Source organism: Benincasa hispida, chromosome 11 (assembly GCF_009727055.1).
Source record: "Benincasa hispida cultivar B227 chromosome 11, ASM972705v1, whole genome shotgun sequence".
Classification (NCBI taxonomy): domain Eukaryota; kingdom Viridiplantae; phylum Streptophyta; class Magnoliopsida; order Cucurbitales; family Cucurbitaceae; genus Benincasa; species Benincasa hispida.
The window spans coordinates 80,897,674-80,953,811 of NC_052359.1; the positions used below are offsets into that span (position 1 = coordinate 80,897,674).

Genomic DNA, 56,138 nt, shown 5'->3' on the forward strand with positions numbered 1-56,138 from the left:
AACGAACCCATGGCTATAGTATGAATACTTTAACTTTATGTAGATATATAAAAGAAGATTAAGTTATAGTATATAGCCTAAAAGGTCTATAAGTATATGGATGAGATTGGGTACCTCGTCCTAGGAACACTATAAATATGGCCCACTTTATATACTGACACAACCGATGTGATCTGAAAATCGTTCATGTGGAGACATGTGATTGAGGGCATCCTATGCAAAAGATGTTTGCATAAGACCAGACCATGACATAGTCACTTTTCTTTATAACGACTATTTACTATTAAAATTGACTATTTCAATTCTATGACCTAGGATAACTCGATCTTAATCCTGAGCTAACTACGAACTTCTGTTTATTCGGGATTATCCTTTGATCTGAATAGGTGAGAGTAGTCCAACAACACTAATCAATAAGCCTCCCATTTTGAGGATAAGATCGGATAGATAGCTGGGGACATAGAATAAGATGGAATTAACTCCTATAGCAAATATGTTGTTCCCTTAAGTACTGATTCCTGGTCTTGAACAAAGAGACTCCACCCTCTCATGGCTGAGAGGGACATTGTTTATTAGTTGGACTGTAAACCAATTGTTCAATAGAAGATCAGTGGGAGATTAAGGAGCAAGATGTATTTACAGGTGTAAAACAGTAATTTTGACCCAGTTGTAAACACGAACGACCTGTGAATAATCGATTACTGATTATGGTTAAATCAAGTTGGCAGAAGTATATCTACAGTGAGAAGAGTGCAACCATCAAGCTACAGTGGTGTGTCTCAATGGTTAACGAATATTGATTAATTCGGATTAAAGAGTTTAACTGATTAATCTCATATCGTTGGAGCTCATGATCTGTAGGTCCATAAGATCCCTCTACAAACTCGTAAAAGATTAAACCTCGGATTAGAATATTGAGCGAATTTGAAACGTTCTAATTCGAAATTTGGGGTTTGGCTAATTATATTCGATATCATTAACGTTTAATTTTGTTGAAAATTAAATTTAATTAGAGAGTTCAAAATATTTAAATAATGATCTAAATATTGATTACATGAATAAGGGTTCATGTGTGAATTAGGTGTTTTATTAATTTATTATTTGATATTAAATTATCATTTAATTAATTAAATATGTTTAATTAATTAAATTATTTAAATAAATCATTTTTTAATTTATAAATTTTAGTTTCAGAATTGAAATTGAATTTTGTTTAGATTTGATTTTAATACAAAATTAAGTTAAATAAGATTATGGAAATTAAAAATGATTTTAAATTTGAAAGTGGATTTACCCTAAATTTCAAATTGTTTAGTGGATTTATCCATACTTTAACACCTAGCCCACTTCCTAAGTGTAATTTAAAGTGTCAAATTGTTGAATGAGTGAGTGCTTGCATGTTCGAGCTTGATAAAACTTCAATTTCTGAGATTGAACTTTCATGCAAAATGAAATTTGAGAAATTTCTGAAAAAATTGCTTTTCCCAAAAGCTCTCCAATCCCATCTCTAATTTCTCTTGATTCTGACTCAATCCAACTGAGAATAGTAGGGAAGATCTTATTGGTTGTCTAGGAGATTTCGAGATCTAATTCGTGGAGATTGTAAGGTTTTGAAGTGAATCTTCAAAAGGTATACATGATGAAACCATTTTTCTTTTAAAACCTGTTTTTATATCATGCTTTTGACTCAAATTAAGTGTAATTAGAGTGGTTAATGATTTTTTTAGCTTTCATTTTATGCAGCTTCACTCTATCACGAAGAATATGTGTCTTTGGTTGCTACAAACAAGTACAGTGTTCGTGTTCGTGGAATGGGCGAAACAGAGACAGTATGGTGCAAGCCAACCTGTGGAAACAAAAGGAAAAGAGAGTAAATTCTTTGTCTCTTACTCTGACAGATTTAGTAGGAAAAGGAGTTGAAATATACACAGAAAAGAGTAAGTCTTCGTCTAATGGTTCGCCAAGTAGCATACATGACTTTGTGATTGTATCTAGAAACCCTAAGGATGTCCCTAGTATTTCTGATGAGGATCATACTAAAGCCATGATTTCTGATGAACGATTTGTGAAAGATACTAATACTGCTTCTAATTCTGAAAACCATTCTTTCAGTGCCTATCTCTACTAATAAAGTTGGTTCTATTCTGATGGAATCAGAAAATGTTTTATTTCCTGACTCAGATATGCATGCATTGAATGATTTTATTAACAAAGTTGTGTCTGAAACTTTGACCTCCGTTGCATCTTTACATATTCATATCGATTCTAAAGTTTTTGCTGATAGTGTTATTTATGAAGTTGAAAATCCTAATAATATTGAAGAAGGGGTTAGGATTTCTTCTGCATAAGTTGTTAGGAATGGTCCAAATGTTGTGGAAGCTAAAGGTCATTCTGAAAGTTTTCATGAGGTTAAAGATGTAAAAAATGTTGATAGTGAAGATTATGATGATAATGTTCCTCTGTCTTAACTTTCTAAGAAAAAACCTACAGAAGTGAAAAGTATTGATAGTGTGTCATTGGAGACATCTGATTCTGAATTTGGTCAAGATGAGCCCGAACATGTATCTGATCCCTCTTAAGGCAGTGGGTTGAAAACTTATGTTGATCTTGATAAGCCTTCTCCTAATCGGGTTACTAGTTGTTAAAACTTAAGGAAAGAAAGCAACTGCTCCTCCGTATGTTTCCTTTGTTCCTTTAGATGGTGTATCCTTTCATACTGAACAAGGAGCCAACATGTGGAAATATGTGGTGCATAGGAAGATTGTTGATGTGAAGGAACTGTCTGACCAAACTCAAGAATGTTTTGATCTTATTAATATGATTCTGTAAGCCCAGCTGGACAAAACAATGTTGAATTTAGGCCCCTTTTATCCTCAATTAGTGCGAGAATTTATTGTCAATCTCTCCCCTAAGTTTGATAATCCCAACCGTCCGGATTTCGAGAAAGTGCATGTGTGTCGCCATACATTTATCTTCAATACTGATTTGATTAATAAGTTTCTAGATAGGACAATGTCGGGAGACATTCTTGAGAAGCGACCATCTTGGAGGGAGCTGGCTTTTGAATTAACTGGTGGGGCTCGTTCGTCTTGATCCAAAAAGGGCCAATTATCTACTGCAATCTCGAGCTCGAAATATGTTGTTCTTCACAAGATTGGCATATTCAATTGGTGCATGTCTTCACAATATGTCAAGAGTACCATTGAACTATACTCACTTTGGTCTCAGAGATATAAGTTCATCATCGGTGAATTTTATAAAATAATAATATTGTTCGATGCAAGATCAAAGATAGTTGTTATAAAACTGACCATGTGTAAAAGATTTTCCAAAACACTTGTGAGATGCCACGAGTCTGTTGAAGTCAAAAACTAATTGCATGAAGTTTTGCCCAAGTGAATGAGAACAATCAGACACAAAGGAAGGAAGAAATTCAGAGAACAAATTCAAACTAAGAGAGTAGGAAAGATTGAAGGGGAAGAAAATAACACAGGAATTAAATGGTTCGACCTTAGCCTACATCTACTGTGCACAAGGGATATTAGTCTATTCTTTAGGGTTTTGCATTACCAGTTGCTAGTGATCTACTCAAAGTAGTAGTTTGGGGTCACCTAATTCCATTACCAGTTTTGAGGATCTGCTTGTAGATTTGACCCGTTAAACAAATGCTGTATAATGAATCATTTTCTCTAGGATCTATGATTTTCTCAATTTGTCAATAAAGTTTTGAAGATGTATTGCTTTGATATTCAATATAAAGTGAAATCGAAATTGATTGTATATCAAAAAAAAAATCATCATCTGATATTAATTTTGTTACACATAATCATAGATTGACACTAAAAGCCCATTTGATAAAGTTTTCGTTTCCTATTTTCCGTTCCTTGTTTCTTGTTTCCCGTTTCTTCTTTTTTTTTTTAACAAAAAACAGTAATATATTTGATAAGTATTTTTGTTTCCTGTTTCTTGAAAAAAAAAACAAGAACAAAAACTTATTTGATAACTATTTCTTGTTTCACTTTTTTGTATTTTTTTTCCTTACATTTTTTTTCTCCATGTTTTAAATTTTAAATATAATCTAATTATATAAAATAAAAAATATATATATAGCATGCATTAAAATAGAAAAATAATTATCGAATATTTATATTATCAAATACATATAAGTTACAATGTAAAAATAAAAACAATAATACAATTGTTTCTATTATTCATACATTACTAAAATTTGATTTACAATATTATTTCTCATTTAAGTCATTTGTTTTAAATTTTAAATGACATAAACTCAAGTCTAACTTAATTATACTATTATATAAATGTCGTGGTTATAAAAATATTAAGATGAACCTTTATGAATATCTTAGTAAACAAAATTTATATATTGTAAGATTATAACCGGTTTCATATGTAAGAAAAATAAAAAATAATAATAAATTTAAAATAATATATAAAAATGTATTTTGCAAAATTTAAAATTCAATATTCAAAAAATATTTATAATATTGAAAATCAAAATAATATATAAATCTAAATATTTAAAAATACAAAATTCAAAATTAAATTAACATATAGTATAAAAAAATAATAAATATAAATAAAAGAAAGAAAGAATTATAAAAGAAATATAGAAAAATATAGAGAAAGAAAATATAAAAGAAAGAAAGAAAAATAAAATAGAACAAAAAAATCTCACCTGAAATTTGATACCAAGACCATGAAGCTAAAGGATTGTTTTGGTCAACCACTAACTAGTCAAGTTTGCACTTTGATACAAGTAAGAAACAACTTTAAATAAAATAGAAATGAAACAAATAGGTTTTCAATTTTAGCCCTATTTTTAGGTATGTTTCTCAAATTTTAGGATCAAGAAACAAGAATGATTATCAACCAAGTCAGTTTCTTAGAAAATTATAAATTCTAAATAAGAAACAAGAAACAAGAACGTTATCAAACAGACCATAAGATATCAATTATTTTTCTTTATTGAGATGGAGATCAAACCTCACAAATATATTTCATCGTTATCAAAACATAAGCGGCCTCAACAAATAAATGTCATCATTCATCATGAGAGCACAATTGTTTTAATCATATCCAAAAATATTATATAACTGGTAAAAGAAAGAAAGAAGAAAAAAGACCAAGTCTTTCTAACACAAATTAGAAAATCCAAAAACCATGTATCAAGTAGTTAAAGGAAAGAAGGAAAAGTTTTTTTCCCCCTAACATGTAAAAATCATCAACATTCTAATTAATTAATTAAAAGTTGTTAATAAATCCTTTTCTTCTTGATTCAGGAATGCACAGAAATGCTTTTCTCCAAGTAGTGTCAGCAACCAATTGTTTCAATATTTTTGTATAGGCTTTATCATCGATATCAACCATGCTATTTAAAATTTTGAAGCATTTGTTCAAGTCTTCATCACCATAATCTCTTGCTATTGACGAAGTCTCGTTGACGTCAACTGATGAAAAACCGAGAGGTCTTCCTTCAAGTAAATCATTTCTCCTCTTTAAATTCTCAATATAAGCTTCTTTGAAAGATGACATTATATCATTTATGACTTCTCTCTTTCTTTTAGATTTCTTGCTCATGCTACTTTGACCATGATTTTCATCTCTATTATTTCCATAACCTTCATTGAACATGGGAGAATCGCTTTCAGTTTTATTATCATATTCAGAATCTGAGGAAAGTTTTGATGATGGAAGAGCATGGAATTCTGCTGCAACTGTATCTCCATATATTCTCATCAATTTATCGTAATGTGGACATCCACTCTTTTTGAACTTCTTAACTTTCTTGTTAACCTACAAAAATTTACCAACTTATCCCTCAATCTTAGTAAAATAATTTTATCTAGAATAATGACAAAGATTAACAATAGTAATTGAAAAAGTACCTTAATGAGATTAGTCCACTGCTCCTCTTCTAAAGTAATAGTTCCCAATACAGGATCCCAACCTTTTCCATTAATATCACCCAGCAACCTTTTGAATTCTTTATAACGATGTCTAAGACTGTTATACTTATTTTTCAATTGTTCATGTGTATAAGCATATCCTGTTCTAACATATAGTTGTTCTTTTATATAAGTCCAACTAGTTTTAGTAAAAGTTGTAGTTGGGCGATTTCCTTTCGCAACTTCTTCTTCCATCAAATCAATAAAAATTGACTCATTTTTAAAAGACCAAGGCCCATCGAATTTTGATGCATCAATTTGAGTAACATCTTCAATACAATTGGTCTTCATAAATCCTGAAAATAAAAATCCTACTTTAATATAATCTATATAAATGGGTTGCATAAAGGAACATAAATAGTTTACAGCAGCACCACGTTAGTATAATTCTAAAAGTTCACCAGTAAAAATTATTTTTGATTCTCAACATGCTAAAGTGAGTATAGCTCAACTAACATACAATATGTGAGCAATTAAAAGGTCTGTAGTTCAAATCTCTACCCTACTCTGTACTCATGAAATTAAAAAAAAAAAAAAATGAAAAGTGGGGAGAACTCATTAAGCCACTAAACCACTCTTTCCGCAAACAAGTTTCGAAGGAAGAAAACATAATAATTTCAATTACTAACACTGGAAAAAGAAATTAAGATTTCATTTGAAAATTTGATAGTAATGTCCATTCCAAAGATTGTTGAGAAATAATTGAATAGAATATTGTAAGGCCCCTTACATAGAAATAGTAGGACTATTAGGAGAATATTGGTATTAGTAAAGGGTATAAGAGTAATTAGAAAGGAAGTTAGTTAGTGAATATGGCTATAAATAGGAGTGGGAGTGGTAGGAGTGTGAAGAATTTGGTGGGAATTTCCATTTGGGAATTTGGGAGAGACTAGCCCTCTCGAAAGGCTAGGGTTTATCTTGTTAGTTTGTGAGTTTATAGCATATTTCAATACATTTTCCTATATTTCTATAATTGAATTGTTCTAAATCTTTTAGTACCGTTCTTGTTAGGAGGGTTACTAACAAATTGGTATCAGAGCCTATTCGTTCTGGGCATATCGCTATAAATTCAGATACAATGTGTGATAGGCTACAGGAGGTGTTTGAGATCTTGGAATCAATGCAACAAACATTGAAGGATTACCTGCTCTCATACCAATTTGTATGTGTGATAGGCTACAGGAGGTGTTTGAGATCTTGGAATCAATGCAACAAACATTGAAGGATTACCTGCTCTAATACCAATTTGTTAGTAACCCTCCTAACAAGAACGGTACTAAAAGATATAGAAAAACTAAAGGACAATTCAATTATAGAAATATAGGAAAATGTATTGAAATATGCTATAAACTCACAAACTAACGAGATAAACCCTAGCCTTTCGAGAGGGCTAATCTCTCCCAAATTCCCAAATGGAAATTCCCACCAAATTCTTCACACTCCTACCACTCCCACTCCTATTTATAGTCATATTCACTAACTAACTTCCTTTCTAATTACTCTTATACCCCTTACTAATACCAATACCAATATTCTCCTAATAGTCCTACTATTTCTATACAAGGGGCCTTACAAATATAAACCTGAATTAGTAGGAACAGTCCCTCCAACTTTCAGGGCCATGTTCTTGAATATCAGAATCCAAGGTCCCTTTACTTTATCAATAATACTCTTTTTCCTAGTCTCCTTCAAAACTTTCCACGAAAATTAAGGTTGAAGTTTTCTTGACCTACCTCTATAAGAAACTTAATTTGTATTTTGAAGTACTAAAAAGGTTTTATAGGAAAAGTGGTAAATATACTTAAAAAACCATGGTGTTGGGATTTATTCTTATTGGCTCTTTATGCTAATGAAGAAAAAAGCATCTTTAATCAAAATCATTCTAAATCTCCATAGATCTAAGTTTTTTTTTTTTTTCTCGTACAACAAATAAGAGTGAAGATTTAAATCTCTAACATCAAGAGAGATATAATATATCATACATGTCAAGTACCGATGAACTATATTCACTTTGGTCTAAGTTCATCATCGGTAAATTTCATAAAATAATAATGATGTTCCATGCAAGATCAAAGAAAGCTGTTACAAAACTGACCATGCGTAAAAGATTTTCCAAAACACTTTGTGAGATGCCACGAGTCTGTTGAAGTCAAAAACTAATTGCATGAAGTTTTGCCCAGGTGAATGAGAACAATCAGAAACGAAGGAAGGAGGAAATTCAGAGCACAAATTCAAACTAAGAGAGAGTAGGAGAGATTGAAGGAGAAGATTTTGATTAAGACAATTCTGATATGAGAGTTTGAAATGTTGAGCCATAGGGACCTTTTCTTTAAAAGAATGAGATTTCACATAGACATAACTATCAAATGAGCTTCTAATGAAGCCAATCTTAGTTACATAGTCATTAAACCTTTGATACCAGCAGCGTGGAGACTGTTAAGGCCATATATTGACATTTGGAGTAGACAAAATAGGTTTTCCTTTCCCTTCTAAACATACCCTCGAGGTTGCACCATATAAATAGTTTCATTTAAATGTCCATGTAGGAAAGTAGTCTTCACATCTAGCTGATCCAATTCCAAGTCATTTTGGACGACTAGAGATAGAAGAGGTTTGTTTGACCACCGGGGAAAATTTCCGTTATAATCAATTCCTTCTTTTTGGGTAAACCCCTTTGTCCAAGTCTTACTTTGAACCTAGGTTGTTGAATGCCTGGAATGCCTGGAATGCCTTCCTTTATTTTATAAACCCATTTAGAGGCAATGGGCTTATAACCTTTTGGTTGAGGCTTTAGAAACGAGGTGTCATTTTTCACTAAGGACTCCATTTCTTCGTTCATAGCAGTTATCCACTCTCTCGCATTAGGACCACTAACTGCTTGATTAAAATTTGAAGGTTCTAAGTCATTTACTTAGGCTTCAACACTTAGAATACAAGATACAAAATTAGTATCTGTATACCTAGTAGGTGGATGAATCTGCTCCTTTGCCTATCTCTGGCAATAGAGTAATCCTGTAGTTTGAATGCTCAGTGTCTGAACTCTCTTCATCCACTGGTTTTGATAATTCAGTAGAGTTAGGGTCCATGTCATGAAGAGGGTTGCTTGAACTTGGTTCAGAAGAATGCTCCACCTCAATTAAGCCTTCTGTAGATTAGAATCCAAATTAGCTTCTTGAAACATAAACATCTCTTCTTCTCTAAATGTAACATTCCTACTGTTGATGCATTTCTTTTCTATTGGAAGCCATAGCCCGTAGCCCTTCACTCCTTCAGTGAAACAAACAAATATACATTTCATTGCTCTTGACTTGAGTTTCCTTTGGTTATGATGTACATAACTCACACAACCAAACAACTTTAGATGATCAAGTTTAGGGGCCTTAACAGACCGCTTTTCTTCTAGTGTTAAAAGGTCAATTGAGTGATAAGGGCATCTGTTGAGGGTATATACAGTATAAAAGGCTGCTTCTGCCCAATACTCTTCCAGAAGCATTGCATCTAAGAATTTACACCTTATCCTTTCCATTATGGCTCTATTTAACCTTTCAGCCATGCTATTTTGTTGGGAGTGTGTGCCTGACAGTTCTGCGCCCCATAATACCCTCCGTTTTACAAAATTGACTGAATTCATCGCTGCAAAGCTCAAGCCCGTTAGCTGTTCTAAGGCATTTTACTAACTTAGATGCTTGCTTTTCAACATAGTTTTTCCATTCTTTAAACCTCCAAACACTTGGTCTTTTGTTTTAAAACTAAAAATCTAGCTCTTACTAGAATAAACATCATCAATAGTTAGGAAATACTGCGAACCACTGAGCGATGGGATTTGAGCTGGCCCCAGAGATCTAAATGAACATAAGCCAAAATCTCTATGGCTCTGTGCTGGGAGTGTTGAAAACTTCGTTTTTTGCCCTGCCATACCTTCGAAGAATGCCTTGTTTGGAGAGACCTTGAAGACCTTTAGAACTGATATGAGACAATCTTTCGTGTCATAGATCTCTTTTAGTCAAGGTACCGTCTAAAACCATAAGGGCTGTGACTTTTGAACATTCCTGATCACATACGCCCCATTCCTTTTCTCTCCAATTAGAATAATCTTTGAATCTATCAATACATGAAATTTACCTCTAATAATCTTTGAATCTTTCAATACATGAAATTTACCTCCTTGTCCCTCGTAATGGCAACCTATAGAGTCGAGCTAGGAAGCACAGATACTTCTAATTGTGCATAGAATCGATATCAGATGTGTATTAGATACGGATACGTCCAAATACGTGTCTAATACGTGATTTGAAGTATCTGATTTTTTTTTTTTAAATTTTCAGACACGCGTATCTGCTTCTAGGTACGTGAAGGGGATACGTTGGGTCTTTTTTTTTCTTTTCAAATTTAAGCCCAACACACAACCCATTTTATTTAAGTGCATGTTTTGGAGTGATTTTAAAATCATCAAAATCATTTTTTTTAAAAAAAAAATCACTCAAAAATAAACTTTTAATTACTCAAAATTAATTTAGTTTTAAATTTTACACTTTTAAATGCAATTTTCATATTATCAAAATTAGTTTTGAAGGATTTAACATGTTTCATGGTGATTTTGAAAATGACAAAAGTGATTTTAACCATTTTAAAATCACTCCCAAACATAAAAGTGCACTTAAATCGAGAGAATCCAAGACAAACTAAATTAAAAATGATAAAGACGTAAAAAGTAAAAAGTAAAAAACCCAAAACGTAATTAAATCTTCATTCTTCTCTTCTCTCTCACTATCTAAATCAAGATTCTATTAGGATACCGCCTAACAAGGAATTTCTGAAGAACACAAAAACAAATAACTGTAAAAGATAGATTTATATTGCAATATCAATAATGAAACTACAATATACCATAACCTTTCGAGAGGGCTACTCTCTCCTTCATTTCCCCAAAGGAAATTCCCACAAAATTCTTCATGCCTTCTTCCAACCCTTCTCCTTTTATTTATAGTAAAAATACTTAACCCCACTTACTAACTATTTACTAATTTGCCCCTTCTAGTACCCATACTAATATTTCACTAATTATCCCCACATAATCCTAACTAGGAGTCTTAAAAAATCCACCCTTCGAAGACACCTTGTCTTCAAGGTGTGCTTACAAACATGATCAGAAAATTGCACAACTATATATATACTGTCTCTTATACACATCTAGATGTGTATAAGAGACAGCTATATATATATATATATATATATGGTTTAAGAATCATCAGCCTTCTTTTCAGCCCTCAAAAGTGATAGGAGGTTCAGCCCATTAAGTGGCCCAATATTCTTGAATCTCCCTCTTCTCACCCACCATTTGCATATCCTTGGTTTAAATTTGAAACCCTCCTTCTCTAATGGGCTAGGCACACAATCAGTTTGTTGCCCCAAAACCGAGTCCGGATGTTGAATCTATATACCTTCTTCCATACAAATATCAAGGATATTCAAACCACTCCAGCCCATTATCAAAGCCCAAAAGTATGCTGCCACCTTGTCCATTCCATGGCCCCAAACACATGTTTTCTCTCACCTCTTTTCTCAAAATACTCGATTGGCATAGTAACATGGAATTGGGCCTCCAAAACTTCTTTTAAACACAGCCAACTCGCAGGTGTATAACCCACGTAATTAGGGTTAGTTTTAGTTGTCATTCATTAACTCCACCCTACCAGCTTTTGACACGTCATTGGCTCCCTTTGATCACTAAACTTATCCCAACCTTCCACCGTTGTCGCTATCTTTTTCGTCTCTATCTGCACATCTTCTACAGTCGTTTCAAGGAACTCAGTCTCCATCTTCGCTAAGCCATCCATCTTCCTCCAATTATCATGTCTGTCGGTTGCTGCATGTACACCTAGTTTTCCGTCACCGTCGAACAACCTCTCCAATTTGTCCCGCAAATGGTCCACCCTTAGTGTGATTCTTCTTCTCCTTCCATGGTCGTTCGTCTTCCTCTGCAAATTTCAGCACCTCCCATCTCCTCGTTCCCCCCACCATCTTCGCTCGCCAAAGTTCCATTCAGCCGTCGTTTCTCCGTCAGCCTCTTTGCCATGGTGGTTCGGGTTTTGGGTTTAAATTGAGGTAGCACCCACATAGGCCCCCATCTTCTCCGTTGACCGTGATAGACTATACTTCCCATATTTAGATGCAGCCCGTTAAACCCTAATTCTGCAACCCCTTGATAACCCATTCACTCATAATTGGCCCATTATGGAATTTCAGCCCCCTATTTGGATGCCAAATTAATAACACCCCGCTTTCCTCTTTGGGCCACAGGTGGACATCTTCCGTATTCATTTTTAGTCCCATTAATCCAAAATCATTAAGATCTTGATTCCATTCCTCTACCCTCCAACCGATTGACATGTGGATGGCATTAGGGTTAAATTTTTCGTTTTCCTCCCACTTTCGTCTCTGCTAGTTTCCTATCCCTCTTCCCAAGTGGTCCCCATCTATCACGCCCTGGCTCATCTTCTTCCTCCTTCTTCACAACTTCCTCTGTCATTAACAACCCGATCGCACCCAACGTCAGCCACTTTCTCTTTCGTTATTGGCTTCAACCGCCGTTCTCTTTACTTTTGGATCCCACACCGTCTTAGCTACTGGTCGGTCTCCGAATTCGCCCACACCGTCTTAGCTACTGGTCGGTCTCCGAATTCGCCCACACCGTCTTATCCAATCCTTCGTTCGCAACTTTGCTTTTCCTTGTTGTTTATTCATCATCTCAAGCCACCCACACCATTGCCTCCAATATTGGTCTTCACTACGCCTTCCTCTTCTTCTCTCTCGGACCTTGTGGCTTTTTAACCAAAATTTCTTCATCAATGGTCGAGGACTCTCCTCTGAGAATCCTACTTTCAACAAACCAGTTGCCCTTCCAACTCATTTGAATGTTGTTGTCACACTCCTACAGATTCCCAAACAGCCTTCCCCATCTTTCTTTCCTTTCCATATGCCGTTTGTTTCGCTTCTTTTTACATCTATTTTGTGCGTTTTCATTTGATGTCGTTCGAGCTTGCTTCTCTACACACTGCTGCACCACTCGATAATCGGTGAATTCTTTCTCCACCTCGCTCGATTCTTCCTTTTTGTTATTATTATCTTGTCTCTGTTCCTCTTCAACTTTAGCTTCATCTTCCCCCTGATTTTTCTATCAACTTTGTTCCACCAAATTCCCTAATCCTTACCTCCTCTCCTTGGTTGCCTTTGAAATTGTTCTCCTCCACCATCGTCGCCCCTTGGTTGCCTTCCCGATTCGGTGTTCACCGATGGATTTTCCTTGCTTCTCCCTTCCTTACCTTGCCAACTGGATCTCCCTTGCTTTCTCATCTGCAGTCTTGGGTACGATCGACGTGTTCCAGCCACTTTTTGAACTCGATCAGATAGTTTTCGAATAAGGCTTTCTTTCTCCACTTGCATGGTTGCTAGTCTTTTCTCCTCTCTTTCTTTATCTCTTTGCAGAGATTCAAGGAGCCTTTGTTGCGATGTTGTCACTTCTTCTTGTATCTCCAATAACACTAATACTAGCCTTTGACTACGATCCATAGCAGAAACAACACTCCCAAGAAAGAATGGCTCTGATACCAATTTGTTAGGATACTACCTAACAAGGAAATTCTCAAGAACACAAACAAATAAGAATTGTAAAAGATAGATTTATATTGCAATATCAATAATGAAACTACAATATATCATAGCCTTTCAAGAGGACTACTCTCTCCTTCAATTCCCCCAAAGAAAATTCCCACAAAATTCTTCATGCCTTTCTCCAACCCTTCTCCTTCTATTTATAGTAAAAATACCTAACCTACGTACTAACTATTTACTAATTTTCCCCTTCTAATACCCATACTAATATTTCACTAATTATCCCCACATAATCCAAACCAGGGGTCTTACAGATTCACACTCCCCCTTCATCCTCAACTTCATTTTTCAATCTTCATCTTCTGCTCCTTTCCTACAGTCTACTCTAAGTCGCTCAACCATCAGTCGACGTTACTGGATTTTTTTCTTCAAGTTTTCGCTCTCTTCTTGAATCTATTTTAATCTAACTTAAAATAAGTATTATAACAATTAATTGGACATTATTATTATTTTTATTATTATATATAAAATAACATATCTTTAACGTATCTGTATCTTAATTTTTTAGATATTGGTGTATCGTCGTATCGTGTCGTATCCGTATCCAGTAATTGTATTTGTGTTTGTGCTTCTTAGGAGTCAAGCATACCTAGGGAGATCAGATTTCTTTTCAATGTTAGAACATGTCTAACATTTCTAAGAAGTGTAATGGTGTCATCTTCAAATTCTAATGTGACTGAACCAATTCCAACAATTTGACAAGAATTATGATTGCCATGTAGACTAGGCCTCCATTCCATTCCCTATAAGTGTAGAACCACCCTTTATTAGGTGTCATGTGGTGGGAGCAATAAGAATCCAAAACCCATTCTTGACAATCACTCTCTTCTTCACATTTCTTAATTATAGTCAGTGCACACTTTAATTTGGCTAGCGTATCCATGTCCGACACGTGTCGAACACTCCAACACTCTGACACTTGTTGGACACATATCAAAAACTTGTTAATGCAATAGATATGTTAGACACTAGTTGTACAAAACCAAAATTGGACCAACATTTGGTAGACATGCATCAAACTCTTCTTACATATATTATAGTCAACACATTTATGGCAAAAATAATAAAATTTGAGAGCGAAATACATCGAATTGATTTTTTAAGCATAGAAATAATTAAACTCATTAACTTTAAATTTCCTCCTTGTTTAAAAAATATATATATGTTAAAAATGTATGTTTTAATAAATGTGTCCTTGGCGTGTCCGTGTCCTAAATTTAAAAAAAAAAATGGCGTGTCGCCGTGTAATGTCGTGTCATATCCGTGTCTCATATCCGTATCCGTGCTTCTTAGGCCAGTGCATCAAAGAAGGAAAAGGAATTCTCACCTGCTCTTACTGTTGGTTCAACTTCTTTAGATTTCTTGAGTTTCCCATTTTGTTTTCTTATAAGGAACCGACAATCCTTCTTCTAATGACCATCCTTGTGGAAGTAGGTGCATTTAGGCTTGGATTTTCCCTTCTCTTCACTATGTTGATGCTTGGGCTTAGATTTGCCTTTAGCAACCAGACCCTCCCCATTCTAACTTTCTTTGTTAAGGACTGAAGTTCCATCTCTTTGGTTCTTAGATAATAGCATTGGTTTGATGGATTCTTTGTCATATTTAAGGCAGTCTTCACTTCCTTATAGCTTTTTTGAAATGAGTTTAAGAGAATGAAAGCATCATTTTCATCCCCTAGTTTCTCTCCAAGATTCTTGAATTCAGTAGTAATCTTCTTGAAGTCATCAAAATTTTCAGAAATACTCTTTGTTGAATCCATTTTGTATGTGAAAAATCTCTCTTAAGAAACATCTTGTTTAACAAGTCTTTTGGACACATACAGCTCATTAAACTTGTTTCATATTTTGAAAGACATTTCTTCAATAACTTATCTGAGTACATTGTCACTGAAGTCAGAGTTCCATAGGCTGCTGATTCCCGGGCTTCCTTTTCTTCTACTGTCATGTTGTTTGGAAGCTTGGTTGGGTCTTTGGAGTGCCTTTATGGCCTTTTATTGTCCCAACATTGCTTTAATCTTGGATTTCCATAACCCAAAGTTTGATTTTCCATCAAACTTATCTATTTCAAACCTTGCTACACCAATTCTTATGAATCAAGAACTGGTTTCTTGATTGGTTTAGGGCTCTAATACCACTGTTATAGAACTGACGACATGTAAAAGATTTACCAAAACACTTGTGAGATGCCATGAGTCTGTTGAAGTTAAAGACTAATTGCATGAAGTTTTGCCCAGGTGAAAGAGAACAATCAGAAACGAAGGAAGAAGAATGAAATTCAGAGAAAAAATTCAAACTAATAGAGAGTAGGAGAGATTGAAGGAGAAGAGAAGAACACAGGAATTTAGTGGTTCGGCCTTAGCCTGCGGCCACTGTGTACAAGGGATATTAGTCTATTCTTGAAGAAAAAAATGCAAAAAGTTACACTGTCAGATAAGTTCTCTCTCCGTAGTTTTCTATTTTCATCACAAAAACATGAAGATCTAATTTGAACTATTTATAACAGAGTGTACATGAGTTGATGTACTGAAATGTTGGATTCGTAACGGCAAGTAAAGTCCATCCATTTTAACCAAAACAAACAACTAAGAAACTATGAGACATTCTTCACCAAGTGCTTGACCAAATTCAAATTGTGCTCCAACTAAGAAACCATGAGACATTTCTTCCCTTTTTCTATCTTCATTTGAAGAATAAACTTCACTATTCGCCAATAACATTCGTGTTCTTCTAGAGAATACTCTAAATTAAATAGAGAAATTTTGAACATATAAAATAGATCACATATGAAGAAATTGAGGCTATATACTATAGAATTTGAGCAATGCCAATTAGTTTCAAATGATTGAAGCATATTTCAAAATAAGAAGAAAGTAAAGTTAAAAAAATAAAAAAGAAATAAAAACCTTGAGTAGCAGGAGGAGCGAGGTCGATCGATGGATCTTCAGGACTTCTTTCTTCGTTGGTTTCCAGAGGCATGAGGATTTAGGGTTTTGAAAAGTGAGTGTTTTCTGAAAACGAAAATGCGTTTTTTTCCAAATACTTTTTTCTTTTTCGTTTTTGAAAATTCTTTAGAATTCTAAAACGTTTTTAGAATCTATTAACCCAAAAACGAAAAGTAAGGGGAAAAAAACTCGATTCGTTACCTAACAATTCAATTAGTTACAAAATGAATCCTAAAATTTTGGTTTTGAAGAAGCTGTTTTTCCTTTTTTAACTCCACAAATCACACGCTTTAAGGGAAATCATAATGGGTGATAAAGATAAGAATGTAAAAAAGCAAGGTGTCTTACAGTTTCTTAAATTGTAGATATGACCAAAAAAAAAAAAAAATCCAACTTTTCATTTTCATTAAATATATTTGACAATTTTATCCTTTTTAGTTAGTGGTGTTTTGATTCCTATTTTTTTCTCCAACTTCTAACTCTGGATAGTAGCAGTTATGTATCGATATACATCATTTTAGGTATATCAATTAATTGATACACCTATATACTCATTAAAAAAACTTAATTGATATACCTAAATAACAATATTTGAATTTTCTCTCGTGCATGTATTTTCAAATTTTAAACTTATTTCTTCTTTCTCAATCATCAATTTTTTTCCTTTGACATGATTCTAATACATTCATCGTGTATATATTTTGTTGCAGTTTTATTTTATGTCAATTTTTCATCTTCACAATGTATTGTATTTTATGTTTGTTTGATTTCTTTTTAAGTTTTGATTTTTTTTCGATTTTAGGAGATCTTTGTATTTCGTTTTAATGTTCTATTGTTGAGTTGTTTTTCTCTTATTTAGGTTTTGATGAATTGATATATTTTTTGGGTTCTAAATCAAGTTTTAAACAAAAAATGACATGTCAAGTGTATTGACAATAAATTTAACAACAATTAACATTCAATCAGTAACATATCAAGTAAAGAATGCATGTTTTGTTTTATATAAAAATGAGTGTATCATACATCAATGTTAACTACTTGAAGTAAAACAAGAGTGTATTAGTAGATATCTTTAACAATCAACATTTCAATTGTATCATCAATATATCTAACAATAATCAGCTTCTAATTAGTACATTAATTATTTTAAAGTAAATCATATGTTTCTCTTTATAACTAGGATATTCAAGTGTGTATCAGCAATACATCATATATAAGATATAAGTGTTTCAGATATCAAATAGTAAATATTTTTAAGTAAATATAAGTCAATTAACATTCAAAGTGTATTAGTAGTATATATAACAAAAATAAACATTCAATCACTAACTTATTTGCAAGTAAAACATGCATGTTTCATTTTATAAACATGATATTTGAAGTGTATCAAAAATATATCAGATATAAAACGTGAGTATATCAGGCATCAATCAGTAAAAATTTGAAGTAAGACATGAGTGTATTATATACCAATTAGCAAACATACCAACCAAGTACATCAACTAACCAGCATTGGTATCAACACAATAAAATTTCAAATACATAATTGTGCTAATCAAACATCAATTAGCAAACATGTTAAAATTAATTTAAACTTATGTTATCAAAATTGTTATCACTTATTTTAGTTTTTCTCACACATGGATAATTGCTACACTATTTTATCCCTTTTGTATTATTTTTTCTCTGTTAGATAGTGTATTACTTAATATAGCACCAATATATTACTACTCTGCTTCAAATTATGTATATCATTTGATATACTAACTGATATATCTAAAATGAAGTATACTGAATATTGCTCATAGAAATCATTTTAAGTATATCAGTTAATTGATATATTAAATTCATTAGTAGCACAGAAATCATTTTAAGTATATCAGTTAATTGATATATTAAATTCATTAGTAGCACGCTTACTACTGTAGGTTTAAAATTCAAGACTAATTTTTACAATTTACCATTTTTAGTGGGTTGTGTTGAGTTTTTTTTTTTTTCTTTTGCCATTTTTTCAAAACTAAAAAAGTGAAGATACACACCTAGTTTTGAAAAAAAAAAAAAAAATTGTAAATGTACAATTGCCCCTATATAATAACAACAACAATAATAGTAGTAATAGTAAGTTAAAATATCATTTTGGTCCTTCTACTTTGATTATTCAATCTTAATCCTTATACTTTAATAAATCTTAATTTTAGTCTCTCAAATTTAATTTCAATCAAATTGGTTAAATAATAATTATTATTATTGGTACCTCTCGATCAGGATCGATACCAAAAGTAAAACAAAAATTTAACCTCTTGAAATATCACATCCACACGTACTATTTATCTACCTTCCTTACACCGATATCCTTTTGTAAAGTTAATGAGAGACTTTCCGTAGGAAGGTGCTGAGAAATGTGGTAATCTACATTTCTCAGATCGGATATTGTTACTTCACCTAAAGATAAAGATGGTCTCGGCATAGAAAAAGATCAAGATGGCAAACATAGCCCTGCTTAATAAATCAAAACTATTTAACTGAAAAAGATGGCTTATGGAAGAAGTTTATTTGATGCCAAATATAAAGCTTGCTAGGCTACATTCCAAATATCTGGAGCCATAAAAGCTCAAAATCCCCATGGTTCCATATTACCAAACTACAAAGTCAAGTTATTTACCATTTTGCTTGGCACATTAATAGTGGTGGTACTCGGAGCTACTCGATAGCAAAGAATCGATGCACGATTGACTTGATAATCTGATTATTCTATGTGATTTGAAAATTAAATGAATGGCGTGCGATTTGCAGTAAAGAAAATACTTGTATGAACAAGAAAGATAAGACAAGAAGATGGAGACACAGTGTTTAAGTGGTTTGGCAAGATTACCTACATCCACGAGAAGATCTAAATTCTTTTATTGATGAAGATTGCGTACAAATTTTGTTGTTTACAGAAAACTAAGAAAAATGATGATAACTCTCTTTTTAAATTTAAAATCAGTAGTATTTATAGAGTATACCAGCTGACCATTTACAAAGTTAGTTATAAACAAACAAAAAACTGAGGTATTTGAGTCAAAGTTTCTTCACATTGATCGCCCATTTTGAGTACTAAATCCATCCCTTTTTATAATTATGATGTCTCTAGTATAGTACTTAACTGGAAGATTTACCTCAAGTCTTTTTATGCTTTCTCTTTTGTTTGAATTGATCTGTAGCTCTCATTGTACATATCAAACCTTCTTCTCTTTTGAATAAATGTATCACTTCAAGACTCGAAGTATAATGGGATATTAAGAATGTGTCAATCTAGTTGAGATATCCTAATGCACCTTCTGATTTCACTTTGCTCTCATATTTTGTTTAAAAAAATCTCACATCCAAACCATCAACCTTTTTTTTTGCTTTCTCGATTAAATCTTGATGAACAGGATGAAGTTTATATCTTCCAATCTTAAGGAGTATTATCAAAATATTATGTGTAATAATTTTCTTTCTGACTGTATCACCAAATCTGACATAATCTTTCTAAATATTATATATGTAATGTTTTTTTTCAAATTTTCTATCTCAATGTACATTCAAATCTAATCAAATGAAGTAAATTGGGTGAATCAAAGATTGAATTGGGGAATTGGATTAGGAATATGAATTTGAAAACGATTTATATACATATTTGGAAAAGATTATGTAAGAGTGGAGTTCTTTTCAAGAAAGTCCAAAAAAATCAATGATTTGGATGTAGCATTTAAAGAAGTTAGAATTTTGTTATGGTCTCAATATTGATTTGGCTAAGATGCTCTAAAATGAGCCATTAAAACAGTTGGCAAAAAAAGATGTCATTTGTGAAAGGTGAAAACTTGGAATGCTATTTTTGACAATTTTTCAAACACAATGGATACAGGCACCAATTATATGTGTAATTTTAAAAGTTGAAATTGTTGGGTTTTATGTCCTAAAACTTGCAGTTTGTAAAATGATAAACATTTTCTATAATTAATAAACTTATTATTGATTTTATAAATTGTATGAAAGTCTAAATCCAATAAACTAAGACCCATGACTATTACATGAGTACTTGAACTTTATGTGGACATAAGAGTTGATCAAGTTCGAGTAAATAGTCAAAATGATCTATAGTACATGAATAAGGTTGGGTACCTTATTTTGGTAACACTATTGGATGAAGTCTACTCTGTAGTTGTTACAAAGAGTTGTAAAGTGCTACATACGAAGTGATCCTAATTCATACATGTTATGGCATGTGAGGAGTGGGGGCATCCTATGCAATGAGTTTGCCTAAGATCGAACCAAAAAATAAGTCACTCTTACTTTAAAATGTATAAGACTGACTATTTCACTTAAATGATCTAGGTAACTCGATCTTAATCTTGAGCTAACTATAAACTCCTGTTTATTCGAGATTATCCTTATATTTGCATAGGTGAGAGTTGGCAATAGTGTCGGCTCAATAAGCCTCCCATTTCAGGGGGTAAGACCTAATAGATAGTTGGGGACATAGGGTGCAAGACGGAGTTTACGCCTACCCGATTTAGGGATAGGAGAAAGGTTGTTCTCTCAAGTACAGAATCCAAGTCTTGAACAAGGGGTCTCACCCTCTCACTGGGCTGAGAGAGTTTGGTTTAGTGATTGGATCACAAACCAATTGTTCATTAGAGGATCAGTAGGAACTTGAGGAATAAAACGTAATCTTGGGGGTAAAACAGATATTTGACCTAGCCGTTATTACGAACAACCTGTGAAGAGTCGACTTGCTGATTATGGTTAAATCATGTGGACATAATATATCTACAATGAGGGGAGTGCAACTATGGGCTTTAGTGGAGTGACCCATTAGTTAATGAATGAGGATTAATTTGGTTTAATGAGTTTAGCCAATTAATCGGATCGTTGGAGCCCATGATCTGTAGGTCCGCGAGGTCCCCTTACTAGCTCGTAATTGGACTAGCTCTAAAATAGCGTGATAAATTAATTTGAAACGTTCAAATTAGAATTTAGAGAATTTATGAGATATAATTACGTGTTTAATTTGAGAATTAAACAAAATAGGAGAATTTATATTTAAATATGATTTACATATATAAAGATGGATGTGTGTAAAAATTAATTTAATATTTGATTAAATTAATTAAGTTTTATTTAAAAATTAATTTATGTAATTAATTTTATAAAATTTTTCAGTTTTAAAATCAAAATGGTTTTTAAATATCAAGTTTTGATTTTGAGATAAAATTGAAATTTGGAAAATGCCATGCAAAAATGGAATATAGAGATATCTCATTATCCATCTTCTACTTGCTCACACAAAATCCATCACCGTTGCCTTGTGTTACTCCAAGCATGAGCTGCAACTCATGCAACTCTCTTCCTTGCATGATGGCCTGCAATATATTGAAGAGTTTGGAGTGAATTTTGGGCATGCAATCAAGAGAGAATTTTAGAGAAAATTCGTGCTGAAGAAAGTGTTCTTCAATAAGATTGCTGCTGTAAGCAATTCTCCATCATCCCTTGATTCAAGCTTGTTTTGAGTCCCACTACTCAATCTAGAGCACCAAGAGAATAGTGGGGAAGATCTTGAGGTCGTTTGCAACAAGATTCAGAGAAGACTGCAGCTAAAGATCGAGCTTTGAAGAGGTTCTACAAAGGTATGTCATAAAACTCACTTGTTTTCTGCAAAAGCATGCTTTATATTTTGCCAAAATTAATGAATTATAGTGCTTAAATGATCTTTGTTGCTTCCGTTGTTGCTGATACAATCCTTCAGAAATAATGTCCGATCCTCCACCGTACAATTGTTAAGAAAGAAAAAAAGGTTAAAAATCACTTTTAGTCCATAAACTTTCATAAAAGTAACAATTTAATCCCTAAACTTTCATAACAATTTAGTCCCTAAACTGTGGTTTATAACGATTTAGTCCATGTACTTTCTGTTGGGATTGGTATCCTAATTCTCCCGGAGTCTCGTTGTTTTGTAAAGATACACATTATTCAATGAATAAAATAAGTATTATTTAATTCTAGCATTTACTCATATCTAATAAACAAAGCTCCTTGGTTATCTTATGTGAACTTAAGCATGTATATGTGATATACAATTGGATCATGCCTTAAGTGATAACCTTAATCGGTCTGTAGTATAAGGATTAAGGTGGGATACCTGATCCTGGTGACACTACAGATACGACCCACTTTGTAGAGGTTTTCAAGTGTTCTAAATTACTACAGATGGTAGATCCTGACCATTCATGTGGAGACGTGGAGCGGGGGTGTCCTATACAAAGAGTTTGTATAAGACCTGGACCATGAGATGACTAGACTCTATATATAACGCCGTTGATACTAGAGACTTGCATCTCACCCAAACGACCATAGGTGACACGACCTCAATCCTGAGTGTTTTGGGAACTCCTACTTTTGAGGGCGGTCCTTTGATTAGTATGGGTGAGAGTGGTCAGATTGTCAACTCAACATGCCTGCCTTTTTGGGGACTTGTCTGATTTGGGAGCTTGGAACTCAATCCACAAGATGGAATTCACTTCTTTCCCAAAGTAGGGATAAGTAGAGAGATTGCTCCCTTAAGGGCTGATTCCGGGGCTTGAACATAGTGGCCACAGCTTCTATTTAGAAGAGAAAACTCAGTCGTAGTAGGACTATGACTTATGTTCATTGGAGGGATCAGTGATACTTAAGAAAACAGATGTAACTACAAGGGCATAACGGTTATTGGCCAAACTATACTTACGAGCGATCTGTGAAGGGTTGTCGCATTGCTGATTAGTTAAGATGGACACATAATATATTTGTAGTAAGGAGAGTTCAACTGTCGGTCTTTTGTGGAGTGCCTGGCAGTTAACAGATGGTGGTTCCCGTAACTAAAGAGTTTAGTCAGTTATTCATGTACCATTGGAGCTTTGAAGCTACAGGTCCATGAGGTCCCCTTGGTAGCTTAGATTCTGTTGAGGATCAGTTCTTGGTGTTGATTTTAAATGTTCAAATTGACAAGAGGTATTTTGATTATATATGATATAATCGGTTTGATATATGAGATACATCTAGTGGAGGATTGATGTAAATGAGATTTACATTAAGTACCATGGAATAGAAAACGAACTATGGTTTATATGTTTCATGAGATGAAATATTAAAACTATAGGTTTTAAATATAGTATGATAAGTTGGTTATCATTTATGTTTATAATAATATTAATTATTAGACAATTAATTCTTTTTCTTTTAAATAACCAAAGTAGTGGGTGATTATCGGATCATGGTAACCATGAGTTTAAAAGGAAAGTGGTTTCCTATTTTGAAAAGAAGTTTTTGATAAACATATGAAAAAGTTTTTTGAGTTTTCTCTCCACACAAAGAAACTCGCGAAATTCATCAAGTAAATACGGATTTACTAAACGACGGCTGGGTGAGCTAAACGGTCGTGCAGGTGCGAGCTAAACGATCATGCAGTATTTACTAAACGGTCGCATAGCTTTGCTAGACGATCGCTGGCCCAAGGTAAACGATTGTGTAGAGTCTATAGGCAACAGACCGAGCTAAACGATAGGCTAAAAGATTGGGCATCGACCTATACGATAGGTCTCAACCATCTCCCACTTGCCCAGTCGTGTATGCGATCATTGTTTCCTCTGTTCGTCTGCCTCATACCAAGTCCGAACAAAGCCCACCCTCTGGATTCTCACGTCGAGAATACCAAGATAGCAACTCAACACTGTTGAGGTTTTATGGAGGCCGTTCGTGTGCTATGGAGGTCGTTCGTGTTGCGGAGTTGTTCGTGACTGAGGAGACCATTGAAGACGAGCACGAAGTGTTCGTGCTATGTTTCTGCGGTGTTGCGATCGTGTAGATCGGACATTCGAGGCTGCTATTGTTCCAACGTTCGTGCGCAACGGAGCGTGGAGATGTTTCTGCCGATGTGCGTAGAGTTTGTCTCTTTATGCATTTGTATTGTTCATGCTGTAATTTCTGGAAATATTTGTATAACCGTTTGTTTTGAAGGCGACTGTAAATATGTTAATTCATGATTGTAATTTGGAATAGTCTTGTTCCGCTGCTCATGGGAATCTTCGAGTTCCGATTTCCTTCACTTTCAATTTTGTAACAATTTAGTTTCTGAACTTTAGTATGTACCAGTTTAGTTCTTGTACTTTAAAATTTGTAATGATTTATTCCTTATCATAGATTAGTAAACTTGTTTTGATTCCCTGAAATTAGATTTAAGCTTGTTTCAAGCTTGTTTTGAGTTCTTGAAATTAGATTTAATGAAATTTTTTTTATAAATATGTTGATAAACAAGTTAGAGACTCAATATTTTTATATAATATAAAGTCTACATCACAAAATAATAAAGTTTGACATCTAATTTTGATTATTTTTTAATACGTTAGGGACTAAATTATTACGAAGTTGAAAGCACAATGACCAAATTGTTACATACTATAGTTCAAGGACTAAATTGTTACAATATTGAAAGTATAGAGACTAAATCGTTACAAACTAAAGTTCAGAGACTAAATTGTTACTTTCATAAAAGTTTAGAGACCAAAAATGTTTTTTAAGGAAAAAATAGTTATGCCATATTTTATTAAAGGCACCAATTATATATACCATCTCAAAAGTTTAAACCCTTCCCAAAATACAGATATATTAGCAAGAGGACTTTTTTTTTATTAGATTTTCATTATTTTCAATTTGATTCCTACCTCTAAAAAAAGTAAACAATGGGTATTGGCAATAGTGTTGAGACACCACTCTTAAATGGAAAATTTTTACAAATCATAATGTGTCACGTCATCCCAATGAAAATCAAATTTATTAAATTTAAGGCTAAGTAAGAATCATTGTGTTCTTAAATAAAAATTTGTTGACAAAAAAATAACAAATTAAAAAATGTCATGTGTCTTCTTTCTAAGCATATAACTATTGAAGCAATTGAATATAAGCAGTGATTGACTAAGTGTTAGAAAGAAAGAAGGAATAAAACTTGGTATGAGAAATGTTCAAATTAGAAGAATCCACAATTCAAGACAACTCCCCTACGTGGGAGTTATCTTTTTAATTAATTTGATTAATTAATAATATCTTATTTAATTAATGATTTCATTTAAATCATATTTAAATGAAACATCTCTCACATAACTCATAGTTTTAATTCAATTAATTTAACTAAATTAAATTAAATTAAATTAAAGAATTATTTAATTCTCTAATTAAATAAATATCAATTTGAATATCAAATATTTAATTTAGCCTACATTCGAATCATATTCGATTGTATTTCTCTCATAACTTATAGTTTTAATGTGCATCAAATACACATTAATTTTAACCTATAGTTTTAATATGAATCCAATTCACATTAAATTAATATTTGAACTCCTTTGAATATTTAATTCTCCCATAAATTAATTTAGAATCATATCCAAAATTAAATTTATATTATAAAATTTAAATAAAATATAAACTTTATATTATAATGTATCATTATCATTATATTATTTTCCTAAATGAATTTGAACATTTCAAACTCAATTCAAGACATAGTTACCTCAATTCCCTTTACGAGCTAGGAAGTGGACCTTATGGACTTATAAATCAGAAGTGTTTGAGTTAATATCCTAAATCTCATATGTCTTGTAGTTTGTAAATACAAATCAAATATCTAATAAAATAAAGATATTTTATTAAAGTTTGGACTTCATTAATTCAATCCAATAAACTAAGATGCAAGGTTATTTCACAAAAATTAAACATGTATGTGCATACATACATGTGAATCATGTTTAAGTGATAACGTAAATGATCTGTGGTAAATGGATAAGGTTGGGTACTTTATCTTTGTGACACTATGAATATGGCCCGTTTTGTAGACATTACAATTATTGTAAAGTGTTACAAATGATCAGATCCTGATCTTTCATGTAGAGACATGTGAGCGGGGGTATTCTATATAAAGAGTTTGTATAAGACTGGACTACGAACTGAATAGTTTCTCTATATAACACCATTACTAGAAGAGACTTACATTTCACTAGGATAACTATAGGTGACTTGACCTTAATCTTGAGCGAGTTATGAACTCCTGTTTATGAAGACAATTCTCTGATTTGCATGGGTGAGAGTGGTCTTGTTAGTCAACTCAACAAACCTACCATTTTAGGGATTTGTGCGAGTAGGGAGTTAGGAACACACCTACACAAGATGGAATTCACCCATTTCAGTCCTTAGGAAAAATAGATAAATTTCTCCCTTAATAGCTGATTCGAGGTCTTGAACATTGAGGCCTCAACCTCTCACTGGCCCAAGAGGTATTTATTTATAGTTAGACTATAAACTATTTGTTCATTGGAGGAATCAGTAGTACTCACTAAACAAAGTAAGAGGTGGTTCTAGAGATAGAAATAACCTTATGACTAACGCAACATCATTCATGCGTCATAGAGATATGATAAATGTGGCTGGCCACCAAGAGGTATGCGATGAATGGATGATGCAGTCCTGGATTACTCTTGATGTCAACTTAGGGACTTGATATTGGCTTCCCCGAACCCTGTCTTCTCTATTCATTTTCACACACGTTAAAAGCTACTGATTATCCCAACATTCTCAGATATAGTTTCTATTTGTTCTTAGTTTCTTTATATAGACATAACATAGTCTTTATCGCATGATTTCTCCTTTTATCATAGTTTCTTCGTAAAACATATTATCGTGAAAATCTTTCAGTTATAAATTCTCCATGTTCGACCTTAGATCATTCCAAGAAAATTGTGACCTTGTTATACTTGGCAAGTCACAAGAAAACTTGTAATAGAAGCGCATAGTTGCATACATTAGCACATATTTAGTTAGTGCATTGTCCATTGAGCTTAAGTGTACACCAAATCACATAATCACAGTAAGTTCAAAAAAACTATATTTCAAAAAGCAACAAGTTTTTGACGCCGTTGTTGGGGATTAATTGATTGTTTGGTTTTGTGTTTTTGTAGGCATCCTTTTGATTTTAGATGTATTGCTAGCTTAAACGACAAACAGTATATGAGTACGAGTATTGAACCTGAATTCAATATTGACCCTGAGATTAAGAGAACTTTTTGTCGCTGACAAAGAAGAAATAGAAGAAGAAGGAATATGACTCACAACAACAACCATAATAACCAGGTCGGAGGAAACGAATTATTTAGGCAAGGTCAGTAGGATCTTATTTTTTTGGCCTCAAACCGCAAGATTCCCATGAGAAACTATGCAACCTCGAATCTATATGATTTTTCACCTGGTATTATGTGGCCAACCATCAAAGAGAATGCGAGGTTCGAGATTAAGCCAATTATGCTTCAGATGATTCAAACTGCAGGGTAGTTCAGAAGAATGCAGGGTGAAGATCTTCATGCCCACCTAACAAGCTTTGTTTATGTGTAATACATTCTCTAATTCTGATGTAACACTAGAAGGAATCAAGCTCTCTTTTTTCCCTTACACTCTTTGTGATGAGGCCAAGAAATGGGTCTATTCCTTGGTGCCAGATGAGATTATGTCTTGGGACCAACTAATTGAATGATTTATGAAGAAGTTATTCCCTCCAACCGTTAATGCAAGGAGATGACAGAACATCGTGAATTTTAAATGAACAGACACAGAAACTTTAAGTGTTGCGTGAGTCAGATTTAGGCATCTGTTCGTAACTGCCCGCACATTAGCATCCTTGACTGCATACTGATGGAGACTTTTTATAACAAGTTGAATACAACTTCGCAATCGGTGGCTAATGCCTCTGCTGCAGGAATCCTTATGGATAATACTTACACCAAGGCTAAGGCGATCTTGTATAGGATTTCTAGAAATACTAATAATTGGGTGGATGATGGATACGAAAATCGGAATGCTGATAGAAGTCAAATGGAAAAAGCGATCATGCAGTTAGATGTGGTGAGCTCGTTAGCCACCCAGATGGCTACCGTCACTTCCCTTCTACAGACCATGATCATAGATCAAGCTGCTTTGAACAATAATGTTGCTCAACTTAACGTCATGACTCAGGTTGCAGCGGTAAGTTGTGTACAATATAGAGAACCTCACTCTATTGAAGTCTGCCTGTATGACCCTCAGATTGTTTTCTCCATTCATAACAACTTGTGTAGTAATATAATCCTGGTTGGAAGAATCATCCCAAATTTTCTTAGGGAGGAAATCAAGAACAGTCTGGACATAAAAATGTACATCAGTAATAAGAACACAAAGGGCATCCACCTGGATTCAATCAACACAACCAAGGCCACCACCATATCAAAATTTTACTCATTATAATCATAACCATGTGTCAAGTACTAATGCATCGTCATCACTAGAGATGCTTCTAAAGGAATATATTCAGAAGAACGGTGCGTTGATTAAGTCTTAAGTTTCCTCAATATGGAACCTAGAAATTCAAGTTGTTGGGGTTGATGCCATAAATCTCGTGGGTCCTATAGTTTGTAATTGTATTGTACAAACATCTTATTTATCTAATAAAATATGTGATGTTTTATTTGACATTTAGTTGCATTAAATCCACAAACTGATAAACTAATATCCAAGGTTATCTTATAGCTTAAACATATATGTAGAGACATACGGGTGGATCATGATTAAGTAATAGCCTAAATGGTCTGTAGTAGATGGATAAGGTTAGATACCTTATCCTGGTAACACTACAAGTATGACTCACTTTGGAGATGTTATAATTGTTGTAAAGTGCTACAAGTGATCTGATCTTGATCATTCATGTGAAGACATATGAGTGGGGGTATTCTATACAAAGGAGTTTGCATAAGACCAAACCACGAAATGACTAGTCTCATTATATAACTCCGTTCATAATAAAGACTTACATTTTACCAAGATGACCATAGATAACATGACCTAAATCTTGAGTGAGTTGTGAACTCATGCCTATAAAGGCGGTCCTTTGATTTGATGGGTAAGAGTGGTCATATCACCGACTCGATAAGCCTACTATTTTGGGGATTCGTCTGATTATGGAGTTAGGAACACAACTACATAAGAAGAAATCCACTCCTTCCCCAACGTCGGGGTAAGTAGATAAATTACTCCCTTAAGAACTAATTCCGGGGCTTAAACAATGTGACGCCACACCCTCTCCTGGCCCAAGAGGGGTTTGGTCATAGTTGGACTATGATTTATTGTTCATTAGAGGGATCAGTAGTACTTAAGGAGTTAGATATAACTATAGGGGCAAAACGATAGTTTTAGCCCAGTTGTACTTATGAGTAATTTTTTAAGGGTCATTGTACTGTTGACTGGTTATATCCAATGGACATAGAAATATATTTGTAGTGCGAAGAGTGCAGCTGTCGGTCTTTAGTGGAGTGCTCAACAGTTAACGGATGGTGAATAATTTAATTAAAGGAGTTTAATTAATTATTCACGTATCGTTAGACAAGCTATAGGTCCATGAGGTCCCCTCTGTAGCTCACCGGGAATTAATAAGAATAAATTTTTAGATTAATTTAAATTAGTCAAATTAATTGAAGGAATTAATTATATGTGATATAATTAATTTAATCTAATTGTATATGATTACTATAATGTATTTGATACATTATAATATAGAGTATATATGAGAGAAAATAAATATTTGAATATGATTCAAATATTAATTATGTGAATTGGATTCATATTATTAAATTTAATGTAAATGAGATTTATATTAAATATTGTTGGTGAGAGAATAGAAACTATAGGTTATATTGTATTTGATACAATATAGAAACTATATGTTATATATGTTATATTTGATATAACATATAGTTTAATATATATTATATGATAAGATAGTTATCATATAAATATATAGTAAATCATTTATTAAAATAAATTATTTTATTTTATTTTTTAAAAATCATTTTGGGAGGGAGTTGCAACTCTATCCCCTATTTTCTCTCTAATACGTCTTAGTGGGGAGGTGTGTGGGGGTTTTTTTCTTCTTCCTCTTGTGTTTTATATAAACCAACACAATATATAAATACTTTTGAGAAAACATCCTCGCTCCTTCTCCTCTCTTCTCCCAATCTCTCAAACTCCCTCTTCCAAAAATCCACAGAGCCCACACACTCCTAGATTCTTATCCCAGAGATTACAGTGAAAATTTCGTGGTAGCGTCCTTTTGATTGAAAGATTCTTTTTAAAGAGCAGTTCTTCAAAGATAAGAGTTTCCAAACACATTTTTTCTATTTTTATTTTCTTTCAAGCATGTTGTACTTTTAATTTTAGATGTGTGTACTGTTATGGAAATTTGTATTATGTAAAAAATTGAAATTGGGACAATCCACTTCTGCTTAAGACCTTTACAGGTTCATTCATAAATAGGGCAGATCGCTGATGATCTAAAGAACAGGCAACCAGACACCCTGCCTAGTAACACTGAGGCTCCACGCAAACGTGGTAAAGAGCAGTGTTAAACTGTGACACTGTGTAATGGAAGAACAATGACCAATCTAACAGTTGAAACCCAAAAAACTAGACCAGTGAAACCATAGACTCCAACAAGACAAGAAATTGAAACTCCAACTATTACAACAGACCCAATAACCATGAATCAACTATCCCTAAATCGATCAAAAATCTTCCAACTACGTCTTCTCAACCTGACCAAACTCCAACAAATGTGAACTTTCATGATAAAAACTCCTCTCAAACAACAAATCCAGAACCTTTGTTGTAGACACCTGATGCAGCAAAAGAGAAAAACCAAGCTAGCACAGGCTTGCATGCGTCGCCTCCATGTCCAAGTAGGCTGAAGAAGAAGGACAATAGCCAATAGTTCAAAAGATTCTTGGATGTATTAAAACAGCTTCACATTGACATTCCTCCGGTAGAAGCTTTCAAAAAAATTCTAAGCAAAGTAAAGTTCTTGAAGGACATTTTATCGAATAAATGCAGACTAGGCGAATTTAAAATCGTTGCACTAATTCATGAGTGGAGCGCATTGTTCAAGAATAACATCTTTGTGAAAATGAAGGATCCAGGAAGCTTCACTTACCCTATTTTATTGGAGGCAAGAAAGTCGACCATGTGTTATGTGATTTGGGCACAAGTATCAACCTAATGCCATTATCTATTTTCCAAAAGTTGGGAATTGGTGAGGCTAGGCCCACTATAGTGACCCTATAGCTCGCTGATAGATCCATAACATACCTTAAAGGGAAGATTGAGGACGTGTTTGTTCAAGTTGATAAATTCATCTTCCCTGCCAATTTCATTATCTTGGATTATGAGGCTGACACTGAAATTACCATCATCCTCGGGTGCCCATTCTTATCCACTGGATGCCCATTGATTGACATGAAAAAAGGCAAACTAACCATTCGTATGGATGATCAGCAAGTTAAATTTAATGTGTTTAATGCATTGAAATACCTAGATGAGCTAGAAATATGTCAGCGCATTAATAATATGGGAATTGGATGTTGGGAAGTGTTGAAAGAGGAATTGAAAGAAGAAGAAGGAAGTTACTTAGTAGCTTATGGCGTGATTCTAGGAATAACGAATGAGCTGTAGGTTTCTAAGAAGCATTTCATATGGGCATGGGGATCCTCGCCGCAAGTACCTCTGAATTGCACTGTGTTCTGCAGCATTTGGAGCATAACTAATTTCATTTCGAACCTCATCTTATCAGGCGTTAGGTAGATGATCCTCGACAAAAAGTCATATAGTACTGGTGACACATACTCATGCATTGGACGCATGTTATTGTTCACCATTAGGATCAGAATCAAAGCAGTATTTGCTAGTTGTTGAGCCAAGTTCTGATTTATTTGGTTATCTACCATCTATTGTTGTTGTTGTTGTTGTTGTTCTCACCTTAACCTTCGAAGACAATTTGATCTGTTTCTTCGTCTAAAGGTTCTTTCAATTTCAAGGTCGTATATGAGTTCAGGAGTACTCTCTTTGCTCATAAAACGTTCACAAGTTTAGGCTTAACTTGTAATACTCCTTTGATTGAAAGTTTATGCAAAAGATACAAAAGCCAAATTCTAGTTAGCTTAGTTGCTAGAGTCCTCGACAACAACGCCAAAAACTTTTCGCCTCGTGATTTTGATTCTAAACGTACTTAAAATGATGGAGAAGAATGGTGATGAATGAATATGATGAATGGAGATGGATGAAAGGGTCATTTCTCTCTAGGTAGGAGGAGAATCAGGGGATGCGTTGGTAGTGGATGCATGTACACCTTGTGGATGTGTACAAATTCTCTCAAGTCAGACCCAAGTATAAGTCTAACTCAAGTTTTCTGGTAAGTCCAAGGTCGAACGTAGGGACTCTAGAATGCTTCAAACATAGGCCTTGTTTTTGGATCTAATATAGATGTTTCCTAATTAACTTGAGAAATTTTGGTTATTTACACTGACATAATGGCACACATGCAAGAATAATTTAAAGTTCAGAGGGAAAAAGGGATTTATGAATGAATGGTTTTAAGTGTAAGTGGTATGCGTTGATTCCAAGTAGGATTAGCAAGCATAATGAAGATGAGATGATGATGATACAAATGCTTGTCTACAATCTAAATGTATGTGTTTTGCGTTAAAAATTCCGGTCTTCAATTCATATTCAATTCAGCATCTCTCAATGCAAATGTCACATATAATCAGGGTGCATGCATTGGCTACAAAGAACATGCAAAAGATGTGAGTAACTTTATCTCTAAACCTATTTCGCACCCTGACTTAAGGTGTTCTATAGTTAAATTGCAGTAATTTAACTACTTAATCACTTTAATCAACTGATTAGGTTGTTTTAAGAACGAATTTCAAGATCTCATTAAGTCAAAAAACTAGTAAACACAAATAATTTCAAGTGTAAACAGATGGATATGTGTTGAATGGCCAAAAGATAAGATTGAATTAAGGATAACAAATGTTTATACAACAATCTCAGCTTAATAAAATAAAATGGGGAATGGAAATTAAATGTAAAAAGGAAGAAGTCAAGCCATAGAGTTCAACTTCTTGTCCTCTTTGGCTTGGTTTTAATGCTTGTTTCAACCAACTTGATGAAGAAGTTGATGATCTTTCTCTCGAGCTCTATCTCCAATAACTCCTCTTGATCAACAATGGAATGGTATCTTCCTTCCTATTCTTGCAGACGACTAAGTCTAACTACTAGAGAAAATTCTAACTATATTGCTCCAAGGTGATTTTTTTTTTTTGGTTTAGAAACTGGTTTATCCTCTTATAGGCAAATCTCAGCAATTTGGTGATCAGACTTGTATTAAATTTCATGCCCTGGACCAGCTACCTGCCACTTAGACATACAAAGCCTATCTTTAGGATGCATGCATCTAACACAGAATGCAGGAAACACTAGTAAGTCTATCTCTAGCTGTACTAGGCATTCTACTTGATGCAGCTTAGTTATTCTTTTGAACAATCTAAGTTAAAGATGCTTTTACCAAGTTGTCAAGTTGGCTTGAGCGTTAGAATGAAGTTATGCATGAAGTATTAATGCGTTCAACATAAATAAGAGATAAACAATAGTAAGTATGATGGATCAAACATATGAATTTTATAAAGAACAAGTAGTCTTTACAAAAATAATATTCAATCGAATGGAGACAATCACTTGTATAGGCAGTGGACGGAGTATCTTTCTCAAGAATGGTTTCCTCTACTCCTCGACCGACGGTGTTGGTGATTCTCAACCCTTTTGATCGTCTCAACACCACGGCACAGCTTCTACAGAACTAAGACTATAACTACAATTTATAGAGAGTAAGGATCTTGATGATTTCCCGAACTTTTAACTCTGGAGGAACTTCATCTATTTATAGGCGTTAGTCACGTCCACTTGATGAATGGGCAGCATTAAAGTCCATGCTTGGTTGGCCGCCTGACTCTTGGAAGCTTTTCAGACGCCGCCTGCTGCTTGGAAGCTTTTCAGACGTCGCCTATTGCAGGTGCCCATACTTGCAAGTGGTGATGTGACACAATCAGCCTGGAGCAATGAATATTCTCCATGTTGAACTCCCTCCGACGCATGGTCCATGTGTTAGAGTCTTTCCTGCGGCACTTTTCTAATGTGTTAATGTTAATTCTTGCGTTGAAATCCTACAATACAGTGCGTTAGTGCCGCGATATTCAGTAATAAAACTTCTCTTGCATGAGTTTGCTGATGTTTGAATAAACCATGTGTTTCTACTAAAAATGAGGAGAGTTTATCATTAAAAACCTTAGTTGTTCTAACTTAAGAGCAAAAATAACTTGTATTTCAACAAGTTATCAGTCAATTTTACTCGACAACCAAAATCCTGTGGACACGGTATGCGATGCATGTTCCTAAGATATGCGTTGATAGTCATGCGTCAATGGTCATGTGTTGAACTGATAATGTGTTAATGAATGTATGCGATGACCATGTGTCCTGCCACAAGTTTTCTTGCGCTGGAACCAAGTATAATTCCAACGCAAGTTTCTTAGGTAATCCGGGGTCGAACACAGAGACTTGTAGCTATATGTATGCAGTGATGTGCATGCAGCAGTATAAATAAAAGAATGGAAGGGATGTTACTAAGTTAATCCTACTCCTACTCCTATCTAACAGACAACACAATGAGAATATGCATGTAAGGTAGAGATGCAACAAACCTTGACTTGAAATAAATGTATGGAAAAATAGATAAAATGCTGAGATAATTTCATTGCAACCCTTAAGAGTGACTGCAAAGACAACCTTAGTCAACGCAAGCCATGCGATCATGCAACACACATACAATAGTAAATCACCTCTCGGTGCGAATGCTATGGCTTCTAATGCTAGAATGCATGCGATGTACGTGCAAAGGTGCCTATAGGGCCTACACATAAGCCTCTAATTCTTGTCTATGTGATGATACACAAATAAGGCGACCACATATCATCATACCTATCTCTAGGGTGCATGCGATGCATGTTGACAAACAAAGCTTATATCTAAGTCCCTATCTCTTGTTTATGCCGATCTAATCTTGCTCTTTCGAGTCTAGATTCTAACCTAGCTCTCTTGAGTCATTAGGTTCTTTGTTTAGACTCTCTCTCGAGTAGCTCTAAAGGGGTGTTGGGCACAACATAAAACAAGACAACGCATGAACTTGGTTGACGCAAGATTACTCCTATCTCTAGTGAACAATGCATGCCTTGCTTAATGCGTCCAACCACTTACCCTCTCGGGCAGTTGATTGTTGCTAACTTTACTTATAGACAAGCAATGTGTTAGCCTATTGACAGGTGTTCCAGCAACTTCACACTAAGCAAACAAGATTACTCACACACTTACGCAACGCACACCTCTCGGTGGGTTGCCACATGCTTCATATCCCTAATCCACATGACTAAGTACGCAATACCCAAGGAATCCCACTAAGTGTTGCAATGAAAGTAAAAATGCTAAGCAAAGAAGATAGAGATGAAGTTGAAGGAAACAGAAAAGTGTATTGAAAACAAGTTGTATTAATTCCTTAATCATAAAATGACATACAATACAATATAGGAAAAGAAAGGAAAAAGAAATGACTGACTGGAAGCTAAGCTTTGCTTCCAGCGGATGTGTGTCAAGGCTGCCGTTGGTGCCATGGATAGGCGGAGGAGCTGACTCTCTCGAGATCTAGCTCTGGTCAAAGGCTCTAGTCGTCACTCGGAATGGATGAAGAAGGTGAAGAACTCTCAAGCGTCTTCTCACGCATTTTATCTGGATCGCGGGGAAAGTTCCCGGTTCACAAGGATCCTCCCCCGGATAACTTGAATTTCAGCTCATCGGCCTTTATTTATAGAGCTTGGGTCGTTGACAACATTAATTGGACTGCTCTGAGTCTGACGTTCGGCGCGTTAGTCCTTTCTAAACCTCTGCCACTAACGGCGTGGTAGGTGAAACATCAACATCATCTTTTAGATTTTCTCAAGGTAGATGCATTGATGCGTTCATTCCACCTACCTTGCGTTGATCCCATTAGTTTGTGTTGTCGCGTAGCCGCAATCATTCAATGGTCGCGTTCGCTTAATACCGCAACTCTACATGATGACTGCAATCGCTTGACGAGCGCAATTCCCATGCGATGGATGCATACGGTTGATTACCGCAACATCCATGTGTTGATCGATGCGTTTGCCTTTTCGATGGAGTGTTTCTTCGCATGCGATCGTCTATGCGGTGGTCCGATTTCCACGTTTGCGTTCATTTCCTGCATTAACTACAAAAATAGAACATTGAATGCATAATTAACGCAAAATAACGGGTTAGCTGAGATTCATCATGTTGATCGACGCAAGGTCACTTTTTTGTGAATTCCTATCATTATTGACGCATATTTTGTTTAACAACCTCCATAATTCTAAGTAAAAGGCCTAGGATGACATGCATTTCTGCATGTCATCAGTATTTAAGCTACAAAAAACCAATTATCTAGGGTCAAAAAGTAATTTTAAGACTTTAGAGTCTTGTACTTATTATGGTTACCAATTTGTTGATCTTTGTAAGTTGACTATAGCTTGTGGAGGGACGAATAATTATATTACTTTTGTTGAAGTGAATGAGTTAATTGTTATGTTTATGGAAATTTGTGTATATAAATATCTTATTACTTTTATTATATCCATATAAATATTTTTTAGTCAACCTTCTCCAGAATGAAATATCATATGTAGTGTAGAATCGGATCTGAGGCTCTTTACTAGGATTGGAACAAGCGAGGAACGAGTGACCAACGGCTCCGCTTAAGCACTCGACATGCAGTTAGCACAAAACATGTTCATCATATGGCCGAGTGAAGCGCACCTGCACCTGCCTTTGTGAAGGGTGAAAATGAAGCAACATAGCATCACTTTAGATAGGAACAAAATGGATGACGAGGGGGGCCTCCGCCTGACAAGGGGAGAGTGGCCAAGCGGTCAAAAGTGATTGACTATAAATCTATTATGTCTATTAGTATCACTATAATGTTGGTTTTCGGCTCATATTATAGCTCAATTTTGTACTAGTAATAACAGTAATATTCAATTTTTATACTAGTAATATTCAATTTAATTAATGAAATACTTTTACCGCGACTTATATATGTTGCAAAAGATACTTGCAATGACCATTGATCCACATTTAGCAACAATCTCATACGTTACTAAAGCTTAACTTTTAAAGAAGAATTTTCAACATCACTGTATAACACAAAGAGCGACAAAAATATGTTGCTAAAAGTATGCCTTTAGTAACGCGTTAGCGTTAGTAAATGTCACGTTTTAGCGGCGCGTAGTGAGTATGTCACTGAAACTTTTGACTACGCGACTATCACGACATTCACAGTGACGTGCCTCTACACGTTGCTTATACTTTTAGCAGCTTTTTGTTTTTGTTTTTTTTGCTTTTAGCAATGCGTTTTACTCGTCACTAAAAGCTATTTTTCTTGTAGTGTACATTTTTCTTCACAATGAATGCATTTATATCACTAATGATATTAATTGTTCCAACTTTGAAATAACAATAACTTGTATTTCTACAAGTTATCAGTTTTCTCTAGGTTGATAGGAGCAATACGATTAATTTAGACAATAAATTGCAGCCTAAATAACCTATTGCTTCTTATGGACTCACTAACATTTTTGTCATATATTGCTAGATATTCCTAAGCATTCAACCACAAATCCTCAAGTAGTTTTTCAAACAATCAAGAGAAAATCTAATTGATTAAGCAAGATAAACAGAGGCAAACCCATAGCTAAGATATGAAAATTATAATTAAACAAAACTCCCAAAATTACATTGTTTCAAAATCCCCTAAGCTAGAAAATAGCTAGAACTTACCTTCCCATGGAGATAGAGCAGACAAATCCTGATATCGTTGCATTAATTACATGAGAAGAAGGAAGAAAATAAATAAAAACATGAGTGGAAGAGGGAGAAGTGGAAGAAATTTGGTTGGAGACCGAATTGGAGGTGATCTTTTGCCTTAAAATGAAAAAGAAACATTTTATACAGCAATCACAGTATTGCAACGCTGCACCTAGTGTTACAACCCTGCGACAAACAACGTGCGCACCTCCGTCACAATTTAAGCATTGCAACGCTACCCTGTTCAACATTATGGAAGCTACTGTTTTGTAGCGTTGCGCAACGCTCGACTGAGTATTGCGACGCTCCATCTAGGGGAATTTTTGTCCTTTCACATTCTTTTGAAGCCCGATTGCTCAAATTAGCTTCTAATTGCTCTAAATTAACCCGAATAGCTCGTAACGACTGATTCCACCTCCAATATGCTTGATACCTATAAAATCATTAAATAAACACATTAAACATAACAACAACCTATAATTAAGAAGAGAAAAATAGCACATTTTTTGTGCTATCAAAGAATAAATTGAGAAAGACTTGGAGAAGGGGTAAACCTTTCTCCATATAAACATCTCTTTATGGCCAATTTAGGGTATGGAATTTCATTATGAAAAACCTCAGCCTCCCATTTAGATTTCCTCTCAAACTTTCTCTCAGTTATTCTCCATTATTCTTTCCTCCTCCAAGATGATAGAGACCATCCTTCTACCATTGGATTCCTAGAGAATAACATCATTGCATTTATGGTGGTGTTCCTTGTTCGTTGAAGAGACGTTCGTTAGAAAAAAAGAGAGGAAAATGTGAAGTGTTCGGGATTCAACAAAGATTTGTTGCTTTATTCCTTTGCTTCTTCTCTTAAAACATGCTTCCTATAATATTTATCCATTATTATTTCTGTTTTCTTTGATGTTTTTTGTTTCTTTAAAAACTTAAAAACAAAATACAAGGCGATCTCACTCTTCTGCGGGAATTTGATTCCTTTCAAGAAGCTTCAATGGTCGGAGATTAATTGGCTAAACTCACTAACCAAATTAATCAATATTCGTTAACTATGGGTACACTCCATTAAAGACCCACAGTTACACTCTTTTCACTGCGGATATATTTCTGTGTTCATGGATATAGACCAATAACAGCAAGTTAGTCCTTAACGAATATTCGTAACATTAGCTAGATCAAATTACCATTTTACCCTTGGGTTATCTCTGTATTCTTAAGTACTAGTGCTCTTCTAATGAAAAACCTATTTATGGTCCAATAATTAAACAGAAACTCCTCTTAGTCTAGTGAGAGAGTAAGGCCCTTTGTCCAAGTCCCAAAGACACCACTTAAGGGAACACTCATCTACTTACCCTAAAGTCGGGAAGGAGTGAAATTCATCTTGTATTATTATGTTTTCAGCTCCCCACTTGGTTCTATCCCTAAAATGGTAGGCTTATTGAGTCGATGAACTGGCCATTCTCACCCTTACAAATCAAAGGACAATCTCCTGTGAACAGAAGCTCATAATACATTCAGGATTAAGAATAATTTTCTTGGGTCATTCTATTGAAATAGAAACCTAACTAGTCAACGATGTTACATCTAATGGTTACTATTTCACGGTTCGGTTTTATGCAAACTCATTGCATAAGATACCCTCACTAGCATGTTACCTACACAAGTGCGTTGGATCATTGTGTTTATATCAAATACAAAACGGGTTGTATCCATAGTGTCACCAAAATAAGGTACCCAGCCTTATCCCTATACTATAGATCATTTAGATTGTATCTTGAACATTGATCCCTATATGTCTCCACATACAATTCAAGACTCATAAGATAACCTAAGATGTTAGTTTATTGGATTTAGGGTTATCAAGATAAAATAGAATATAACACAATCAATAACACTTATTGAAATAAAATCGATAACTCTTTATTGATGACGATCAATTATTTACATTTTCTATCTACGAGTTTTAGCGCATAAAACCTAATAAATTTGACCTTTTGTGAGTGTTTAGTAATCTTGGGACTCTGTTTCAGGTTAAATTGAGATCTGGAGGGCTTATAAGCCAAGGAACTTGTGTCCGTGACTGTGAGTGGTTTATTTTTTAATGTTTTAATATGAAAAGTATATGTGTATAAAAGTATGCAATGATTTATAAAATGTCATGGTATGATCTGTTTTACTTAATTGTTATTTAAAAAATATTTGAATCATGATTACTGAACTCTCATTGTTTTTATATGAGCTGGATTTATAGAAATGTAGTTTGGAATTTGATTTTACAATATTGTGATTTTTATGGTTTTATATAGAAACCTCCTGAATGTGGATTTAAGAATGTTGAATGGTTGTGAAAGTGGTTTCAAACTACTGATTCTTGTACCCGAAAGATGGTTACTTTCCCGTGCTACTTGAATGTGTTTCAATAGCATCGCTCAAGCGATTAGAGGGCTACCGGGGTTAGATGTGGCTAGAGTATACCAGGGAGTCTAGAGTAACCTAGGCCTATGGTGTGGATTTATGTATAGCCTTGAGGCAGCTCTACGTGCACGTATGACCTTGTTATTTGGTTTATACCACAGGGGGCATTCCTTATCCAAAGTAACCTACAGTTGTAAATGCATATTTGGGTTTAGAGTTGGTGTGTTTTTTGATATCCCTTGATGCTTTATAATGTGCTTTCTATGAAACATGATCATGCCAATGTTTTACTAGCACGGGTTTGAAATGCTACCAAATCTTTTATACTGTGCCAATGATTTACTGAATGATTTGACATATTTTGTTGATGATTTAGCAAGAGAAAACTTATATTCATATTTAATTACCACTCCCTAGGCATTAGCTCATGCTTTTCAATGTTTTATGTTTTCCCCCCAAGAAGCGATAAAAAGTTCTGGATCCAAGTTGAGTTGTCTACTGCCACACGTCTACATTGTACGTTTACATGTTTTAAAGTCCTATCGTAAATAGTTTACATATCACGAACCATATATATTTGAGTTTTGGGAGTGTGGAACAAAATAAGTTGTTTGGTTGTATAGTTATAAAAAGTGTTTTTGTAGAACATGAACTTTGTTTATGGTTGTATATAAGAGAAGATGTGAAGTTATGAAACGTGTTTGTGAATATCATGATATAAAAATGTCGAATGGAAATTAAATGTATTAAATGATCATTGTGTAATTGTTCAGGTTCATGTACAGGTTGAGCTGGTTAGTGTTCGTACCTCATGATGTGTGCTAGGAGTGTATTATAAATAAAGATGGAAGTCAAGATTAAGGTGAATGCAGATGAATGGTGAATTACTTCTCTAGGTGAGAAGATTGGGTGATGTGTCTATGAGATCCGTTACACACTCTCTCTAATGCGTAGAATCTTTTCCTAAGTCATATCCAAGTATAAATCTAATTCAAGTTCCTGGTAAGTCTAGGGTCGAACACATGGATTTATGCTAGACTAACGCAGAGTTTGCATTGTAACAAAGTTTATCTACACTAGTTTTACTGCATGCATACAAGAAAACACAAGAGTTCAAGTGAAACATAGGATTTAATGAATAGGGGTATGCTTTGATCCAAGTAAGATGACACGTGTAAGAGTATGGGCAAAGATGAAGATGAGAGATGCTTGTTTCCAATCCAAATGTATGTAGATGCATTAGGTTTCTGTTTATCTGATTATTCAACATTTATCAATGTGAATGCCACATGTTCCTATTTCTAGGGTGCATGCATTGGTTACAAAAAGCAGCGAAACACAAGTATTTTTATCTCTAAATCTATTGTGCGTTCTGACTCAATGCGTTTCTAGCTATCTTATTCTCTCAAATGGTTATAGCTGAGATAACTTCAACTAGATGATCAAGATGATTAAAGCTTTAGAAATTAAGCATGAAACGAGTCACAAATGTGTCTAACACACAATAGAATGTAAGCAGAGGAAAATGTGATGGATCAAATGCACGATTTTAGAAAGAACGAAACCGTCTTTACAATGGCAACACTTAATCGTATGAGATGAAAAATGGAAATGAAGGGAAAAAAAAAAAGAGTCAAGCCGCAGAGTTCAATCTGTTTTCCTTTTTGTTTTGATCTAAATGTGTGTACAACTAACTTTGTGAAGAAATGAAGAAGAATTCTCTCTCGAGATTGGCCTTCTATAATTCTCCTTGATCAACAATAACAGTGGTTCTTTTCCTCCTACGTTCTTCTTGCAGCAACAAAACAACTATCATCTAAGTTCTAAAGTTCTCTATCTATATTATGCTCTTTATCTCCGATTGCAAGTTTTCCTATTTATAGACTTTTTTTCTCAACAACTTGTGATATGACAACATTAATTTTCATGCCCTGGTCAGTCGCCTGCCATTTCAGTTGCTTTTCAGACACTGATTGTCAGATACCCATACTTACAAGTGGTGATTTGACAAGAACAACCCGAACCAATGTATCTTCTCTGTGTTGAAATTCTTCAGATGCAAGTCTTTGCGTCGGCTGAGCCTGGACACTTAGCGAATTTTATTGAAATCCTACGATAAGATGCGTCAGTGACGCAGTTTTATCAAAAAGATTTTTTTTGTAAAGGCTAGTAGTGAGGAATTCTATGTGTTTTCCTTTAAGACAAATGAGTTTTTATCATTAAGAATCCATGTGTTGAGGAATTCCATATGTATTCTATGCATTCCAACTTTTGAGAGACAATAACTTGTATTTCTACAAGTTATCAGTTAGTTGGATGCTAAATATCATCAAGGGAGGTGATGTTTAGCATCTTCACATATCTTTCTAGATTGGATGGGTAATCCGTAAGGGGGAGGGAGGGAGGGGGAGGGGGGGATGATAGCTTGGTATCAGAGCATAATTTTGGGAGTGATAGTGCCGAAAATGTGTTATCTTCCTTTTCTTAATTCAAGGCTATTACTATGGTTAATGTGTTTATTTAGTGTTTTTGTAGGTTTCGGCCGCCTAAAAGGTAGAATCAGCAGTTATAGACTTTTCGGGGTTAATTTGGAGCAATTAGGAACTAAAAAGAGCATTTGGGCTTCAAAGGAGGCAAAATAACAAAAATACCCATGGAGGCGCAATGCTCAGCGCCGCAGTGCCAGCACACGACACTCTTTCCAGTAGCACCAATTTTGGTGCAGCACCATGGTACTGCGAACTTTGATAGATGGGCATACACGCCACTACAACTGCTATATAATGATTTCTTCATTTTTAAGGCGAAGAATCCACCCACCAATCGACCTCCAGCCGATTTTTCCACCTTCTCACCTCTTTCACTTGCATTTTTCTCTATTTTTTCCTTTTTCTCATGTAATTACTTGAGATGGAGCCCAAATTTATCTTCTTAATCCCATGGGAAAGTAAGTTAATGGTAGGGTGTACATGGCGGGTTGGGCCGGGTTGGAGGCATTTTATGAACCATTCTGAAAATTTAGGTTGGATTTAAATGAACTCTATCAGTTCATTTTCGAAGGTCAACCCAACCCTACCCTACTCAATATTTCCAAGTTAAGTCGAGTTGGGTCATCGGTTTTTTTTTAGAATTTTTTTGCTTACTTCCTTTTCTATTGAAGAATTTGATTTTTGCAGGTCAATAAACTTTCAAATTTACATAAATGAACTAAATATATTACATCAATTATTACAAATTTCGTAATCAAACAATATCAGACTGATTCTAACAACTGATTGCAGAGTTGACGTTTCTCTGGATCATCATAGCGTACTTCCACAAATAGTGTTCCGTTAGATAGGAACAGATTTGATGACGCCTGATCCTCAAGCTCATCACCCTGGTACCGCTGCTCGTCCTCTGGTTTCTTTTTTCTTTTTCCTTAGTTTAGCCAATTTCTCGCATTCTATGCAAAAGTTTTAGCATTTAGCTTAAAATACAACAACCATAAATTCAGTATAAACTTCAAAAGAAACTAACTCAAATCATTCAAATGCTCAAGTTCAAAGTCCACACTCAAAATATTCAAAGTCTACATTCAAATTCATTCAAAATAGAAACAAAAAGTCCAAGTTGAATATAACTATTATAGCCTATTACATAAAAGTCTAAGTTCAATCATATTACAAAAAAGTCCAAGCAGCACCATGACGAATGAGTGAGTTTTCTTCCTCATCTTTTGTTTTCACTTCTCAATGCCTGGAAAAATTACAAATACATTAAACCAATAGGATTGTTTATAATATAAGTAATAATAATATATTATCTTATGGTAGTAAAACTTATAATTAAAATCATCAATATGCTCCAAATTCAATTCCTTATTTCAAATTAATAGAGGATGATGGGCTCTCTAAAAAAAATCATGTAAAATTAAATATATTAATTATTTGAGCATAATATATGATAGATATGTACAATAAAAAATTAAATTAATTACCTGAATCAATATTTTCACAAGCTTCTAACTCTTCAAGTTGTGAAGGGAGATCTAGTAACACTGAGTCGCCACGAATCCAATTTTGTATACATATTAAGACCTCCATTGTTTTCGGAGTTAAAGAACATCAAAAGGAATCAAGAATCCGTCTTCGTAGATATCGGAACAGGCAAAACATCTCGAACAATTTTTGATAAAATAGGATATTAGTGGCCATTCATTTTCCACCAGTACAAAATCTCAAAATCATCTTTATCTTCTATATCCTTGTTAAAAAAATAAGAACTCAAATCATTCTCCACTTCCAATGAACTTTCTTATTCTCTCGATATCACAGATCATCTATTTCATTGTCCACATCATGATCATCTTCATTTATAGTGACAGTCTTTGATTGTTGAGAATCACAAGTACTATGACTACCTCGAGTGGAGGTGTTATGTCATTTGTAAAAGTCATATAGACGATATAAATATACCTTCACACTTTCAACCATATCCTTAACAACATCACTCTCATAAACATTGGAAAGATAATAATTCAAGTTAACTTGTACTGAGGATCAAACACTATAGCCACAAACATCAAATTATTCATTTTTTCAAGTGAACCCCAATACTGGTTTGTCTCCATATTCATAGCCATCATACTTAGAATAGAGTTGGTATTATTGCTACATTTGTTTAAAGCAAACTGAATTTTATTAATTTCCTTACAACCAAAATTAGAAGTCACATATGAAGATCCACTTATCTTTGTAGTGGTTTCATAAAACCTTTTTAAAAACCTAATAAACACATCTATAGTCAACCAATCTGATACACTTAGGGGCCCCAATCTTTTATTTCCACAATCATCTTCCTCGAAGTAATTAACAAAATATGAGTCCTCTTTCTCTTACTCTAAAATTCTAAAAGCTTTCTCAAATTTAATTGCATGTTCAAGCATTAAATAAGTAGAATTCTACCTAGTTGTCACATCTAAACAAACAAGAGCCTTACACTAAATTTTTTCTTGTTTCATACAAGCTTAAAATTTTTCCATTCTCTTAGGTGATGATCGAACATATCTCACAGCATTAACACTAGCAATAGAATCATGTATATATTTCAGTCCATCATTTACAATAAGATTAATAATGTGGATACAACACCTCATGTGTAATAGTTCTCCATCTAAAACAACAAATTTCCAATTTTTCAGTCTTCTTTTAACATAAGAAATAACTATATCATTAAAACTTGCATTATCAACGGTGATGGAAAATTTTTTGTCAATCGCCCATTCCAACAAACAACTCTAAATCACCTTCCCAATAGTCCTCCCTTATGATCATCAACTTGACAAAAACTCAAAATCTTCTTATGCAAAATCCATTCATAATCAATAAAATGTGCAGTGATGACTATGTAATTCATATTTTTTAGCGAATTCCATGTGTCAATAGTAAGACAAAAACTTTGAGAGTTATTAACTAGAAATGGTTTCAACTTTTTTTTTTTCTCCTCAAGATAATGTTGATATACATCTCAAGCAATTGTTACTCTCAGTGGAACAATAAACTTAGGACATGAAACACTACAAAAGTGTCAAAAACCCCCATCTCAACAAATTTGAATGACAACTCATTTATAATTATCATCTTAGCACACGCAAATCTACTTACTTGTTGGCTAAATAATGTCGTCACAAAATTACTAGCATTGACTTCTTTCAATCATTCGTAGGTACAAGAGTTAGGGTGGTTTTCCTTTTTCTTATTCTATATATGGATACTTTTTGCATTGATTTCTTAAGTGCTTTCATAAAGTGCTCGTTCCACAAGTATTACTGTCACATGCGTAATCTTTACCACAATAGTTATACTTGCACCTAGCTCCATCATTAGCACTTGCTTTCATTTTTGTGAAATGATCCCACACAGAAGAAGTTGGTTTATTAGGTTTCTTTCGGTTGGACTTGGGAGGTAGAGGTGGTATATTTTAGGAGTTTGGCTAATATTAGAAGGGGGAGGAGGAGGGGGAGACAACATTTCATTATTACCAGTTGCACTTGCATTACCACTACTACTGTCTATCTATAAAGTAAATGAAACTAGTAAACAACTAACTTATACCTACCTATAAAATTAAAAATAAAAAAAAAAAAACAAACAAACACTAACTACTCAATTAACTAAAAAACAACCCAGATATAAAGAGTAATCACACATAAACAACTCATTAATCCCATAAAGAACTCATTAATTACACATAATAGATATCCTTGTATAAAGAGTAATCACACCTAAACAATGCATATATAAATAGTAATCACACATAAGCAGCCCACTAATCCCATAAAGAACTCATTAATCACACATAATAAATAACCTTGTATAAAGAGTAATCACATCTAAACAACCCAGGTATAAAGATCAACCACACATAAACAACTCGTGTATATAATAATATTTAAATTATTTAACTCATAATGAAGTTAAAAAATGGTGATTTTGCCGTGTCTGATTCCGCATTCTTCGTGATGCCTTTGGAAAATTTAACTATTCTTGAGACACTATGAGGTTGAAAAAAAATCAATTGTATTAATGAACAATAACCAATACAATGAGTATACCAGATTTGACTCAAATTTGTGACTCTTTGTTACTAAAACTTAATAAAATCTAAATTTTATCATGAGAAAAATGATAAAATAAACTTCAAAAGCCAACTTAGACACTTCAAATTCTTATTCAAAGAAAACGAATCAATAAACTTCAATCTTCGTGTTCTCGATCGAATTTTTGCTCAAAATGATAGGGATGGGGGATTCTCTAACTACTTCTAATGTGACCTCCTGTATATTTCTTCTCCCCTTCAAAATGTATTTACTACTATATATTACTTCAAATATTTTACGAAATTTGTCACAGAGTTTCTCAGTTTTCAACGCATTTTAGCATAGCATCTACATTCAAAAGAACAAAGAATAGTAGATAAGTTAACTACGCAGAGATTCAACTACCAGAAAACCCTTTCGGCCTATCTTAGTTACTTTTTTTTTCTATCTTATATTTACACATTTAAATGTTTAGATCATTCGTCACTAATATCCTATATTGATCATCAGTTTCCCTAACTTCATCATGCATGATACTATCAGTTATTTTGACAATAGACCATTAGTTTGGAAATTCCCGAATTTTGAAAATTAATCAAACCATTGAAAAATAATATTTTTATCACTATGAAATTTCCTTTTCATTACCACTTTCCCTGTCATTATGATAGAAATTTCAAATTTCGCTTTTAACCATAGAAATCACCAGCCAACACATGATTCTTGTTCAAAGGACAGTGTTGTTCTTCCAATAAAATTCAAATGACTTATAACTTAGGATAGATGTTGCATTCCATAAAACATATCAAAAACAAAAACAAAAACTCCATACGAAAAGTGAGACTGAAACGGATGGAGCTGAGACTGAGAGATCTGGTGTGAAAGACTGAAAAATGATGGAACAGATGATGAAATGAATTAAGAGATCAGGACTGAAGATCTGGTGTGAGACTGAAACGAACGACGAGGGATGTCGGAGGATGATGGACGTCAGAGATTGAGGCGTGAAGGACGTCGGCTCAGAGGCGGAGGCATGAAGGATGGCAAAGACGTGAAGAAATGAAGGAGCGTGAAGGATCGAATTAAGGATTTAGGGATAGGCGTGAAGGACAATAGAAGGCGCGATTGTGAGGCTAGGATAGTGGGATTCATGTTTTCTTTTAAAAAATATTATATATATATTCGGTTCGGGTCGTGTTAACCCAACCAAAAAATAGGGTATCCCGGGACCCAATCTGGAAATTAAATTTTTAAAATTTTTTTAACCCAACCCAACCCAACCCTTACCGTTTGGGATAGGTAGTTCGGGTTGGTTGGGTTACCGGGTTTTTTGAACACCCCTAGTTCTATTTTTTTTTTAGTTTATGGGATTTTGGAACAATGTAATTTTGGGAGATTTGTTTAATTGTAATTTTCATATCTTGGCTATGGGTTTGCCTCTGTTTATCTTGCTTAATCAATTATATGATCTCTTGATTGTCTAAAAAACTACTTGAGATTTTGAAATTGCATGTTTAGGATTATCTAGCAATATATGACATGAAACTGTCAGTGAGTCCATAACAAGCGATCAGTTAGTTAGGCTTGCCATTTGTTGTCTAAAACAAATCATATTGTTCCTATCAACCTAGAGAAAACCCTCCAACAAATTCCCCGGTTGGAAAGATGAGTGTTTCATTCTTGTCTCGATAGTGAATGTTTAATTAGATGATGGAAACTAAACATTCATCCTAGCATAAGCCCTACAACTTAATGCGATTGGTTAATCATGTTTAATATGGATTCATTTGAGCATGTTTAGCCAATTATATAATTAGAACTGTTGGTTGGATATCCAATCAATTGGGCTAGGCATAGTTAAGAAACTAAAATTACATTAAGCAATTCAACGATCAAGATTACATTGAGCAATTCTAATTCCCATAAGCTAGGTCGTTTCCTTTAATTGCATTTCTATCTTTTACTTTCCTGCACTTTACTTTCTATGCATTTTGACTTATCCAATCCACACCCCTCTCTCCCTCCCTCCATTTTACCATTTTAACTAAAAATGAGCTCCGAGGAACTAATTTTTTATGCTTCTATGTGGTTTGACCCCAGACTTGCCGCTTGTACTACTAGTTAGTATAAGTAGTTTGTTTAGTGATTTATAAATTTTCTTTGGGAGACCTGAAAGTTATGTGTTAGAGAGTCAGCATGTTTTAGGCTTGCATGTAGCAGGATATCCATGATTTTTACTGAATATAGTGTTACTTATTGTAATCAAGGAATTATGACTCGTCGTGGCAGGACAGAGAAACAACCAGTTAACGAAACTAATAAAGCTCCTGGTGGTGTAATAAGTGGAACTGAGGAATCAGAATCTAAAACTAATCAACCCCATGTAGAGATGAATTTTGGGAAAAAAGATGATGGCTAGATTGGCTCAAGAATTTGTAGCCAGTGTGAGGGTCGTGCAAGATAACCTTGAGAAGAACTTTGGGATAGAACATTTGAAGGCCTTAGGTGCCATAACAATTTTAGGGACAATTGATCCTATAGATGTTGAGAAATGGATGGAAATGGTAGAAAAGTGTTTTGGAGTAATGAGATGCCTATATGACAGAAAGGTGGGACTTGCCATTTTCTTACTACAAAGGGCGGGAGATGACTGGTGGCGTATGACTTTGTTATGCCACAGAGACAGAGAGATCATCTGGGATGAATTAAGAAGATTCTTCTATGATAAGTTCTATCCAATATATAAAATTGCCTAAGTATGTTGTTTCAGTAATTGAGTATGAAAAGGATAGATGCAAAAAATTTGAAGATGGCTTAAGGGAGGATATTCCTACTCCAATTACAGCAAGTACTGAATGGAATGATTTTGCTCAGTTAATTGAAACTGCAATGAGAGTTGGGAAGAGTATATTTGAGAAAAAGATAGAGAGAGGAGTTTCAAGGAATGCTTGTGCAGCTACATCCTCGTGCCAATAATATGACCAATCTAGTAGGAGATTTACTTATGGAGTTTCGAACAAAGGAAGCTTTAAACAAAGATATAGTGGTTCTTCTAGTTTTAGATCAGGCAGAGGAGGAGGGTTTCAGTCTTTTAGTAGTTCAAGACGATCATCAGAGTCTATAGTGGGTTCACAGGTTAGATAATCCAATGGTGCTTCTGCAGGAGTTGAGAGGAGACTTGCTTGTGCAGAATGTGGCAAGGGTCACTAGGGCTCATGTTTTGGGAAGAATGATGTATGTTTTAATTGTGGACAACCTAGATACTTCCGCAAAAATTGTCCTAAGTTACTGCAATAGAGCAATAATAGTCAAAGGACCACTTCTCAGATAGTTGATCAGCCATCTGTGCTAACAGCTTCCAAAGGCGAGGGTTCAAGTGGTGCTAAGCAGAAGGCACCAGTGGGTCATCCCCATGCTCAGGGGAAGATTTTTGTGATGACTCAACATAAAGCTGATGAAACACCCGATGTCATGATTGGAACATTATTTATTTTTGATAAACTTGCTTATGTATTGATTGATCTTAGTGCTATGTATTCTTTTGTGTTCTGTCTGTTTTTCATGGGTGTTAATAAAAAGTTAGAATGTTTGCCAGAAGAGTTATTAATTAGTATGCCATTGGGTGAAATATTTGTGGCTAGAGATGTATATGAAGAATGTACAATACGTGTTGATGGAAGTGAATTGTCTGCTAACCTAATACCCCTAGATATCAAGGAATTTGATGTAATTCTAGGGATGGATTTCTTGTCATAGTATCATGTCTCTTTAGATTGTCATCGAAAAGAGGTAGTATTTAAAAAACCTGGAAAAGTTGAAGTGAATTTTAAAGGTGACAAATTCTACCTGCTTGTGTGATCTCTGTGTTGAAAGTAAGTAAGATGCTAAGAAAGGGTTAAACTGCTTATCGGGCTCATGTGATAGATAAACAGGTTGGTAAGAAGTTGAGATTAGAAGATATACTAGTGGTGTAGGAATTTTCATATGTTTTTCTAGATGATCTGTTAGAACTATCACTTGATAGAGAGAAAGAGTTTTCATTGATTTAGCACCTAGAACAGCTCCAATCTCTCAAGCACCGTATAGAATGGTACCGATAGAACTAAAAGAGTTGAAAACTCAGCTGCAAAAACTAGTGGATAAAGGTTACATCATACCTAGTGTTTTTCCGTGGGGTGCACCAATATTGTTTGTGAAAAAGAAGGATGGTATATTAAGATTATGTATTGATTACCCATAGCTAAATAAGGTAACAATACGTAATAAGTATCCTTTTCCATAGATTGATGACCTATTTGACTAGTTAAAAGATGCCTCGGTGTTTTCCAAGATTGATTTGCGATCGAGGTACCACTAGGTGAAAATTAAGGAACTAGGCAATCCAAAAACAACATTCACGACAAGGTATGGGCATTATGAGTTCTTAGTAATGTCGTTTGGATTGACTAATTCACTTGCAGCATTCATGGACTAGATGAATAGGATATTTCATCCTTTCTTAGATCAATTTGTAATTGTGTTTATTGATGGTATACTGATCTACTCTAAGAATAAGGAGGAACATGCTGAGCATCTCAAAATAGTGTTGCAGATATTACGAGATAAGAAATTGTATGCAAAGTTCAACAAATGTGAATTTTGGCTTGAGCAGGTGATATTCATTGGACATGTGATTTTGGCTAAAGTAGATCCACAGAAGATAGAAGCAGTACTTAAATGAGAGCAAGCCATGATAATGATTGAGGCATGCAGTTTTCTTGGTTTAATCGGTTATTACAGTCGATTTGTAGAGGGATTCTCGAAGTTGGCACTTCCATTAACTACTCTAACCAAGAAGAATTCTAAGTTTGTAAGGACAGAGGATTATGAATGGAGTTTTTAGAAATTAAAGAGAAGATTAGTTTGAGCACCTATTCTAACGCTTCCAACACCTGGTGTTGAGTATGAAGTTTATTGTGATGCTTCTAGCTAGGTTTTCGGGTGTGTTCTCATGCAAAAGGATAAAGTGATAGCTTATGCTTCTAGACAATTGAAAAAGCACGAGTATAACTACCCAACACATGATCTAGAGCTAGCAGTAGTAGTGTTGGCGCTAAAGATTTAGCGATATTATTTATATGGAGAAAAGTGTCGCATACTTATAGATCATAAAAGTTTGAAGTATGTTTTTTATCAGAAGGAGTTAAATATGAGGCAAAGAAGGTGGTTAGAGTTGATCAAAGTTTATGATTGTACTTGTTGCGTTTGCTCGTGTTTGTGCTTTTGAAAATGATTATTGGTAAGAATGAATTATCTATCTCTTGGTATGAAGATGATATTGATAGAGTTGACATTCAATATGCAGAAGAGATTTGGAACTTAAACACTCTAATTGCATTAATTTTAGTAAAGAAACATGCAGGTATAAGAAAAAAAATAGAAATAGGGTTTCAAGTATACAACCTTTGTAGAATCCTCTTGATTGCTTCAAAATCCATAAATTACTTTTTTAATCTTTAAAGTAGATCACCACTAGAGCTTTATCTACTATTCTTAGGCTTAGATTTGATTGCGGGATCTAAATTGAGAGCGATTTAGGTGGAATTTGAGAGTTGGAGTGAAGGATTTTTTTCTTTTTTTAGAATTTTCACCTTTTGAAATTCAGATTGCATGCATCATTTATCTTCAAATCAATTTGAATTCATGTTATTTGAACATGCAAAATGGATAATGTGGGAGATTAACACTCAATCATCCACTAAATGAGTGGAAAAGGTGGAGGTAAATGGAAAAATGTAGGAAATCCCACTTTTCCATATTTTTCTTTTTTAATTTAATTTGATTTTCTAAAAAAATAATAAATTAAATTTAAAAGAAACAATTTTTGAAATTATCTTTTTTCAAATTCAAATTCAACATTATTTAAAATAAATAATTAATTAAACTAATTTAGGTAATTAGTTTAATAATTAATTTAATAAAACACCTAATCCAAACATAAATCCATATTCACGAAATTAATATTTAAATCTTATTTAAATATTTTCAATTCTTAAAAATCGTTTAATTCGTTAATTAAATGTTTAATATTGAATATAATAATCAGAACCCTAAATCAAATTGAACATTTCAAATTCTCTAAACACGCTATTCTAAGATTTAATCCTTTTGAATGAGCTAGAAAAGGGACCTAATGGACTTACAGATCATGACTTTCAACGGTTTGAGATTAATTGGCTAAACTTTTTAAATAGAATTAATTAAAATTTGTTAACTACCGAGACATTCCACCATAGCTCAGTAGTTCCAATATCCTCACTGTATATATTTCTATCCACTTGATTTAACCATAATCAGTAAGTCGATCCTTCATAGGTTGTTCGTATTTACAGCTAAGTCAAAATTACCGTCTTACTCCTGCAATACATCTTGCTCCTTAAGTCTCCACTGATCCTCTAATGAATAATTGGTTTATGGTCCTACCAATAAACCGAGTCCTTCTCAATCGTAGAGAGGTCGGGGTCCCTTTATTCAACACTAGGAATCAGTACTTAAGGGAACAACCTATCAACTAACCCTAAAACGAGTAGAAGTGAATTCCGTCTTGCAGGACTATGTCCTCAGCTATCTATCCAATCATACACCTAAAATGGGAGGCTTATTGAGTAACGATGTTGAGCCATTCTCACCCACACAAATTAAAAGATAATCCCAAATAAATAGGAGTTCATAGTTAGCTCAGGATTGGGATCGAGTTACCTTAGGTCATCGAATTGAAATAGTCAGTTTTAACAGTAAACGGTTGTTATAAAGAAGAAATGACTATTTCATGGTCCGGTCATATACAAACATCTTTTGCATAGGATGCCCCCCTTGCACATCTCCACATGAACGACTTTGGGATCACATCGTTTGTATCAATATACAAAGCGAGTTGCATCCATAGTGTTCCCAAGATAAGGTACCCAACTCTATCCATATACTTATAGACCATTTTGACTAAATACTCAAATATGATCCCCTTTTATATCTCTACATAGTTTAAGAATTCATGTTATAACCATGGGTTCATTAGTTTATTGGATTTAGGAATCTATAAATGCAATTATATGTACAATAAAAATTTTATTGAAACAATCTCAATAACATCTTTATTGAAAATAGAAATATGTTTAAAGTTTACAAACTGAGAATTTTATGACATATAACCCAGCAAACTCCCACTTGGACTAAAACTCCAATGGGTCTAAATATATATAAATATACAATGTTGAGTATGAGAGAATAAATACAATAAACTAGGACATCTATATACCCTTGACCAATTGATAGAGTTGACATTCAACATGCGGAAGACATTTAGATATTAAACACTCTAATTACATTAATTTTAATAAAGAAACATGCAGGTTTGAAGGAAAAAAAAAAACAGATATAGGGTTTCAAGTATACAACCTTTATAGAATCCTCTTGATTACTTCAAAATCCACGAATTACTTCTTTAATCTTTGAAGTAGACCACCACTAGAGCCTTAATTCTCAGGCCTTATATTGGATTGTGGGATCTAAATTGAGAGAGATTTGGGTGGAATTTAAGAGTTGGAATGAAATAATTTTTTTCAGACTTTTCACCTTTTGAAATAATTTAGATTGCATGCATCATTTATCTTCAAATCAACTTGAATTTTGAACATGCAAAATGAATAATGCGGGAGATTAAAACTCAATCATCCACTAAATGAGTGGAATAGGTGGAGGTAAATGGAAAAATATGAAAATCCCACTTTTCCATATATTTCCTTTTTAGTTTAATTTGATTTTCTAAAAAATAACAAATTAAATTTAAAAGAAAAAATTTCTAAAATTATTTTTTTTCCAAATTCAAATTCAACATTATCTAAAATACATTTTTTAAACAAATAAATAATTTAAATAATTTAATTAATTAATTTAATATCAAATATTAAATTAATAAAACACCTAATCCAAATATGAATCCCTATTCATGAAATTAATATTTAAATCTTATTTAAATATTTTCAATTCTCCAAAACTGTTTAATTCGTTAATCAAATGTTTAATTATATTGAATATAATAATCCAAACTCTAAATCGAATTTGAACATTTCAAATTCTCTCAACACATTATTCTAAGGCTTAATCCTTTTGAATGAGCTAGTAAAAGGACCTAATGGACTTACAATCATGAGCTCGAACGATTTGAGATTAATTAGCTAAATTCTTTAAACCGAATTAATCAATATCCATTAACTATTTAGACACTCCACTATAGCTTAGTAGTTGCACTCTCCTCACTGTAGATAGATTCTTGTCTACTTGATTTAACCATAATCAGTTAGTGGATCCTTCACAGGTTGTTCGTATTTACAGCTAGGTCAAAATTACCGTTTTACCCTTGCAATACATCTTGCTTCTTAAGTTTCCACTGACCCTCTAATGAATAATTGGTTTATGATCCTACCAATAAACCGAGTCCCTCTCAACCACAGAGAGGGTAGAGCCCCTTTGTTCAACATTAGGAATCAATATTTGAGGGAACAACCTATCTACTTACCCTAAAACGAGTAGGAGTGAATTCCATATTCCAGGACTATGTTCCCATCTATCTATCCTGTCTTACCCCTAAAATGGGAGGCTTATTGAGCTGCGATGTTGAGCCACTCTCACCCATGTATATTAAAGGACAATCCTGAATAAA

The 56,138-nt window shown here is 34.0% G+C and overlaps 1 protein-coding gene across 3 annotated transcripts; it reads right to left on the bottom strand.

The window, feature by feature from the left end:
* Positions 1-5,134: 5,134 nt before the first annotated feature.
* Positions 5,135-16,871, bottom strand: LOC120090929 (L10-interacting MYB domain-containing protein-like). 3 transcript variants are annotated; one of them, XM_039048625.1, is made up of 4 exons: positions 16,540-16,871; positions 7,111-7,196; positions 5,907-6,262; positions 5,135-5,814 (listed from the first exon to the last, which is right to left on the bottom strand). In XM_039048625.1, exons 2-4 carry the CDS (start codon positions 7,118-7,120, stop codon positions 5,263-5,265), a joined length of 918 nt encoding a protein of 305 aa, XP_038904553.1. In that variant the 5' UTR covers positions 7,121-7,196; positions 16,540-16,871; the 3' UTR covers positions 5,135-5,262. The 3 variants fall into 3 exon arrangements, with proteins under 3 accessions (XP_038904553.1, XP_038904552.1, XP_038904554.1); XM_039048624.1 differs by lacking the exon at positions 7,111-7,196 and having other exon boundaries at positions 16,540-16,870; XM_039048626.1 differs by lacking the exons at positions 7,111-7,196; positions 16,540-16,871 and adding an exon at positions 8,062-11,132.
* Between the last annotated feature and the right edge of the window lie 39,267 nt (positions 16,872-56,138).

Bases quoted from the DNA above. Each gene is read 5' to 3' on its own strand.
- LOC120090929 (XM_039048624.1), bottom strand. From the start codon at position 16,612: ATGCCTCTGGAAACCAACGAAGAAAGAAGTCCTGAAGATCCATCGATC. The intron at 6,263-16,539 runs GTTTTTATTTCT...TTTTATTTTCAG, and splicing joins CGCTCCTCCTGCTACTCAAG to GATTTATGAAGACCAATTGT. The intron at 5,815-5,906 runs GTACTTTTTCAA...AAATTTTTGTAG, and splicing joins AGTGGACTAATCTCATTAAG to GTTAACAAGAAAGTTAAGAA.